Below are 52,500 nucleotides of genomic sequence, written 5' to 3' on the forward strand. Positions count from 1 at the left end.
ACCATGTTTTGTGATAATGGGCTCTACAAATAAAACTGACTTGACTTGCCAATGACTTGACTATTTCACTTTGCTCATCTTACTACAAAGTGTTCAAAATTAGACATTGATCTACTTCAAGCAGTAATGTTTTAAATCATACTCAGAGTCAGGAAGTGTGTTTGAAGGTGATACAGTTCTGTGCATGTTCTCCCAGGAGTTTTCAGAGGGATACACAGGAAAAAGCAACTTAAACCAGGGGGTCATTTCAGTGAGAGGCTACAGGCAGTGACTGTGAAACTGATCCATCTCGTTTACATCCTTATAAAAACCACAGATAATAGATGTGATAGGCAGAGGCACATGCCACTGAACTACCTCAAGGACTTTGAAATGTTCTACCACATACTCAAAAATAGCACTTAGTTCTGTGATCTTTATTTCCAAAAGGCAATCACTACATTTAACGTAATGGTTGCATGATATATACTGTGTGCTATGTCCATGTACAGAGCATGAGGTGCTTGTGCATCAAACACAGGCAATTATAAAACAAAATGCCGTGGTAAGCATCATCCTCTGAAGCATGTGATGGTATACAATCAACACCATATACATTGTAATATAGCTTTGCAATACAGCATGCCTTTTTTGTTCCATGTCTTGGTTTTCTTTTTAAACATTGACATTTTGTGGTTCTCAGAATCATTTTTAAAACAAGTGTAGTCCTTGCTTGTTTTTGTTGCATTCACACTAGCTACAGCTTCACTTAGTACTGCGAACAGTAGAATTAGACAGATTGTGTGCATACAAAGATAATGATTATGGTTACATGAGACTAAAGAGGACAATGTGATATCACTGTAATATAATCTGTGACACAGTTCACATAATGCACGTGTTATAATTTCCCTCAATGGTACATTTCAAGTATGAAAATGTTAAGTACTTTGTATAAATAACAGCAGCCACCACCATGGCTTAAAGCTGCAGTAGATACAGAAGAGCCTTAAGATGCAGTACAACTAATGGTCAATAGATGCTGCTGCAAAAAAAAAATAATAATAAAAAAAAAAAAAATCTGCAACTGCATAGAATTCCATTCAAAAACTTTTCTGCAGTTGTTTTCACATGAAGTTTGGTTACCTGGGCCCCAGACCCTTGAATGTGCCCACTCCACCGAGCTTTAGTTGACTGATTCTTCTGGCATTGTGACATTAAACAGCAATTTCTCAGTTCAACTAAAAGAAGGACCCATGAGCGTCTTGGGGGGACTTGATTGACAAGTGGGCAAAATGAGCAGCACTAACAGCATTGTCAAGCTGTTGTCAAGCATTGACATGCTGTGCGCCAGAATCAGTGAGGAGTAACAACAATGAAGGTGAGTGCTGGAGATAACATAACGGGTGATCAAGGCTGTTCTTTATCGACATGTCCTCTCAGTATTACCATCATAGTTTGTTTTACTTTACTCGGCTCCACTCTTACAACCTCAGCAAGTATGTTGGCATAGTTATGCATTAGTGTGGACATTACATTCTGGCAGATATGTTGGTCTCCTGTGATTGGTTGGGGAATCAAATCCCCCTCCCCACAGAGATCGGTAAGAGCGGATACAATATCAGACTGAGACAGAAACACGGTGTAACTAGTTCACAGGCCTGTCTGATATCAGGCAAGAAGTTTGGTTCTCTACCCATCAAAGACGCATTAAGGCTTCTAGAGAAGTATGTTTTGGAGGATTTTGACCTGTCTCAGACTATCAAATGTATCAGCTGTGGTGAGTGTTGCTTGCTTGGCCAAAATCAGGCTCTGTATGCTTTGTTCATTTGGATTTTCCAGGTTGAAGACAAGGGAAAAATACAACTCCAACCTCCAAATGTCCCTTCAGGAACTTACTGGTAATCCATACTTCTGTGTTTTTCAACACTTTGTGGATATGCTTGAGTCAAGTATCCCCAAAAGTAGACAATACTCTCTATCAGTAAAAGCAGTGCGCTTTATGATCTCAAATACATCTATTATTTTGTTGTTGCCCCTCCTCTTGCATTATGGCTTTATCTTCCATTCTGCTGTCATGAATTTCCATGGAGCACAGGTGCAATCATTGTCCCCTCTCGAAGTGTGAATGCAGCACTTGTTAGACAATGTCATCAACAAACATTAGGATAACAAGCCCTGAGATAGTGTTCAGAAAGGTCATGATCTAAGTTGATGATCAGCAGCATTAATACGTCATTGCATTTCAATTATTTATGCTACCACTTGAAATTTAAATTTTCAGAATGGTCCATATTTCTGTTTTGTGAATTTTTTATGCATTGTCTGCTTTAATCTCAGCCCCTATCCCACACCACTGTGTCTTTCTAACAGCATGTACGGTGAATGCATCTTATGATATGACAAACCGCCTCCCTTCTTTTGTTAAAGGATACTTTCAACTTGGGTCTATTGTAATGACTCAGAAAAATAACACAGTTTTGGCCATCATTTTTGTCAGTGATGATAACTTGATTGTACTCATTAACTTAATCGCTGACCGAGACCATGTCAACGACACAACAACAAAGTCAGACGATGCAAGAAATGAGAAACACCAAACTTGTCTTCCTTGAACTAAAAAAGAATGAATGGAGGTATTCTGCCAGACCAGGTCACCTTTGTTACTTAATAAACTGCCTGGCACCATGTGAAGAGACCAATCATCTTCTCATTAACGTAGGCGACAACTGCTTTCAAAGTCCACACTTGCTCAAGTTTTGGTATAACAATCCAACAGTGTTTCTCTCTGTATATTCAGTATTACCTTAAAAACAGGTGGTGTGCAGGCCCCGCGAGGATTACCAGTAGCTCCGTGTTGGATGTACAGTAAAACATAAAATACTCACAGGACACAGACCCTTGAGTTATGAGCACCAAAAACCATATGCAGAACAGTGCACACACAGGGCGCTGTCCATAAGAGGTTCTGCTTTTTGACCAACAATGCAGTGATAGTCTTGGGGGTTAACACTGACAGAGCTTTGAAAGAGTGTTATGGCTCAGATATGGTACAAAGTGGATGGACAAGCATGCAATTCTTTTGATAGCACATTGCTTAAATTAACACAAACAATGTCCTCTGTATAAGAGATCTACGTGCAATGTGCAAAGGAACCAAAACTTTAAGGAGTGCTCCTGAGCCACAAGCAGTTGTGTTCATTGTTTCCAGTTGACATGTGCGCTAACGGAAAGCAGAAGGCATTCAGTGAAAACTGTACATCTAGTGCTGTGGAGAGATCCTAACATTCAACACTGTGTAAAATCATACATAGGAAACAAATTGGCTTTTCCAACAATCCCTCATAGAGATCATGCAACTCAATCTCAGCAATTATGTTATTTGAGTAGAGTGAGAAATGATGGCCAAAGCTGCCAAACCAAGACCCATGTTATTTTCCTTTTAGATGACAAGTTTTTTTTGTTTTTCTTTTTTTTCATTATTTTAATATGACCATAATTTAGCATAGCACAATTTCAAAAGCCCTACCATGTCTTGCAATGTGTTTCTAATACATCCATAGAGCACAGTGAATATGTGGACATTACACTTTAGAGCACGAAGGAACGTGTTGTCCTTGCTTAAGCACACACGGGATTAAGGACGAACTAAGGCACTAATGGCGGTTTTTAAAACCTCCTTTTGTACAAAGACACACTGTCTATGGGCCCATTTGAATATGAAGCTCTTTTGTTTCAAGCGTTTTCTCACTGTCGTTCTCTTTGGTCTGCCCCAGAACTAACCCATTATGAGGCTTGCAAGCATCCACAAACAGTGGAAAATCAGACAAGCTAGTGTTGCACTCCTTGTCTTCATTTTCATCTTCTGCTTCGTCCTTCCTTTTCCCTTCATCTACAGCAGGTGGGCTGCAGTCGAATGTGGACATGCTGCAGCCGTAGGCCTCGCTGTGAGGCCTCCGAGCCTCGTCTGGGATGTTCTTCTTTAGTTCCCGATTTCTGTTGCGCTTGGCCAGCTTGGTGACGGAGCCCAGGCGGTTGAAAATGTTATCCTCAGATGTGGTCTGGTGGTTGGAGTTTCGGTCACACTGTTCAGCCCCTCGTAGCCGTAGGTTGTTGAGCTTGGAGTCAATGCTCTCCTGGGAGGAGGTCTTATAGCTGTTGGTGTCCAGGCTGTTGAAGATGGCCCTTCGCTCTGGGGAAAGCATGTCTAAGGATACAGCACGCTGGTCCAAGCCCAGCTGTCGTCTCTCCATGCTCCGAATGGTGGCGGCTCGCTGCAGCTTGTCGTGGACCTCGACGCTCATACGCCGACGCGTCTCTCGGAACTCTGCTCGCACGTTGGCTTTCCATTCTGCTGCATGAGCCTTGATCTCTCCAACCTTGGCCAAAGACAGATATTACAAGTCAGTACATCAGTTATTAGTGTATTTATACTTTGTTTGAAAATAATGCATAAATGGAGCAATAAATGCTTCATTTTCTCAACCTTGACAGCCTATATAAATTTCATCCCACTCTGGTGTCTCACACATTTTATCAATGTGACAGACCTCAGGGCCCCTCCAATGAATGAATGCTTTGTAATGAAACATATTCCTACAGCACAAAATTAGCTAGTTTATTTTAGTTTCCTCTAATCCTGCCTAGATGATTTGTTGCTATATCGTGTGCTAAATGACAATGTATAACCTTCAGGGTGAGAGTTCCACATGGGACAGTGTATAATATCATATACCCAAATATAAACCCGAATAAGCAGGATTTTGTTGGTTGTGGTTTATAAGCACAGCATTCAGACGGTCACATCATCTACCATCATCACCAACACCAGTGCTCGCAGGGTTGTGTCCTCAGCTCCTTTCTCTACACCCTCTGTACAAATGACTGCATCAGCCCCTCACCAGTGACTACATACAAGTACTCAGATAACACCACCATTCTAGGACTGCTCAGTGACAAAAACTCAAGTGATGCCTATCAACTCTCCATTTCTCACTTCACTCAATGATGCACCAACAACTACCTTGAGCTGGATGTAGATAAACCAAAAGAAATGGTCATTCACACTTCACACACACCCCCTTTTGGACTGGTCCCCAGCTCCATCCACAACCAAACAGTTGAACAGGTCAGCCATTTCAAATACCTCGGACTCACTGTAGAGAGCAAACTAACATTCTCCGCACTTAACAATATCCCCCCCTAATGTTGATGCTGTCTTGTTTTATAGGGATGTCTTTCGTTGTCTAGGGGTGTTTAGTTTGTTGGTGGGTACGGGGGGGTGGGGGTGTTGTGTTTGTATTCATGTAGTGTTGGTGGTTTCGCTGATGCTTGTATGTATGAACAGACTGTGAAAAAGAATTTCCCCCGGATAATAAAGGCTATCTATCTATCTATCTATCTATCTATCTATCTATCTATCTATCAGAGTTAGCCCCTCTCCCCCTCTCAATGGCTCCTGTTGGACACATGCTTAAGGTCTGGCACCTGGTCACTTCTCATGGATCTAATGGATCAGAAGAAGATTGAGGGGCATTATTCAGCAGTCCCTTCAGGATTTTGCTGGCCTGATTTTCTAAAATTGTAACCTGTCCAAAGTTTTCTTTGTTGTATAAGTCAGAGCCAGTCAGGAAGATTTAAAAAGGCAACATGAGGTGGAAGAGGATGAAACGGGCCAACCTGATTGTAAACACAGTGATCAAAAGAATGAAGAGGTGAAATTGCAGATGAGGCAGGGGAGTTGCAATTCACAGGGGCTAGCTAAATTTGAATTTATTGGTGGGATCCCAATAATGTGAAATCCTGGAGTCTGTACTTTACTTTCTAGGGGAAAATCCAAATCATTCTACCTTCACACAGTTTACTCTCACTTCCAGTAAACTGTACCAGTTACACTCTACAATTACATATGAAAACACTGCTCATTTATATTAAATATATCCATGATTGGGGGGCATCTGAGAAATGAGTTTGGTGCCTGGTCAAGCCAAAACTTTGTGTGACCATTCTTGGATACTAAATCTCATGCACTAGAGGCACCAAAAACAAGAGGAGCAATGTCAACTGTACAACCTCATCTAACTGCATACTTTTCTCAACACCCATCCTCAGGAGCCTCGCCAGAAGCTTGTAAAAACACGGTCACTGATTAGTAAGATTTATATACAAGGATGTGCAGCCATGGTATCAAATTCCAAGTAGCACCATGATACACATTACTTAGGTATTAGGTTTTTTGATTGCATTCAGTTTCATAAAATAATTTCTTAAACATAACTTTTTGAAAAAGCGATGGAAGTGCAACTATAGTAAATAAAATGAATACATTTCAGCATTTGTAATCAATTCATTATTTTAACAATTTATCAAGCAGTATGACTGTTTGTTCAAGAAGTGCTGGTAACACTTCTTATGAAGGCCGCATGTATAAAGCATTATGAAGGCATTCATAGGGAATTATAATGCATTTAATGCACTCATAAACACATATAATGCTTTATGATGCATTATATCAACAGTCATAGAACATGTATGTGACTTTTAAGTATCAAGTGTCTTATGGGTGCACTTGATGGGTTGACTGATGGGCTTTTAATGCATTATAAATATCTATACTCATCAAACACATGTTGATAATCAACTATTGCAAGGACTCATATTGTATATATAATGATGCATGCTTCATCATAATGATTCATTGTTGGTGTTAAATAAAATGTAACATGTTTTTCATTATATTCATTATAAGTGAATAATACCAATCATACACTAGAATACTTTGCAAATACATTTGAAAGACTTTAGTCTGACATTCCCTGACATCTAAAGACAATGTGTCAGCAGTCAGAGACCTTTTAGCCACAGAATCAGAGTTTGCAAAGACTGCTGAACTTTCAGGGTCACTAATTGCATGACTATTAGCTTCAAAAGAGGGAAGAAGGTAGACAGCCCTTGAAATCCCCTGTGAGTGTGCGGTCTGCTGTTTCTGCTGTCCCTATCCCAAACAGAATATTTGCAAGCTAAGTTAGCCACTGGAATTTTTAAATTAGATTTATATATTTATTTAAACATTATTATAAATACATCAATATGTACCTCACTTTACTTAACACATACAGTTATACCTTATGATACTGCATGGACTATTATATCACACTATGAGTCCTTGTTACAGTTGAGTGGTGAAGTGTGTACAGGTTTTCATAATGCATTATAAGCCCCATCAGTCAACCTCTAGTTAAGAAAGAGCATCCACAAGGCCCATGCCACTTAAAAATCATTATAAGTCACATCAAAAAAGTTTTACGACTGTTGATACGGTGCATCATGTATGAGTATAGTCATCATGTATGAGTGTAGTCACAATGCATCATGAATGCATTATAATTCACTATGAATGCCTTCATAAGGCATTATAGATGTGAGCTTTATATATAGCATTACCGAGGTGCTTTCTTCTCCCTTTCTAATTATTAACTGACCACTTTCTAGCTTTTTAGTATTTGGCTGTTGGTTCAGATGAATTAACTATTTTCATATCATAACCTGGCAAACTCATAACTGTCTTGTACCATGTTGAACATCCATGTGATATTCAGAAACAAGCAAAACAGAGACAATATATTACAACCCCTACTACTCAGTAACTACACAATAGTGTCATCTTAGATCCTATCTTCATTCAGCATGTTATCTTCTATCTGGATACAGTGTCAGAGTAATAATGTTTGATCACAGGCTCTGGCATTTCCACTTGGCATCAGTAAAACTGTCATCAGTTTTATTCGGTCTGTATTGTGATTTAATCTCGATATGCAAATTAGGTATGTTGTTGACTTGTCTAATCGCATTCAGATTGCAATGCTTTCCCACACTGAAGTGTTTCCTTTATCCCTACTAGTTACACAGATATAAATTGGATGTTGGGCCAACCATAAATTTGCTCAGAACTGTGTTTGGATTAGGATGAGATAAAATGTCACAGATTGTGACATCCATATTTGGTAAGCGGTGAATCCCAAAAGATTCCAAAACTTGTCCTACCCTGGTCAAGAAAATAACATGGGTATCAGCATCTTCATGATGTGAGTGTTAATTATTTCTTATTAGAGCATACCTCTTCTTTTGTCTTTTTGGACAGCACCCTCAGCCAGTCACCAATCATGTTCAGCACAGCAGCAAAGTAGGCTAGACCACCCAGGATCCAGAACCACACCAGTGGTCTGTACCACTTCCGGTACTCGATCCTTCGGTCTCCCCCTGAGTAGAAAACAAGACATGAATGACTGGAGAAAAGTCCATCACTTTTCCACCTGACCAATGAGAACTTCACAGCTGAGTGCATTGTGTTTTGTTCAGTAATCACAGTTGGTGATCATCTTTAAAAGTGAACACTGTCAACCAATACAGGTTCTGTGAGTACATACATGAAATATACTTTAATAAAGCAGACACTGGAGTGCCTTGGTAGTAGCAACACACACACCTATATATATATTAGCTGTTTACAGCTAACAGATCTGTCTGTGGACAGACAGATCGATCAATACATGATGACAAAATGGTCAGACATTTAGTTAACAAGGTAGCATCAAAGAACAACATGCTGTATGTGAGTAACAGAGACTAGCAGTGGAGTAGTTGGGAGTGCTGCATGTGAACCTGCCTAAATAACCAAAGCTAAGACTGGTAAATTGCATAAGCCTATTGTCAGATCCCAGTTGTGCCCCTTCCAGTTTCAACATTAGTCACTATCATGAATCGTGACAAGTCACAGTACCTTTAAAAATGTACATTCATGAATACTGAATATGAATAATAAACTCTCACCTGCCACATAGTCACCTATTCCAACTGTTGTCAGAGTGATGACAACAAAATACGTTGACTCCAGAGCCGTCCAGCCCTCGATGTGTTTGAAGATCACAGCGGGGATGGTGACGAACAAGATGCAGCCAACCAGGATGAAGAGGAGGGTGGAGGCCACGCGGATTTTAGTCTGACTGATCTGGTTGTGTTTATTCTGTGACAGAAAGTCACACACACACACACACACACACACACACACACACACACAAAGTATAAACAAAGAGTAAACTAGAGTTGAGAGGAGATGTCTTTATCTGTACCTGGTAAACCAACAAAAGGATCTCAGTTGACCTCTCATCTGTCTCTGTCTCTGCCTTGGGATAGAAAACCAGATGTGGCCGTGGTTTATCATGTATTTTCTAACTGATATTCATTGGCTATAAATTGTTATCCTCAAAGCATCAAATTAATCAATCAGTTAATCAATAAATAAATATGGCCAAGCGAAAAATTTAATGAATCTTATGGCTGATACATACCAAATGTTGAAAATGTTTTTTAATTAAAAATTTTTAATTTAATTTAATTTATTTTGACAGAGAACTAAGACATGCCACTACAATTACAGGCTCTAAACTTCATTCCAGTGTATAAGTTACAGGGGTTTGCAAGAAATCAAGCTGCAACATAAGGATTTTCCCATGATGCCTCCTCCTCCTCTAGAATGGTCGGCCTGTGGTGACTCGATGAGGTCAACTTACAATATAATGATCACTTTATGGTAGGACCAGTCAGTAAAATCTAAGTCCTATGCTGCAAAATGAATGGGCATTTTTCTTGTGGCCATCCACAGTGATACTGTAGCGACAGACCCCATTTCCCATGGGTTCCCCAAGTTTTCTGTTATATGTTACAAAATGCAAATGTTACTTTTTGTTGGTCTTTGTATGGCCTGCTCTCACTTGTCAAATACTGCCACTTAGTCAATGCTTTTTAGAGATACTGATGCAAAAATTCACCTTTTGTGGCAGTGTCATAGCAGCAGTTTGCTACGCAGCCAGTCGTAATCTTTTGCGGTATTAGGACAGCCTGCCAGTTTGACAAATGGACCTTGCTGCGGCAGTATTATGCTGTTGGACGGCATCAGGTTGAAACACTGTCAGTAATGCTGTAATATAAGGAGCATGAAGGTCCCTGGATGCTCCAAGAAAGCCCAGACTTTCACTTGGGAGCCTGTTGTGTGATTTACATGTAACTGTAGAGCCAAACCATGATGTTTGTTCCTAAACCTAACCACGTGCTTTTGTTGACATCCCAGCGTTGGTAGTGGCAACCCAGAACATCAAGTAGACATAGGAAGTTACTAGAGCATACTATGGCATATGCAGTCTATGTTGGTAATTTTTTGTGCTGGTTTGTAGTTTGAGACATTAGTGAGGTGGCTGATGCCTGCGTTTACCACAGCTGTATTTTACACCTGCATCAGTGAGTTATTGAAGGGTTGGACGTGTTGAGAGTTCTCTGTGTCTGTGTTGGTGTAACAATAAGAAATAGACTGCTAAATTGTGTGGTTTTTTTTCTACACTGCATAATAACATGCAACTTTGGTGAAGAATAACTAAGTTTCCATGGTATTAGTGCTGTCTTGAATAATGTATATAGATTCTGGTACATCTCAAGTGTAAACAGTAATAGGAGTGTTGTTTTCAGCACAGTTGTGGTTGTCTCGGTGTCACTCCACAGGGTCTGAGAGAGGACTTTGGATCAGTCACAGCGGCTTCATTATCACATCAGCATGACCAGAGATTATGATTATGATTATGATGATGAGAAGAGAGTGCTCTGTTCAGGAAAGGTAAAGTTGACCTGTTAGTGCAGACGTTCATCAGCTGGCAGTCACTCCTGCACTCTGTTGAAGAGAATCTCTGCACATCTGAATGTGTGGCAGGTATGTTTGAGGAGGGTGCAAATTATAAACAAAGATGAACTCTTGCATATGGCATCAAACAAAATGGTCAAAAGACATAAGCAGTGTCCCTCGGGGAGTCCTGTGGGGGGTTCTCCGGGAATATGGGGTTTCGGACTCCCTGATACGGGCTGTCCGTTCCCTGTATGACCGGTGCCGGAGCTTGGTCCGCATTGCCGGCAGTAAGTCGAACTCGTTTCCGGTGAGGGTTGGACTCCGCCAGGGCTGCCCTTTGTCACCGATTCTGTTCATAACTTTTATGGACAGAATTTCTAGGCGCAGCCAGGGTGTTGAGGGGGTCCGGTTTGGTGACCTCAGGATTAGGTCTCTGCTCTTTGCAGATGATGTGGTCCTGTTGGCTTCATCGGGCCGCGACCTTCAGCTCTCACTGGATCGGTTCGCAGCCGAGTGTGAAGCGGCTGGAATGAAAATCAGCACCTCCAAATCCGAGACCATGGTTTCTCAGCCGGAAAAGGGTGGCGTGCCCCCTCCGGATCGGGGATGAAGTCCTGCCCCAAGTGGAGGAGTTTAAGTACCTCGGGGTCTTGTTCACGAGTGAGGGAAGGATGGAACGGGAGATCGACAGGCGGATCGGTGTGGCGTCTGCAGTAATGCGGACTCTGCACGGTCTGTCTTGGTGAAGAGGGAGCTGAGCCGAAAGGCAAAGCTCTCGATTTACCAGTCGATCTTCGTTCCTACCCTCACCTATGGTCACGAGCTTTGGGTAGTGACCGAAAGAACTAGATCGCGGGTACAAGCGGCCGAAATGAGTTTCCTCCGTAGGGTGGCTGGGCTCTCCCTTAGAGATAGGGTGAGAAGCTCGGTCATCCGGGAGGAGCTCGGAGTAGAGCCGCTGCTCCTCCGCGTTGAGAAGAGCCAGATGAGGTGGCTCGGGCATCTAATTAGGATGCCTCCAGGACGCCTCCCTGGTGAGGTGTTCAGGGCACGTCCCACCGGTAGGAGGCCCGGGGAAGACCCAGGACACGCTGGAGAGACTACGTCTCTCAGCTGGCCTGGGAACGCCTCGGGGTCCCCCGGGAAGAGCTGGATGAAGTGGCCGGGGAGAGGGAAGTCTGGGTTTCCCTGCTTAGGCTGCTGCCCCCGCGACCCGACCCCGGATAAGCGGAAGAAAATGGATGGATGGATGGATGGATGTAGAGCCAAACCATGATGTTTGTTCCTAAACCTAACCACGTGCTTTTGTTGACATCCCAGCGTTGGTAGTGGCAACCCAGAACATCAAGTAGACATAGGAAGTTACTAAAGCATACTATGGCATATGCAGTCTATGTTGGTAATTTTTTGTGCTGGTTTGTAGTTTGAGACATTAGTGAGGTGGCTGATGCCTGCGTTTACCACAGCTGTATTTTACACCTGCATCAGTGAGTTATTGAAGGGTTGGACGTGTTGAGAGTTCTCTGCGTCTGTGTTGGTGTAACAATAAGAAATAGACTGCTAAATTGTGTGTTTTTTTTTTCTACACTGCATAATAACATGCAACTTTGGTGAAGAATAACTAAGTTTCCATGGTATTAGTGCTGTCTTGAATAATGTATATAGATTCTGGTACATCTCAAGTGTAAACAGTAATAGGAGTGTTGTTTTCAGCACAGTTGTGGTTGTCTCGGTGTCACTCCACAGGGTCTGAGAGAGGACTTTGGATCAGTCACAGCGGCTTCATTATCACATCAGCATGACCAGAGATTATGATTATGATTATGATGATGAGAAGAGAGTGCTCTGTTCAGGAAAGGTAAAGTTGACCTGTTAGTGCAGACGTTCATCAGCTGGCAGTCACTCCTGCACCTTGTTGAAGGGACTCTCTGCACATCTGAATGTGTGGCAGGTATGTTTGAGGAGGGTGCAAATTATAAACAAAGATGAACTCTTGCATATGGCATCAAACAAAATGGTCAAAAGACATAAGCACGTGAATAGGTGGATCAAATAGAATGAAAACCAAATACATCAGTCAGCATCTATCAAGTCCAAAAAACAACAAAAAGAAATAAACTACTCCAAACTAGAGACTACAATAAAGTGAAAGAAATTTATGTTAAAAAACTCTAAGGATTATTTTTTAAAATAAAAAACAAACAAATAAAAGACTGCAGAAAAGGGAAAACTAATTTCTGACATTCAGTAACTGCCCACTCCAGAATACACCAACCGGGGTGGGCAAGCCATAAATCCAATAAATCAAGCATCCCATATATATATATATATATATATATATATATATATATATATATATATATATATATATATATATATATATATATATATATATATATATAACAATAGAACACATAGAACAATAATCTATAACATTACATTACGTAGAAGCTCATTGTTCCCTTTTGGAGCCAGGGTCTGTAATGTGAATATCCAGTGCGCTTACTTTCTTTTTTAACAACATATCATGATCTCCACCTCTAGGTGGCATTGGTAGATCAATACCCAGTGCAGGGGGGTGGAACAAAGGAAGATGATCACTAAGCTGTCATCCATGCTGGAGACACTATATTACCAAAAGTATTCGCTCACCTGCCTTTACTCATACTATGAACTGAAGTGCCATCCCATTCCTAACCCATAGAGTTCAATATGATGTCGGTCCACCTTTTGCAGCTATTACAGCTTCAACTCTTCTGGGAAGACTGTCCACAAGGTTGAGGAGAGTGTTTATAGGAATTTTTGACCATTCTTCCAAAAGCGCATTGGTGAGGTCACACACTGATGTTGGTCGAGAAGGCCTGGCTCTCAGTCTCCGCTCTAATTCATCCCAAAGGTGTTCTATCGGGTTCAGGTCAGGACTCTGTGCAGGCCAGTCAAGTTCATCCACACCAGACTCTGTCATCCATGTCTTTATGGACCTTGCTTGTGCACTGGTGCACAGTCATGTTGAAAGAGGAAGGGGCCCGCTCCAAACTGTTCCCACAAGGTTGGGAGCATGGAATTGTCCAAAATGTTTTGGTATCCTGAAGCATTCAAAGTTCCTTTCACTGGAACTAGGGGCCAAGCCCAGCTCCTGAAAAACAACCCCACACCATAATTCCTCCTCCACCAAATTTCACAGTCGGCACAATGCAGTCTGAAATGTACCGTTCTCCTGGCAACCTCCAAACCCAGACTCGTCCATCAGATTGCCAGATGGAAAAGCGTGATTCATCACTCCAGAGAACGCGCGTCTCCACTGCTCTAGAGGCCAGTGGCGGCGTGCTTTACACCATTGCATCCGACGCTTTGCATTGCACTTGGTGATGTGTGGCTTGGCTGCAGCTGCTCGGCCATGGAAACCCATCCATGAAGCTCTCTGCGTACTGTACTTGGGCTAATCTGAAGGTCACATGAAGTTTGTAGCTCTGTAGCAATTGACTGTGCAGAAAGTCGGCGACCTCTTTGCACTATGCGCTTCAGCATCCGCTGACCCCTCTCCGTCACTTTACGTGGCCTACCACTTCGTGGCTGAGTTGCTGTTGTTCCCAAACGCTTCCATTTTGTTATAATAGAGCTGACAGTTGACTGTGGAATATTTAGGAGCGAGGAAATTTCACGACTGGATTTGTTGCACAGGTGGCATCCTATGACAGTTCCACGCTGGAATTCACTGAGCTCCTGAGAGCGGCCCATTCTTTCACAAATGTCTTGTTTCACAGTCTGCATGCCTGAGTGCTTGATTTTATACACCTGTGGCCAGGCCAAGTGATTAGGACACCTGATTCTGATCATTTGAAAGCTTCCTTGTATGAGCAGATACTTAGAGCCAGATTGCACTGTTGTGGTTCAATACTAATCCAGTCACTTACATTTTTCTGGACTGGAAAATAAAATCAAAATCAAAGAGTATTATTATTATTTTATTATTATTATTAGTAGTAGTAGTAGTAGTAGGCATCAGTAGTAGTAGTATTATCATTATTATTATTATGTAAAATAGCCATTATTAAAGGAAAAAAATAAAAACATCAATACAACAAGGGAGTTGCACATGAAGGTTTAAAAGTTATCTGACATCTGAACAGAAGGTGCTTAGCGTGTCTCACTTGATTACTGGATGTCGTGACCCCTCGTCTGCTCCTCGTCTTGTTTGGACCACGCTAAGTGTAAAATTTCCTAACCATACAGTTTCCACAGAGCTGGCTCACCCGGAACATCTTCTCCACCTTGGCGATGCTTTTGACAAATATGGTACCGAGCTGATCCCCGACACCTGCCAGGAGGAATCCAAACAGCGGGATTCCAAATATTGCATACAGGATGCAGAAAATTTTCCCTCCCTCAGTGCTTGGGGCGATGTTACCGTACCCTGAAGAGGACAAAGGAGACTGCATGACTGCAAAACACTGAGCAGATTCAGTTACACTTTGAAATGGATGTACCACATGCACATCAAACCTTTTGTAATGTCATGTTTTCAGTCACTGCTGCAAATGAAAGCAGTTTGTCTGTTGTCCAATCAGACCTCATCTGCTGCATCTAATTCCAATAACATTTTTTTCTTGCTTTTGCTCTTTGATTGTCTTAGCTAAGGAGGGATCCCCTTTTCGGGACAGACCTGCAATATATGTTTTGTTTACAGAATAATAAAATTACAATCATGTATAACAAAATGTGCATAGTAAATAGAGAGAAGGAGGGAGGGAGAGAGAGAGAGATACAAATGGCACAGGCATCAATTGTTTATTCAATTCATGTTTTTTTTTTATTTGGCAACTGATAAGACGTGTAATTTTTGATTGTGTTATTATTATTTTTTGGAATATTTGTATCTGAATCTCACTGTGATTTACTATTGATGTTTACATGAACTAAGAGATATATTTTGTTCACTTGTTACTCACTATTTGAAGGCAAACTACATCTGTGTTGACATATACAGCTAACACTAATTTAGTTGTAATTTTATGCTCTTAAAATTAATAATAAAGTATTCTCAGTATTTTTTTCATATCATCAAAAATATTGTTTTCACAAAAATACCCTAAAATATCATATTATTTTACAGCCATATCGCCGACCCCCACTACTTCTGACTGCAGTCAACTGATGCTGGATGTGGTTACGGTGAAACGGGTTTAAACTTTAACCAGAGAGGGCAGCAAAGGACTGTTTTTAAGTTCCTCTCTAACCCCTAATTTCCACCACATTTGTGTGCTAATAGATTGCACTCTAGTCTATGTGTTAACTTCCACCAGCTCCACCGTTTTGCGGATCGACTCCATCCCAGGTCCGGCGGTCTGGACGCTTGCGGATCAGATACGCAAGGCTCCTATTTTTGCCAGACAACGGAGCACTTCACATACAGGAAATTTAGACGAATTAAGCACAGAGCAGACAGGAAATCAGACAGTGACACAACATTAAAATATTCATTTACTTTTAGATCAGTTTACTTTTACTTTTAGATCAGAGGTAAGGCGTGTTTTTACTACAACACGCCTTACGTTATGTCAAAATGGGCGGATCCAGGCTTGAAGTCAACAGGTCAGAAGTTTTCAGAGGTCACTAACAACAACATGGACGAAGAGAAGCTAATTATGAAAAAACACAAAAATTTATGACACCCCACATCCTTTTTATAGAGACAACCATAGAAAGGCGTGGAACATCTTATTGGGAGTTATGGGAGTGAATGGGGTTATTACTTCTTCTTCGTTTGTGCTGATATAATGCGCGTGATTCTGTAATTACCGCAGGAATTCCTCGGTCTTGCCACTGCAGCTGATCCGGCAGTGCTGCCCCGTGCCAGACTCAAACCGCAACCAGTGGGAGCTGACGGATGAGGGAGCATGGAGCAAAACCGCAGCGGAGCTGTAATGCAATGCACATGCAAGCGTGGAAATCCTGGGTAAGCTATGGCCTTGTGTTTATGAAGCCTAAGATTTCAGCCATGATTTAGCAAATCTAATTAAAAAAACTGACATTTTGATTATCAATTCTATGGTCAGCAATGAATAAATATTTGAATACCTGTGCCATTTATTGAACAGGACATAGAAAGCTACTGATACTTCTGCTGCCTCTGATTAACCACGATTAATCCTTCTGCTGCACTCAGTAAAAGTCCCTCTGCTATGAAGAATTGAAGAAATGTCTAAAATGTGTCATGAACATGCACGTGCTGTAATCAATAGCTCAATGGCAGGAGTTGAGGAGCTGAATGATCCCGTTTGTTTCACCTGTGGTGGTAATTAAAGGCATAATGTGGGCCATACTTCACTTTAACTAAGGTTCTCTCTAGAAACTGGGTCACTTAGTTTGACTGGAGAGATTGCTGATGCTTTAAACCCATTTCTGAATCTTAGACAAGAGTTTTTTTCTTTAGATCAACACAACTGAGGATAATCCAGCTAATTTACATATTTCAAAGATTGAATTAATTTGTAGATATAAGGTGGAGTCCATGGAGAATAATTGTGTCCAGCCAGCATACAATGCTTTATACAAGGCACACCCCATACTGAACTTTATCTACCTGCTCATTGTGAGAGATTGAGTCATGCCATAATCACAATACCGATGGTTGTGATGACTGTCCCAGCAAAGAAGAAGGCACTCCCCAGGTCCCAGTGGCTGGAGTTGTAGGAGGTATCACCGATGGGATTCACTCCGGCATTCACCGCATCCACAGAGTGCTGTTAGAGAAGCACAGAGGCACATAAGAAAACCTTTATCTCACTCTAGTTGTTGCCTATTCTGTCTGACTGTACTTTGGATTCAGCATCTCGCTAAAATGACCAACTCTCCATGCTTCAGTGTCTGCTGGCTTCTGAGGAGACATTAACCACTGCTACTGTTGTGTAGTAACAACTATTATGGACATGTTTTTCGATCTCACAAACAAATCAGAAAACAGAGCACTATTCTGTGCATTCATTCATTAGTTGTAAGCTCTTCGCAGGGGGGCTGGAGCATATCCCAGCTGTCATTAGGTGAGAGGTGGGGTACACCCTGGACAGGTCACCAGACTACAACCAGACAAGACAGCCATTCACACTCACAGTCACACTTCCAGCTTCCAAACAGTATGACGTAAATAAAATAGCTGGGCAAAAAAATCCTAACATTGATCATCTTGTAATGTTCCCTTTTTATTCAAGCGGTCAGAGTACTGATTCAACTAAAGCATAGCAGCTGTAGCTCAGGAGATAGAGTGGGTCATCCAATAATCAGAAGATCTGCAATGCCATCCCCTGCTCCTCCAGGCAACATGTGAGTATCCTTTGGCAAGGTACTGAACCCTAAATCGCTCCAGACAGGTGTTCTATTAGTTTATGAATGTCCAACTGATTAGCAGTTGGCACCTTGTACAGTATGAGGGGTGGAAGCTATCAGGATTCATGTGCAGCAGTACTGGCGCCTGACAAGACCTCTGTGACCTCACCAACCTCTGACAATACACCGACAACTTCAACAGACTTGGAGTGGTTAAACAGGTCTCATTCATGTGTGGTGTTACTGATGTATGTTTCATTTAGGTGTCATGTTAACACATTAACATGCACCACACCTAAGCTACACTTTTGGCTTCTGCTTATGCACTTGAAATGAAACTATGACCTAATCACCTGTAGAAACAGGTGTGGTGTTGACTGAAGCTTAATGGTCAGGTGAGATGTATTATCGATAATGATACTATCATGATATCGCGATTCTGCCATGACCGATATATATATCGATTCGATTATCTTTGACTTAAGAAGAAAAAATACCTCTCAAAAGGCAAAAAGCTAGTTATTCACTGCATTGAGGTGTGAATTTGACAACTGAGATTAAACAACACACAACAAAGTGCATAGGCCAAAAAGCCAGACAGCTGCTCGCAGATCTATCTACTGCATTTCCACATTTCAAAGCACATCCTCCACTCAACACACACAAATATTTCAGCAATTTCACATGAGAGGGAGTGCTGTTGTACTGTACATGATCATGGCTGTGATTCAGTTATAGGCTGAGTGCCGAAGATAATCACAGCTGTTATGATATTCAGTATTACAGCATGACCTTGACTGTGATATTGCTTTTATTCAACAGTTCCAAAGATAAATAAAATACACATTTATATATATAAGCAATAAAAAGCCACCTGCTCCTTTAACATGGTAAGTCTAAAATATGTCAGCATAACCACATATGTCATATCCACATCACACATATTTATGCTATGTAATTATACATTTTATATGTAAAAGTGTTATATATATATAGTCAGTCAGTCATTTTCTGTAACCGCTCGTCCTCATAAGGGTTGCGAGGGGGGGGGGGGCTAGCCAACCACCACTCAACCTGAGCCGCATGTCTGTAGGCAACAGTGCTAACCACAAAGCCACCGTATATATGATATATTTTATGTTTTACAGTATATTTTATTTTTTGTATTTTAATCATATTTAACCCTTATTTAGCACTCAGTTGCTTTTTTTCTATCGCCTCTGACTCTGGAGCTGCTGAAATGTGTGAATCTCTCGAGTGTGACATTAATCAGTCTAATCTAACCATAGCTGTTAACATTAATCTTCAAATATAAGCACGTTTTACTTTAAAAAACAATATAACAATGAAACTAAAGACAGTGCGCTCCGTGTATATTGTAAATCAATGCGGTTATTGACTGCTATTTAGCAAAAATCGGAGTTTTGTCTCTCTGTATAATGTATCCAGACACTTCCGGGAACTATTCAAAGCCTCCATGAGTCACGTGACGCCCGAGCATTTTGAACCTCCGTTGTCATTACTCTGTTTATTCTAGTGCATTAGTTGGAACTGACTGTATAATTCACAATAAAAGTTTTGTGTAATCAATTGAAGGGACTTTTTATTTTGTAATCAAAATTTTATTGAGGTTTTAATAGAAAAAGTGGAAGAAAAAAGCGGAAGGAAACATTACATTAGGCAAAGAGCACATAACAGTGGAGAGGAGTTAACAAGGCACATTATGAAGTAGAGTTTGCCTTAATAGACCCCTCCCTGCCACCTGCAACCCCTCCCACCCCACCCGCAAGCCCCTTGCAACATATACTTAGGTACTGTACCCCCCTCTGTATACATACATATATATACACACACACACACACACAATATATATATATATATATATATATATATATATATATATATATATATATATATATATATATATATATATATATATACATATATAAATAAATAAAACAGAAAGAAAAAAAAAACTACCTAAAAGCCCAAAGCTCAAACCCGGAAATAAATAAAACAGTAATGTGACAAAGCTACAACACCAATGTAATATTGCAATATATATGCACATTGATCAATGTAATTTACAAGCTCAGACCATCATGGTTCAGATTAGACAGAACACAAGGCACTAGAGGAGAGCATTTATTTTGAGTATTAGGTTTGACCAATAAGTAATGTTTTTTGATTTGGCTAAAAATTTTTTCTGCTTTAAGACCAGCAAGAGGCACTTTTCATTTATAGTAAGATGATGTGTCATTAAGTAAAAGCAAGCTCTGTGAGCAATGTTTTTTCTTTGTTTTTAAATATTTAACAAGATACTAGAAATGTTTTCCCAAATCCTGTTAACCGCCAGACACTGCCAAACAATGTGGAAGAAAGTGCCAACGGTATTATTTTGACAAAAGTCACAGTGTGGATCATCTCAGAATTTCATTTGATGTAATATTTGAGGTGTAAAATATGAATGCATTATGAATAATGTCACAAAACATTATAGATGTGACTTATATTGAATTGTAAGCATCAAGTTTTAATTTTATCTTTAGCCCCCCGCCCAACACTATATATTGTGCCTAAGTAGCGATAACTAACTTTAGACTGGAATGATGGGGTGTTTGGGTTCGGTCTTTAAAGGCAGCTACCACGAAGGTTTACCTGTTTTGGGTGAGACTTAGTACCCTAATAATGAACAAAGAAACTATCAAACTTAGAAAATCATTCACATTGACTGTATTTGAAATAACTGACCCAAAAAACTCTTTGGAATGACAGGAAATAAAAGTTTACTGCTTGCTTTTGCTTTAAAATAATAAATGGAAACTTTCCCAAATAATATTAAACCAAATTATTTTTATCCAAATTAGCAATCAATTAATTAGGCTACCTGAATAAAATAGTAACTTTTCCCCCTTTTTACCACTATTTCTCTATAGCGGACTCAGATCAAAGGCATAATTGAACACTACATTGTGTCCACACACGCGCGCGCACACACACACACACACACACACAACACACACACAGGTGCCCCCCTCCCTCCTTCCTTTCTGTGACACCATGCAGCAGTGACACTCAACTTACGGCCCGCGGGCTGAATCTGGCCCATCGATTGGGTGCCTTGTGGCCCCCCAACCATTTTATAATTCACAGTAAAATCATTTTTTTCATCATTTTTGTACTTTTAATAGACATAAGATGCCAGAGTGCATAAAACAGCATCAAAATGGAGTTTGTTTATTTAAAAAAAAAAAAAAAAAGTGCCAATGGAGGTTCCCCTGCAACACACACACACACACACACACACACACACACACACACACACACACACACACACACACACACACACAGGTCCTATCTTAGCCCCTAATGTTCTAAAATCCTAGAAACATTATAAAATCCCAGAAATGTCCTTTAATCTTTGAGATGTCTGCAAAATCCTGGAAATGTCAGAGCATCCTGAAATTTCCTGTAATTCTACAAATTTCCTAAAATCCTTGAAACTTCCTAAAGTCCCAGAAATGTCATCGAATCCTAGATGTATCGGCTGCTATGAGCTGCCCCTGGCCTCTTGTCATTTTGCAGAAGTGGCCCCAATGCATTGCAAGTTGAGTACCTCTTACATACAGTCTGTGTGTGACACACAGAGGCTCACTTCTGTCCTCAGCCAGGCAATGAGTGTAATGGCTTTGCACCAGTGGTATAAGTTCATTTACTCAAGTAAGCTACTGTAAGCCACTTAAGAGTAATTGTGAGGTAGCATTTCTGTGCTTTACTTGAGTAGTTATTACAGTTTTATGCTACTTTATACTCCTTATCCACTACTATATTGTATTTTACTTCAATAGAGCACCACAGTAATGAGTCAGAAGGATTTTTGAGCTTCTGCTTCCCTTGTTTTGAAGTCGATGTGTTTTTTGATTTTTTTTTTTTTGTTTAAATGTCTGAAATCAGGTCTACAAGCTAAGGAGACTTTTACGATTGTTCTACGAAATAAAATTCATCAGTAAATTCTCCACTTGTAAATTAAAAAGCTTTCATGTGTCTTTAAAAAAGGAGATCACTAACAAGTGGCTAAATGAGACTACGGAAGGTCACCACGCCAAACACGGCTTTACAACTGTGTTGTAATGATGTTAAGTCATGCAACTATGGTGTAATTAGTTTACAGTCTTATGTTAGCTTTTTACTTTTGGCAATTGCATTTAGGCTTCAAAAATCATTAACATGGTGTTAATTAGTTAATTATGATACTTACACAGCAAGATAATCTTGCTGTGTAAGTATCATAAACCTTTTTTGCCTATTTTCTTCAATGATTTGAAATCCAATGGAAAAATTCAGGTTTTTTGACGAGGGCACCAGGCCTCGCTAAATTCCATGTTGGCCAAGAAAACCTCACCCCTGGAGTGCTCTATACATGACAACAGTGGTTTGCAATAATTTCCACATTCAGATCATTAATACAAAATATAAACAAACAACAAATGTATAAAGGATAGTTGAAATGAACTCTACTTTTACCAGCTGGAGCATTAAAATGATGAACATGATAAGGCATCAATTATTATAATACAGTAATAGAAGTGATTATGAGATAGGCCATTCAGCATGATGAGTACTTTTACTTTTGGTTGCTTAAGTATATTTCAATGTTGATACTTCTGCACTTTTACTTAAGGGTTTGGCTGCAAAACTTCTGAATTGATTTCTTAAGTAAAGATCTCAGTATTTCTTCCACCGCTGGTCTCCCCTGTTACAGGACCTGCTTGACTGCAGCCATGTTGGCTTCTTGGCCTGAAGGTACAGTGTGGAGTCAATAGTGGAGCTGACTGCAGCAGAGAGGACACTTACTGTGATTTATATCTGCTGTATTTCCCAATCTTGGTACAGATATTTTTTTATTTTACTGTCTGAGTTCATCTTTTCTTTTTCAAATAAAGGAGCAAAAGTGTTATAGCAGAAACAGCCTTGTCTTATTTCTCTATTCAACAATGAGTTCATTGTGATCTCATAAACTAGAAGTTACTTTTACAGTTTGAGAGTTAAAGAAGATGAATAACACCAGCTGCTTTAGGAAGAATGGTATCAATCTTCTCATTTATTTTAGGAAAACATATATTAACCAAAATGTCCAAATATTCCAATAAATCCCCACTGTTGTTATTTCTTTCCTGAAAAGTTATTCATTTAGGAGGGCATATCAAGATTGACAACAGAGATTAACAATAATTCTGGTGGAAAAAAGTGCGCCCAAGCACAGTTTACTTTGGAGATCACATTTGGCAACATAAGCAGATTTTAGACATTAATGCTGCCAGAGTTGAGCTTTATTTGATATAATTCCAGATATTTGCCTTTTAAATACTTGTATCCACTTAGGTCATTGCCATAATTAAATCTCACTGACACTTTAAAAAGAACTAGCTTCTTTTTTGATTTAAATGCTTCTTTTTAATTTAATTTAACATTTTATTTTTCATGTTGAGGAAAGTTTCATCAATGTGTGTGTTTAGTTTGTCTGTTTTGGATGGTCTGCAGATAAGGCTGAGTTCCCCAGAATAAACTGTCGAAATAGTCAAAAGGTTTTCCAAATGAGCAGGGCGGTAACCTTTGGTGCAAAGTGTGCTTCACAAATGTTTTCATGAGCCCTCTGACAATGTAGATATGAAGCAGCACGCTGGCAGCAGCAGCAGAGTTGTAACTGTCGTCAAAATAAACACTGAACATGTTTCAGAGCTGCTCTGTGTTTTACTTGGAGGACTCAGAGTTGTCACTAGCTTTCTGGGCAACCTAATAACATCTGAACCTGAGCCGTGCCATTTAGGCAACATGCCTGTTTTTACATAGTCTGAGTATTATGACTTTGCATTTTAGGCAAAACAAAGCAACATGGTTAGGGTTACAAATCTTTTACATTTTGTTAGCCAAGATGTCTCTGAAAAACCTCTCAACCTCTGGTTTTGTAGCCTCATCTTGGTATAGAACGCAAGCTTCACTGGTTTGTTTAATAATGACAGTGCACATTAATAAATGTTGCTGTAAGTGCCTGAGACTTACAAAAGGCTATTTTATTGTGGTTGCTGGACACATGATAGCCCCACAAAAAAGAATTTGAGATTGAAGTTAAAACTCAACAGTCCTTATGTAGAGGGATAATAAATTGGGAATATTAATATTAGAAAAGATGTCATGGAGGGCATTATTATCTAAATGACTGTTGTTTGGATACAAAATAGCAAAGCTGAGCCCCAAAAAATGCAACATGTAGAGAGAGAAATTGAGAAAGTCAATGTTCCGAGAGAAATCCTTAAAGTTACAGCTCAGTGTGTGTGTGCCATAAAAAAAAAAAAAAAAAAAGAAAGAAATAAACAAAAATAAGAAATAAAATAAAATAGCGGTTATTGACTCACCAAAATAGATCGGATAAAAGTAAGAGGAAGAAGCCCTTTTATTTTGTATTTGATAAAAATACTAAGCATGAGAACTTGTTTTATTCCTACTTATTTATTTCATTTTTAATACTGTTGCATTTGTTTCATTATAATTTACTTTCTCCATTTAAGAACAAACTATATATTTGATTCTGAATGTCTAAAAGGGTAGAAAAAGTATGCCACTCATCTGTTGACTCCATTTCTCAGCTAACATTACTGTTGCACACTGTCAAAGGCTGAAGAGAGGCGAGGCAATGGTGAAAGCGCATAAATGTCACATCCTTTGAATTTCCCCCGAAAATTTGTCCCGCATCCTATACATAAAAACAGGCTGAGCTGTTTTTATAATAAGAGCCACCAAGAAAGTCGGGAAAGGTCTCCATCTTTACAACGCGTTCTCATCCCAACTTGTCAAATACAGCAGCTTTGCCAGTGGACCTACAATCAAAATATTATGCGTGAAGTAACCCTCCTGCATCAGTTTTGGATGTTCAGGGACAGAGTATCAGTTGACACTCCTAAAATGCATTGTATCTTTCAAAAATACACCTCAGTTTTTACAGTATATGTACAGTTTCTGCTTGTTACATGTAATCAGTCTGTTTCATAAATAAACTTATTAAGTACCTAAAACCTGTAGTTTTAGATTTATGTCTTAAGCAAAAAAAACACGGCTTGGCTTCAAATAAGTACAGCTGTACACATGTCATATAACATGTGAAATATGTCCGCAGCATGCTATATATGGCTGTGCATATGGCAAAATCTCTTAAAAGAAACAACAACTGGGCCTTAATCTGTGAAAAATAGACACAGAGTAGTCCCTAAAGTATCTGCAGATATTAAGTTACTGACCAGTTTTTCAACAGCATAAGCTGAAGATTTGTTTTCATATTATCAGTGATTTCACTTTCATTATATTGACATGGTACAGGATGAAACAATCATGTTCGTCGGGTGGACAGAAACACGCCTTAAAGTGCAAATGGTGGTCTGCAACTCTAGGATGTGTCATAACTCAGCAACTTGCGCACACATTCATCATATACACTGATATGCTGATGATGTTGTGCTGAAGACTTGTTGCACTTCCCTCAATGTGCCAAAGAAATCAGTGAATGCAGGTCTTAATTATTGATTTATTATTAATAGATCAAATAACATACTCATAATCACACAATCAATGTGTTATTTGAAAGGAGATTTTTCTAGTGATAAACCCACAGACAGTCATCATCAACCCCCAGCTCTATTGCCATTTTAACATATTTTCATTGATTTGTTTTGGCTTTAAAAAAAAAGAAATTGCCTGTAAGCAGTTATTTTAAATAGTTATTTGGTTGCCGTGGTATTCCAGACAATGCTTGTTTCGTGATGTCAGAGAATGGAACTCAGGATCAGAACAAGGAACTTCAGAACTTGGAACCCACATAAGGCATTACTACCCTCGCACTCAGGAAATCAGCAGAGTAAAACACAGGTTCTGGATATTCAGAAACGCATTTTCCTCAACTATTCATATTGAGAACGCTCACAATACAATATGGATGCTAAGCAGTTAAAGACTTTTGATTCTCTGCCCTCAGAGAATCATTCAGGTAAGTGTGAAATCATGTTAAACAGCTGCACTTGCTCAAAAAGTTCATCAAGCTAGTTTTTTGAGATACAGCATGTTTTCTCTGAAGCAAGTTAAAATCTGCCAGTGCATTCAAAATATTTTAACCGGTTTACAAAAAAACTAATTCAAAGTATTTTCCTCTGAATGTTTCAATATAGTTTTGCTGTTGTTGAACGAGGTCTCTCCTCAATCAACAAATTCGTATGTTCACCATGTACTGTGGAGGCCTAAGACACCAACAAAGCTATCTTCACAAACTGAAGGTAAGTAAGCATGACTAATTGATGCTAAATGGTTATTTTGTGGGTGAAGTATCCCTGTAAGTACATTAGGCTACTTAAATGTATTTAGTTTGCACCACTGATAAAGGTATAGCCATTGAGGTGTTGGATAGGCATGCTGAACATCTGACTTTCACACAGAAGATCAAACTTTGTGTCCTATTATGGACCCAAAATTCGCTTTTGTTTCTGACAATCTTTAACATACAGTATTTCCCATGTCCACATGTTGTAGGAAGAATATTGAATTTGAAACTGATGGGATTGAACATTACACAACAATGGTGTTGAACTTAACATAGACTTTTGCAGAACCATCCAATATCAACAAGTTTCTCTTAACTCTTGTATTTATAGTGAACAGTGGCACCGGCAAACCCAACAACTGCCTGGGAGAAGACTCTAGGGTGACAAGCAGAAAAAGGAAGGGCGGCATTGATCACCCAGAGCCAAACATTAAAAGGCAGCGGGGTGCCAGCGAGTCCCTGGAGGTGACAGTGGAGACTGTGCTGGCCAAGGGGACCAAGAGAAAGGCCAACACCTCAACAGACATCCCCACTAAGAAACAGAGGGGTGGAAACGGTGACACCAACACTGATGAACCCACCAAGGCGTCAGTGGAGGAATTCACATGGACTGACAATCATAATGAGGCCCTTGCTGAGCAGCTGCCAGCAACGGAGACCCAGAAGACGAGAGGGGACATCAGCTGTGAAGTCTCCTCGAGCTCCAGCAGCCCTTCAACCTCCCAACAAAACGTTAGGAGTGCAATCGACTTAGACACTACCAGCAGAGGTAAGCTAATAGTGTCAAACAAAATTAAATGAGTGTATGTGAGCACACATACAACACCTCCCTACCACCAGCAAATAATCTAGCTAATAAACCTGCATAGTACTTCCTCATATATATTTTTTTACACCGTGGTTTTAGATGACAGAAACAACATTGTTAACACGTTAGGGGAGCTTAAGAAATGCACATAGGTATTTTTTAGCTTAATATTTACAGTGCAGACATGAGAGTTGTTTTGTTGCCTCTAACTCTCAGCAGGACCGCAAAAAAATGTATTTCCCTACTGAAACAAGTCATAATGCATAGGTTGAGACATTCAAAAGAGTTCCTCTGATCGGCAGATGTATCCTTCACTGTGTAAGTCAATAGTAAAAAGTCTTTTTCAGCTGCAGGGGGTCATTCATGGTGTAATTCCACTGTGCGGCGACTACAGAAATGGTGGTTTAAATGATCTGATCACAATGCATCTTAGTGGTCATTTACAGTTGTATTTACTCTTGTATTTAGTGCTGTCCATTTGTGATCAGATCACCCAAGACACATGGTATTGCCAGATATAAATAGGCTCAGTATTAGACGTTTCTCACAACAATGATAAAACATTTGTGTTGTGTGTTTGTGTGTGCAGCTACATTTGAGGCCGCATACCTGCAGCTCCACATGCTTGGAGAAGGAGGCTTCGGTTCAGTTTATGCTGGAATAAGAAGAAGTGACGATTTACCAGTAAGTATTATGTCTGTACTCTCACATTACACATACTCTTGAAAAAGAGATTCTAAATCTCAATGAGTCTGTTACCTGGTTAGATAAAGGATATATACACTAACAGTCATCTATGCTAACCAAAGCACTGTTGATTCTGTCCTGTAGGTGGCGATCAAACACATCCCCAAAGTTGATGTGGAGTATGAACCACTGGTAAGTAATTCCATCTGATGTCTCAGCACCAACTATCATTGTTGATCCTTTTTTTCACTTTCTTGTTCCCTTGTTGTTGATGAGGAAATCACACAAACACAACCACATTAGCATTAACAGGTTAATCGTGATGCGTATAAGGTCTGTAACTTTTTTTTTTTAAATCGCTCCAAAGCTCCAAAGCTCGGCAGAAATTTGCCATTGAAAAAATAGCATATGGTCACTTCACAGGGATCCCTTGCCCCCTGACCTCAAGATATCTGAATGAAAATGGGCACTGAGTTCCCACTTTTTGCGAGTCTCATGCATTTTTTTTGCTGTCATTTGATTCCTAACCAAGCAAATCTGGCATCCCTGTTTTTCCTTGTCAATATGAATTTCAGCTCTTAAAAATGTGATTAAAATGCAATTAATTATGATTAATTATTGGAATTCTGCAATTATTTGTGATTTTAAAAAAATCATTGTTTGACAGCCCCAATTAAAAGACAAGCTATGTTCTGTGTATTGTTTCTGTCAGGTTCTTGATGGAGTGATACACTTGATCCCCCTGGAGGTGTACCTCATGCTCAGAGCGGCAGGTGGACCTGAGTCATTGGGGAGATCTGCGGCCGTGACATTGCTGGACTGGTTTGATCTGGAACACGAGCTTCTCCTGGTCATGGAGAGACCAGTTCCCTCTATGGATCTGTTAAGCTTTATTGAAGACAAAGGTCCCCTGAGCGAGGACCAGGCTAAGGTACGATAAGCTGGTTTGAACGCAAGAAACATTTTTGTGTAAAAGCTGCACCACCTTACACTCCCTTTTTTTCCACTATAACTCATCTTTTTCTCTTTATCTGTGTCACAGGACATCATGAAACAGCTGGTGGAGGGAGCAATCCAAATGCACTCTCTCAAAGTCTTTCATCGGGACATTAAAACTGAAAATGTCCTCGTTGAGACTGGCTCTGATGTTCCTCGAGTGAGGATTATCGATTTTGGATGTGGCTGCTTCATTAATAACGAACCTCTCCGCAGCTTTTCTGGTATGACATCTACTCTCTGCTCCTGCTCTTCATCCATATGTTGATCCATTGTGTGGTGATTTTCATTTAAAGCTTACTCTTCATCTGTTTCTTTCTGTCTCCATCTGTGCATTGTAGGAACCTCTGCGTTCGTACCTCCAGAGTTCAAAGCGCACGGGGAGTATGAGGCTGAACCCACCACAGTCTGGCAGCTAGGCGCACTACTTTATGAAATTATGGATGGACACAAGCAATTTAGCACCTCCAAGTTCCTCCGCAACAAAATTAAATTCAGCCATACGCTGTCCAAAGGTAAGACAACACTGGTGTTAATACAATGCCTGAGTTTTGGTTCTAATAATTTGTTTCTAATAATAACTTCACCTACCAACATAATAATGTTTGCTTCGTTCTCTGTCCTCTCTCCTTTAGACTGCCATGATTTTTTGAATGGATGTTTAGCTCTAAACCCCCAAAGAGCGCGCCACCCTGGAGCAGATGCGGCTGCACCCCTGGCTTTATTAATTGTGAACATCCCACCTCCTTTATGATATGTACCTGGCAATATGATAAATAAACTGACAATGATCTCTACATTTAAGAGACACTTAAAAAGACTTAAGACTATTCTCTTTGTAAAAGCTGACTGGTACGGGCTGATTTTGGCGGCCATGGGGCTTTCAATCAAACACTGAGCTTTCAGAGCCTTTGTACTTCCTTGTGGTTCAGAAAGGGGGCTAAAATAACCCTCAAAATTTAGATTAAATTCTGGTGATGGAAAAATGGTGAGGTCATTTCACAGCTTCACAGGAGTGTTTCAAACATAAAATCCTTTCTTTGTTATTTATTAAATGGTGGACCAACCCTTCAAATACTCTGACTAAAGGTATTATGCTGATGCAAACCACTAGAAAAAAAAAGAAAAAAATGAATAATTATGATGTTGCACCAAAACAAGGAAGTGCTCCTACTTCATTGTTCTGAGCTTTAACTTCATGTCAACGCGCAGACAGAAGCGGGCATCTACTCAGCACCACTAAGCTAGCTTACGTTTGAGCTCAGCTGAAGAGGACGCCATTAATGTTTGCATCTCCCACAGTCACAAACAGGAGCCTCCCTTAGATGCAAGCTCTCTCATGGGCGGTGATAGGGTTGGTGGTTAAAGTTAAGTGGAAAGAAAATAGTCCCTGCATATAACTGCACACAACAAGGTTGAGTTTTTTAACTGTATTTTTTTGCCTTCAGCACCACAAGCTGAATGCCATTTAGTTCCATTTTGAGAGACAGCAGACATGTCTACATCTCAATATCTCATATCAAAACAGGCTTGACTGATAGATAGCACTGCAGGTGAAAAGAAAAATATGTATGACTGTGCTGAACCCAATACAACAGAAATTAGTTTCCATAGTGCAGTATTTTACTGCATATTCGTTGTGGAGGAACAGTTGTTTTTTAAGCTTCACCATGGGGGCCTGGAGATGGAAGCAAATTTTGCTACAGTCCAAATAAAAGAATATCATTTTTTAATAGTTTTTTTTAGGTTTTTTAGAGACAACATGTATGCTAACAGCTCCCTGTTTACATCCAGCAGATGTAAACCAGAGAGCAACATTCATTTAGTAGCATGTTTCCCATTAGCTTCGTTTTGGTCTCCAGCAGCCCCTGAAGGAAATATTGGGCTCTTAAGTTAAAAAAATTACTTTTTTTAGTTCATCTCTGTGTGTTGCTGGGCAGGTAGTATACACTTAAGTTCATCAAATTTGGTTGTTGTTTTTTTTCCCCCAGAAACAGTTTGTCATTCTGAGTGACACCTTTCAAATATCAGTCATTTCTTCGTTAATACAGAAATATAGTGCAGCTTTAAATTTGGTGTGTCATGAACATGACATCAAAGATGTGGCTAGGATAGTATGGTTATACAAGATGTATAGGGCCATTTCTCACCAGTGGCTTTCATCCTCTGCAACATCCTCTGATCTTCAGACAGACATCTAATAAAAGTTAAAGAGAGAGGTGAGCAGTGAGAGTAACATAAAATGATGTCATGTCGCACTGAAAGGAATTTTTGTGTTGCCCACGCATTGACTAGCCTGAAAGCAACAGTTAAGTGCATTTAATAGCTCTGTTATGAAACTGTACCTTTTTCAATCACGATATTTAAATAGACAAGCTTGAATTAAACTTAAAAGAAACGTTCCTTTAAACTTGTAATCTCTACAAACACCTTATACAAACAACCAAACATATAATACACCTACATCCACACATCAGTCCCTCTTCATTGGTCACATTAATTACAGCTCATCAATGTGGTTCATCGCGGAAAGTAAACCCGAGCCGGAGCGCAAAGACAGCGACGTGCTCTCCACACTGCGCTCGGACCTCTGAGAGGACTGCTGTCGAGAGCCACCGTATCCTCTCTTTCCCCTATCTACAGACACACGCGCGCACGCGTCGATACACACGCACACTGAAATACTTTCAGTTTATTTACCTTACTGATTATTTTAATCTATTTTATTAGGAACTACTTGTTTTAATCCCTAGGCCAGGGCTACATATCTGTAAAGCGACTTTGAGTTCCAGAAAAGCGTTAAATAAAAACAATGTATTATTATTATTATTATTATCATTAAGTGTCTTCTGGATGCTCTTGACTAGTTATAGAGTAGAGGTTGACTGATGGAGCTTAAAATGCATTATTCAATGTTTTACCCATAAGGCATTCTAGATGTGGTCCTTATACAAAGTGTTTCATCTTCCCCATCTTCCTCTTCCATTCACTTTTACCCTCATTCATTTGATAAGGGCCTCCTAGAGGAACCATAAAGTAGTGACTCTGCTAGTCAAAATGGCAACAGGCTTTATGTGGGGGACGTTCAGAGTGCCTGTATGTTTTAATGAAAATATCCATATTTATAGTGCCAGTATAAATATCAATATTTTACTCCATCCTTTTTTGATGGTGCTTTTGGTATAGGTGCATGATGCCAGAAGGCACCTTTCACGTGTGTGAAATACTGCTAGAGGGCGTCAGCTGAGAATGCGGATGGACACAACCTGGTGCGGTGTTATTATATGCTAACAGATGGCAAGACAGTATGACGGGCTGTCTGATTCACATACACAACTGAAATGCTGTCACGCACACAACTAAAATGGTCTTACACAAACGACTGAAATTATTAAACTCATGCACAGTCATTTCAAGCGCTCAGACATCTTTTCAGTGGTTCTGTCTCTGATTGAGCTCTGAGTGCACCACTGATCTGTGAGGAAATCTTTACATGACGTAACAGAGGTCCATTTTTATGGATGCAGCGTGGACGGATGTAATGCACTGTAACACCATGCAGTGTAATGTCTGACGCTCACGTCCAGACAGGACACAGTGGTGTGACTGGAGCTGCAGCTGATGGCAGCATGTTGTTTCACTGGCGTGAAGGGACGAGTGATGCTAAGTGACTATCCAGTGCGCCGGCTCCATGGGTTGTTGCCCAACTGCTGTGGCATTTGAAAATGTTCTTATAATCTCCACCGCGGCTCAAATGTTAAGCAACATCGCTGCTTCGGCTAGATTACTTGTAGACTATTGAGTGGACAACCCGTAGGGCAAATGAACAAATAGCAGCCGTTCTGGCTTTCCTTCACTAGCTCTTTAAGCTGTTTACCTTCCAGGTTGACTCCGCCTGTGTGAAACTCATATCAGTAGAAACTCCGTTTCTGCTGAAATGTTCGATTGTGTTCATAGGAGCATTTCACCAATGTGTGAACGCCTTTCATTTTATTATGTGAGCATGTTTTAATAGTATTGTGAGCAGATTTCACAATGTTTTGCGAAAGCATTTCAATAGTGTGTGTGAGGAGATTTCAGTATGTTTTGTGAGAGCATTTCAATAGTGTGTGTAAATGATTTTCTGTTGTGTATGTGAGCGGAATAATTTCAGTTGTTTGTGTCAGAGCATGTTGTGTGAGTGAAAGCATTTCAGTTGTGTGTGTGTGTGTGTGTGTGTGTGTGGTTTTTTAGTTGTGTGTGTGTGTATGGTTTTTAGTTGTGTGTGAGTATGATAATTTCAGTTGTGTAAGAGCATTGTAGTTTTGTGTTTGTATGGCTTTCACTTGTGTATGTGTATGGTTTTCAGTTGTGTATGTGAATGAGATTGGTCACATATGTGAATGTGAGACGTAATTCTGAATGATGTCCCACACGGCCCCTCACAGGATGGTGTCGGGTTGAAATGCTGCCGATGAAAATATAACATAAGGTGGATGGTAAGGGTGATGGATTGGTCCAAAAAATAACAGATTTTATTGTCTGGTGTTCCCTTCCCACCTGAATGTGGTGTTTTTTTGTCTATACGTTACCATCTGTCTCCTTCCCCTAATCCTAACATCCTTGCCAGCATGTGCGTTTGTGGCATTGGTTGCCATGTGCTGCTGTTGCCTAAAAATAACCGAGTGTGGCATCAACCCACCACGTGCTTTTTGTGACATTACAGTACCAGCATTCCAGAACATCAACAACAGATCCAGAAGGATATCTAAATAGTAAAAACTTGTAATTCTGCCACTGCAACTCTGCCATTGCCAGTCTCAAGCCCGGATGAGTAAAGAGGAGGGCTGGGCAAAGGGTTAGCTACACTTCCCGTTAAAAACCCCAACAGCTACAGATACAACAGGAGTAGAACAAGAAATCCTGGCCCAGAGAGAACATAGACCTTCATCAAGAAGATTTATGACACAGGGCAGTCAAAGCTACAGCCTGAGCACTGTTGGAGACGGTGGATGAGGGACTAGATGCTCTGAGAACTCTTTTCGACAGTCTATGCCCCAGAAGGGGTAATTAGCGTAATTAAGTAATAAATTGTAATATGTAGACGTATTGAGGGGGTAGGGTACACTGCACTATTGAGAAATGTCTGAAACTACGTGCAAGACTTACAAAATAGAATATTTGCATACTACACTGGGAAAATTAGACTGCTGTCACATTCATTTTTACACTGGCTTTTCCTTCAGGTGTCTGAAACACACTTCCATTATACCCACTATGAGGATGAGTCCAGAACAAAAGACCAGAAGCAAAGACGACAGTCTGTTTACAATCCTGGAGAAATAAACAATAAAGATAGTAAACTGTGTTCATTTCAGGTTTGTTTAGTGTTGCCATAGCGCAAATACGAGAATAACGTCCTACTCAACCAGCCCGTGTGTCTTTGTTGAAGCAAGTGTTACGGCTGTTTGTTTGTTACATAATGAAAGAGGGACATGTTGTGTGTTTACTCTGTTCTGTTACTCCTCGAAACATGTTTACTGCAGCTGCTGTGTCTCAGATAGCAGACAGCATCCACCTGTATGAGTTTCTTTCATCACGGCACCCTGCTTTGTTTTCCACCCACTCAGTCCGTAAATCAAGGCTGAGGTGCAGACTGATGTCAGGAGGAGGCATCGCACTCAGCGGCAGTCTGCCCTGCAAGTGTCCATCCTGCCAGATGGAGCGGCAGTGTAATGAGCTGCTCTGGCCTGACAGAAGCTGTGAGGCCAACTGAAGGGCAACCACACAAGGACACAACTGCTCCACCTCATCCTCACAGAGTCAAACTCTGACTAAAAAGTTTGACTTCGCTACAGTCTTGTAGATACTCCACAGACTTCAAGTCCTGGTTTGAACTTTTTCACATAGATATCAATAAGTAATTAATAACGATAAAGCAACATCTCATGAAAGGGACTGCTGTTATGAATATCAGAATGACTTTAATTTGGTCATAGGCACAAAGCCGCAGGGCAAGCACCATTTATGAATTAACAGTAATAACCAAATACAGGTTATTATTTGTTTGTTTGTTTATTTTGTTTGTGATACCAGGCAGCAACCTCCGAAGATGAAAAATGAAGTCAACGCTGGTATGTTGCCTACTAAGCCTGCAGGGTCATTCTTGGGTAAGATTTAGGTAAGACAGATTTTCTTGAAAAAAAAAAATCATGTTGAAACTTGTATTAAACATATACCTGTACTCAGAATATTTTTGAAGCTGGGAATTTTTAAAGTTGACCCTCTGAGCTAAATTTCAGCATTTTTGCGATTCTCTTTATGTGTATTCTGAACCTGTTCACTCTGCTGTTTACATCTTATTAAGACCCAAAGTTATGCATAAAAACTATTATTAGAGCTGCGCACTTTGAGTAAATCCAAGAAGGCGACTGTTTAAATGCCGAATTCAAGGCTTCAGAACAGGAGTCCACAAATCAGTAGGTCACGTCACAGTAGCTGCGTCCATTTTTTCAACGGCCAACAAAAATAGTTCTGTAACTGTACTGTTGCACTAGCTTGCTACTTTGTGTAAGCTAGTGGTGGGTTTAGAAATATTCATTTTTAATGCCAGAGCACACTCTGGACAACCATGACTGTGTGTAAATTTGGAGCACAAACTGAACCAGCACCAGAGCTGAAAATGAGTTCTGTCAACAGCTGATAATCAATTCTAAAAAGCACATTTACGTTTGCAGTTGAACATCTGAAAAGTGATCAGACAGATTTTTACTGTCTCTCTCAATATCTGCAGCTGATCCACTGTGTTATGTGGCTTGTTTTAGACAACCTTAGATATCACTGCTTTAAAATGCAGACATTCTTAAAACATATATGCATAGAGACAAAATTAATCACCCTCTGCCCTAAACCGATCTGTCCTCAAACACAGGAACCTTAGATACAGCCATAACACCTGATATATAATTATCCTGCTTCTCTCCCGTTGCCCTTTACAAATATCTACGATTTCATCATCTAAACCATCAGCTTCTCTCTCAGACCCCATCTTGACTCAGCTTGCAAAATAAGTTTAACCCTTATTGAACAGCTCCTAATAGTCCAGGTGATATGTGATGTTTCTGTTCACTGTTTCATGAAAACAAGACACTTGGTACACTACTACAGTTTGGGGCCTTGAACATTTCAGAGATGGAGCCATTACAAAAAAGTGTCATGGTGTCCATTTTACCTTTGGTCATAACTGAATATTGTAATTTTGTGTCATCCCTGCTAATGGTGATCTGAAGCCCATATCAGCCATCAATTTCTTTTTGGAAACGCATTGGTGGACATTGAGAGAGCCCTCGGTTTATCACCAGACCCCTCATTCATACAAAGAAATTGTGCCACACAGGAAGCATTACACCCTATTCATGCAGGACCAGTATTCTCTGGGGACCTTGTGTGAGGTCAAATCAGCGACTATTCAGCTGTCACTTGTGTTTTATTAAGTTCCTGGATATTCTACAGGTACTCTGTTTTGTTAATACCTAACAACAACTGAACTCCCACTCCTGCAGCAGCTGACGTCCTCCTGCCTGCCCCAAACCACAGGAGGGCATATTTCAGGTGTCTGTCTGGACTTATTGTGAGCTGCTTGTTGCTTTGAGGTTCTCTGTACCGCTCTGCTGACTGAACAGACTCAACAACACCATACTGCCAGAATATTTAAAAAACAACAACATTGACTTTTCATGGTTCTTTACTCCATACTGTTCAGTCACACAGCATGTAGAGCCCAGGTTACACTGCCACCTGGTGGAGAACCCAATCCCCTTCAAAGCAGTCACACTGACCAACTGCTTTAAAAGCTGCTACACAAAACAACATCTCACAGCATTATATTTTAGATACCTCCAGGTTTGACATTTTATGACTAGCTAAACTATTTTTAATATAAATACTCAAACATGAGCAGTAGATAACTAACTTATCCAGGGTCAAACTAAACAACCCAGAACTTATATCTCTAATGTCCTGAGCCAGACTGAGGTGTTGGATGTGCAGGCTGTTGGTAAACACTGATGAGGATAAATGGGCTTTAATATGGAACCATACAAAGATGATATCAGTGTGTAACTGTGCTAGACTGCTGCAGTTTGAAACATGCACTGTTAGCAAGTCTCTCCCAACAAAAGATAGAGATGAATGCCCTGCTGTCACCACTGTGCCTAAGATGTAAAATCTCATCAGGGACCTACACTCATGTCTGGTCTTACATTAAAATATTGACATATTGGATGGAAATTTGCAATATATTGAAAAAAAAAGTGTGGTTTTGCAGATGACCCCTCTCTGTTTGCTGCAGCTGTTGGTGCGTGTCCTGGCTGACTGTACAATATCCCTTGCATGTGAATATCTTTATGTTATGGAAACATGACAAACGTCACATTGAGATGATCACAGAGTGTTTTCCTCTGGAAAAATTGCCCTGCCTGCATTTGCCAGCACTCACTGCCTGTTTATGGACACCCTGTCTCCACCTTGCTTAAAACACGGTAACTGCAGTGTCCCTTTGTCATTTGGTCTCGTATTATGATATCTTGGCTTTTATTTTATGCAAAACTTCTGTCACTAACATTCATGCTGTTTGTTCTGAACTCTTTTTCTATTGTTCACCAAAAAGGACAAAACTCAATAAAAAAAATTAAAAATTAAGAAAATAAAGCTAGGCTCAGCTTAGGCAATGACTAACAATCATCATTAATTATTTATTTAAATTGATGTGTTGATTTAACTAATTTAACCATTTAGTCAATAAAATCCTAAAGAGGAAGAGGGAAAAAGATCATCACTAAGGAATCTTTCTTTGTCCAACCATCAGATAAAAACCAAGAGATTCAGACAATCAACTAATTGTCACATTTAGGCCTTGAATCCATACAGCAACATCTCCGGATAATTTTATTTTAAGATTCAAACAACCTCAAGGAGTTTGGAAGGATGTAAGGGAGCCCTTAAAACTCGACACTTTGTATGTACTAGACAGCTCAGTGTGGTCTGTATCCGATTCCAGGGCAGCTGCGGAGTGTGTAGTGTGTGTGTGGAGCTTGAATGGAGTTAGATCGATATGAAGCTTAGGTTTCAGTAGAACTGAGTCCTCACTGGGGACCACATCCAGGGCTGTGGAAAAGCTGCAGTATCGACCAATGGCTGCTCTTACCTTGATGAGAGCTTCCAGCTCGTCCGGGGACACACACGGGTGTTTGTGAAGAAAGGCTGCCTTCTCTGCCGTGATGGTGATCTTCTGGTTGTTTTCAAATGGCTGCTCCAGCGCCCGGAACACCAAGCCCCCTGCCACCAGGTAGGCCACCACCACCACGAACACCGCCAGCACCGTCTTCAGCTTCATCATGGTGAAGGAGGCCGTGCCGTCAGCCACTGCCTCCATGCTGGTCACCATGCTGGGGGGGCGGGAGGAGACAGAGAGCCGTGGCAGAGAGCAACCCATCGGGTTCTGCATGGTGGCCACGCTGGCGTGCACCAGGCTAGACTGAAGCATGCCTGGCTGCATCTTCTTGGGGGGGATCAGGTTGGTCTGGACTTCCACTGAAACAAAGGACAAATGAACGACTGTGATGTGTGCTATAGCATGTGCACATTACACTGACACTTCCTGCTGATGATGCTCTGAAAGGCTAAATGTTAACAGTGTGAATGAACTCTTAGACGAGCACCAACAAGGACAGCTTGTTTGATTTTAAAATATCTGCTAATACCTTCAAGCAAAAAGAGTTTTCAGTCATTTCATTTAACCTGAGGAAGCCATCATTTCTATGATTCATATTTGCATGTTTGATAAAAGTGAGGGACGCCTGCGTCAGGGCTCGCAGGCAGAAGACAGAAGATTAATGTGCTTTAACAACAGCCATTAGGCCGTAGTGTATAGTGTAGTATAGTGTGTGATGCTGAGCGTTTCACATGGCTGCTGCAACAACCTCTCTGCTCACACAAACTCCTCTGCTGCAAAACACAACAGGAGGCGCTCCTCAACACAAAGACATGACAACAGACAACAGTAAAAGCTACCAGTCTAAACGTATAAACATCCTGTAACTATTTCATTTGTTTTTATCCACAGAGTGATTGTATTTAAAGGACCACTCTGCATATTTTACATGTGAAAGACAGTTTAGTAGTCATACAGTGGCTTACAGTGGCACAGAAGGTAGAAATTCCTGGAATAAAACAACATTTCCAAAACCACTTCAGCATTTCCCAAAACATTACAACATTTCACTGAACAAAATAACATTTCTCAAAAACACTATTTATTATATCCCAAGAACACTATAACATTTCAGAAAACAATGAAATGTGGGGTTTTTTTTAGATTTTTTTTTGGGGTGTTCCTGCCTTTAACAAATGAAAAGAATAGGAAGGGAGAGACGGGGCAGACATGCAGCACTGAGGTGACAGCTTTGGGAAAGCAGCTGTTTTTCAGTTTATATTTAATACAGCTGGCTTTCTTGCTCAGTCCTTTTTTTCATTCATTTTCCGTAACCGCCTGGAGTCAATCCCAGCCGTCATCGGGCGGAAGGTGGGGTACACCCTGGACAGGTCGCCAGACTATCGCAGGGCCGACACATATAGACAGACAACCTTTCACACTCACAGTCACACCTAAGGGCAATTTAGAGTCACCAATCAACCTGAGCTGCAGGTTGGACTGTGGGAGGAAGCCGGAGACCCCGAAGGGAACCCACGCAGACACGGGGAGAACATGCAAACTCCACACAGAAGGGCCCCCACCCACAGACCAAACCCTGTTTCACCCCGGGATCAAACCAGGGACCCTCTTGATGTGAGGCAACAGCGCAAACCACGACACCACAGACGCCACCGGCTTTCTTGCTCAGTCGGTCAGTGTAAATGTCACTCAGGAGTGGCAGTGTGGTCCCAGTGACATGCTTAGCTCCCTTCACCACACGCTGCAGATCCCTCTTGTCTTCTGTGCAGCTGCTGTACCACACTGTGCAGCAGCAGGTCAGGAGGCTCTTCATGGTGGCACAATAGAAGTTAACCACCAGTTGTTGTGGGAGGTGAGCCTGTTTCAGCATCCCAAAATAAAGCCATCTGGTTAGAGATGTGCGTGGACCAGGTGAGAGGTGTAGACTCCACCCTCTCTCCCTCTTCCCCCAGCGTGCAGATGGCCAAGTGCTTGATGTTTTCTATCACCATTTACATTGTTTTTGTGTTGTTAAGGGCCTGGTTGTTATGGAAACACCACTCTGCCAGATGTTGTACCTCCTCCCTGTAGGCGTCTCATTGTTGTTCGATATCGGTGGTGGTCTCAAGACAAATTTAATAGTGATGTTGGACAGGTGGATAGGGGGACAGTCGTGTGTAAAGAGGGAGTAGAGGGGAAAAAGTGGGGGGAAAAGACATTATTCTGTAATAATATTACAGCACTTTTTTAGAAAAACAATTTTTTGTCCTTAATGGATCAAAGAGATTTTTAATTATAAATCTGATTCTGCACAAAAAACTATAAATGCATCAAAAAAACCCAACTTACTTTTGTGTGTTTTTTTCATGAAAAACGATGACATAATTTATTCACACTATAATTTAAACTTAAAAATCCTTAAGATAAATGAATGTTTGGTAGTTTTGACCAGGACTGAAGTGAAAGATTTAACTGAAAAAAGTGGAAAAAATATTAATCTCTAATATTTCTATACCAGTTTTTGGAAGTGGACGTTTGTCTTTGATGGCTTTAACAGGTCCCAAAAATTATAAATCTGACTCTGCACAAAAAAACTTTAAATGCATCAAAATCAATGTTGTTGGTAATCTTTGACATATCCAAGACCGTGATTTAAAAAAAAAAAAAAAACTCCCAGCCTCCCCTCATTTATTATTTTGAAAATAAGTCATTTTTTAAATGTATTTTTCATGAAGAGCAGTGGCATCATGTAATCAGACTGGCATTTAAAGGGGTAAGATCCTGAAAATAAATAAATGTTTGGTAGTTTTGATCAGGACTGAAGTTGTTTGAAAGATTTAAGCCCAAGAAGTGAAAAAAAATATTAATGTGTAATATTTTTATAGCAGTTTTTGGAAGTTGACATTTTTGTCCTTAGTGGCTGTAACAAGTCCTGCATTTTTAATCTGCCTCTGCAAAGAAACTATAAGTGCATCAAGATAATTATTTTTTTACATATCCAAGACTGTGATAAAAAAAAAAATCCCCCAGTCTCCTCTCATTTATTATATCGAAAATAACTCATTTTTTGTTTGGGTTTTTTTTTTTGTCAAAAACGGCAGTGACATCATGTATTCAAACTGGCATTTAAAGGGTTAAAATCCCAACAATGTTTAATCATTTGATAGTTTTGATTAGGACTGAAGTTCATTAAAAGACTCAAGCCCAAAAAATGGGACATATTGTATTTTTATGAAAGGTTTTGGACATTTTTATCCTTGATGGCCTTATCGGTATTTTTTTGAAGTGCTCCCAGAGAGATAAAGTTTTAAATTGTTGGTCAGACTAAAGCAGTAATTTGATGATGTAACTTTGGTCATCCATGTTACAGCCGGAGTGATTCAGCAGTGGATGGGATAACTGGAGGACTCATTATGATGAAAATATTTGTAGATTGGGGTGAGCTCAAAGTTCATTCTTGACTTTGAAAATCAGCAGCAGCAGGTGCAGCTTACTGACGCACTGGATGAAGTCAGAGGCGACAACAGCTGAAGAAGACTGTGAGGTGTGACTGAAAGCTCTGGAAACAGCAAGATAGCAGACCTTGAGTTTACCATTATAGAAATGGCTTTACTCGTTTGATTAATTTAAAGTATTCAGCATAAATATAAAAAAGGCAGCATATTGCTAAATGTCACACCTTGTCGTGCGTTGCTTTCAGTTATCTGTGAGCCCCAACACAGGCTGCTGGCTGAGCTTCTACTCCTGCCTGAGTGTTAATTAGCTCCCAGTGTGACTGACTGCCACCAAAACAACATCACTGGATTTTTACACATCACCATCTATTTACTAAATTATGTTATGTAACAGCGGGTTTCACTGTTCCACATCTCACTGACACTGAGCACGCTCATCATCACTGACAGACTGATTTGATTTATGTAACCAATCAACCTGTGTGAGGAGGAACCTGCTTCCTGTGTGATGCAGGTGTGAAGACAGAAATCACTGAACTAATGGAGTGGGAGCAACACGTGAAAATGAAAGAGGGCTGCCATATTTCTGCCGAAGGTCATGTGCCGAACATGAATCACCTGTGAAAGCTGCAACAGCTGGGTAAACATGTGCTACTGCTGCTGCTGACGCTGTAGGAGGACGTGACACTCATGCAGGATTTGGGGGGGGGGGGGGGGGTCTGCCAGTGGTGGATGAGGTAATGTGAACATCTCTACACTGCATCACATTGAGGCTTTTGTTTACTGACAGCACATTAGGTTCCCTGCAAAGTCTCACTGCGGCCATCATCAGCTCCTGTTTTCTCTTTCCTCCCACTGAATCATCCTCAGGTATCCACACACCAACACATGCCCCCCTTGTGTTTTGAGCAGTGGGGGCGCCACAATGAAGATGTGGCTGCAGCAGTAAAGTTAAGTATGCAGCATCAGCACCAGCCTCTGCTCAGACCTATTCCTCTGGAAAGTCCATTTCTACCCAGCATGAATCTTTCATTGGCTGCCTGCTGCAAATAATCACACTGTGTAAAGGAGCAGTTCCACATTTCAAATGAAAACACGCACTAATAGATGGTCTAATGATGAACTTCCAGCCATTTCACTATAGAATAGAATGGAAAATTCCAGCAATCTTTTTCTCTTATGAATAATAATAATAATAAAAATAAAAATGGATTGACAGTCTAACCTGGTGGGGGGTTCATGCTCCCCGGCTTTCTCGGATTCTCAGTGGGGAATTTCATCTTGATTCTTCTGGCTCCTGGCGCTGCTTCTGCGGGAAATAAACGTCTTTAATCTGTCAGGATCTTTTCGGTCGATTCCTTTAACCGAGACAGGATGGAGAAGGGGAAGGAGTAGAAGCACATAATCCGCGGGCTGTGCGCTGCTGCTGGATGCTGTAATGGCTGAGAGGCTCCTCTGCTGTCTGTCCTCACCCACCGCGCAGCTTAGCAGCGCCGCATCGCTGCTGTCCGCATCGCGTGGAAGGTGGTTCACACCGAGGGCGAGCACCGGGAAACCAAGCCCCGTTCAACAACCCGACCTTTACATTGTGATGTTTTGTCTTCTCTCCTGTTTTGGTTGTTGCCTATTTCCGTCAGGATGTAGCGCAGCAGCGACTCTGCACTACCAGCGCTCAGGATGCGTTTCTCCCTCTCCCTCTCTCTCCGCAGACTGTTTCTGGTGGGTTTTGCTTGGGTTTCAACGCCTAAGCGGTTGCATAGTACAAGACACGACCTCAGTTATCAGAGAGCTCTCAATGTGCCAAGAGGAGACAAGAGAGCGAAGCAGACGCATCTGACTTTTGCTGTAGAACAGGAAGGACAAAAAACCCTCTCTGTCTATGAAGAAGTCTTTTAGAGTCCATGTTTAAATGATGGTGTCTCAGGTAGTACAGTACTGCTATTGCTGCAGCTTCAAGCTTCATGATAAATGCAGTCTTTGTTTTTGAGTTGCTTACCAGCTTAGTTGAGTACTAGGCAGGTTTCCATGAAACCTACCAAACTGTTCAACGAATCATGTCAGTTTTTCAAAAAAGTCTGAAAAAGCTTTTATGTTTGCATGAGGTGGTATTTCAAGCAATTGGGGGAAAAAAAAGCCCTATTTGTCCAAACTGCAATGGAAACATATTTTTGTCTTTCCTAGGTCACATGATGCTGTGGCTATGTGCTTGTCAGTAGGAACTGACTCCCCCATGATGCAGCAGGAGCTACAGAGGTGTTATTGTCACAGGTGTAAGTGGTGACTTAAAAGAGTGGTCTTCTATTGGGGAGCAACAAACCAAACAACATGCAGACAGGGATTCAGAGAAAAACCGTTTGATTTATTAAAACTAACGTATAGAATAAAAACAGGCTAGAATGTGCTAAAAGTCCCAAACTCTAAAATGACATAAAATGATTTCTTGCAGAGTCCAGAGTCCAGAGTCCACTCTCGCCGAGGACAGTCCTTAGTCTGTCGCTGCAGCCAGGGCCGCTGCTGGCCATTTAGGTGCCCTACTTGCTATGGCTTTACTGGTGCATGTGTGGTGATGTGGTGGTGGGTACTTTTATATTATAAAGGGGCTGTAACAGAATGATATAAATTGCAAACCAGACAACGCCACCTAGGGACTTTCACCCAAGGAGTTTTACCCAATTCTAAGCAGTAAGGCAAACACAGGTTCAAGCACTACAAGACAGAGATGTGGTTCAAAAGCAAATCAGGATTTATTTATTAATAATTATTTAAGCAAAAATAATTTTAAACTGGAAGTGTCTGTGGAGGGAAAAGAAGGAATTAGTAGTGAGCAATGAATGCGGGTCAAAATTACGGGAGGAGGTATGAAAATTTATTACAATTTATGCTCTTAATAACTCTTTCCAATTAATAAAAACACTTCCAAAGTAAATTATTAAAACTATCAAAAAAAAAGGGAAGGGGGAGTGAGTGGAAGCTAGCGAGGGGGAGGCAAACTACCAAAGGAAGTGTCCCAGGAGTGCACTTACCCACCATTAGTGAACTCACAGCAAACACACAGCAAAGGTGCAAACTATCGTGTCCCAGTGCCTTTCGCAATAACGCAAGTCACGAGACTCGTGACCGGAACACATGACTATTTTGAGCAAATATGTATAGTATAGGCTTATCTTATTTCCTGTGTGCTTCAGCTTAACTTAAAATAAAATAATTCATCATTTAGGTCTGTAATTATTATGATGATCGGCTCAGTTGGTGCCCCCTCAGCACCGTGGTGCCCTTTGCACACTGCATGGTGCACGTGTACGTAGCAGCGGCGCTGGCTGCAGCGTACCGTTTATTGGTCCCTCGCGGCCCGATGGTGTTTTCCACCGACAGAGATAGTGGGGGGAAATTGGGTCAGCTAAACTGCTTCTTACTTAAATCCAAGTTCTGAGTTAGAATTGAGTCTTTTAATCGCAGTTTCCAACAGGTAAGATAAGAGTCCCCAAAATCAATAAACAAACTTGCCACACATCCACAGCAAAAAAAAAGTACAAGAAGAATGAATATTCATACAAACGAAGAAAAAAATTGGATAAACCAAAGGAAACATAAAAAAAAAAAACCTCTTCTCTCAACATTGTAAGCTGTGTTCAATTGCACTTTTACACCTCGGATGTAGGTTAACAGCGTTGTAGCTGCCTATTTAATATGTGCCTGAAAAAAAGGGAGACATATGAGGGGCCGTGTGGGACATTATTCAGAATTATTTCTCACATTCACATATGAAACCAATATCATTCACACACACAACTGAAAACCATTCACACACAACTGATATAATTACGCTCTCACACACACACAACTAAAAACCATGCATGTGTATCTGGTCACGGCTCCGCTATAACTGGTCAGCATTGCAACAGTGTAACTCTGTTGTGTCTATCTGGCTGGACTATGGATGATGTGTCTCTGTAGCTCTGGTGTCTATGGTGCAGGACTGACATCACAGCCACACAGTGGTTGCTCTCACTCTGGTTTTCTTTCTCCAGCTGGTGTAAAGATCAAGAGTACACAGTCATTAGTACTGTATGATGAAACTGCAAAGGCCACCCATCTTCAGCTCAGGAGAGTTTTTATTTTTTTGCAGTGTTTTTAAATGACATCCTGAAATAATATCTAATTAACAAATTTTTATCCAACATGTGACTGAATTGTGAAAATATAGATTTTTGCGTACCATATTTTCAAGCATTTTTAGACTTCTGTGCAATAGAAACATCAATGCATATTTATAACATTATAAAATACAAAATATAAAATACATTTCTGGTTGTGTTCATTTCAGTATTCTAGCTTTGCTTTAATACAAAAACATGACAATATTCATTCACAGTTACATTTTAAATGTAACAATATTACATGAAAACTCATATTAAACTGGGTCTGCATGGTGTAGTACTGTATAACGCAACTGCAAAGGGCACACATCTGCACAACACAGAGGCAAAAGATCACCGTCTGTAACGTGTGTAACACGACCACGAGCGGGGCAGCAGACACGTGGTAAGGTAGTTAGCATTTGCTTAAAAGCAGAGTGCAGAATCAGAATCAGAAAAAGATTTATTGCCAGGTATAGTTAACACAATACGAGGAATTTGTTGTGGTGGGTTGGTGCAACATAAATACAGAAAAGAAAGAAAAAAAACAGATAAAAATAGAAGATACAAATATAAAATATAAAAAGTACGAGTCTAGCAGTGCAAAACAAAACAAGTAACACAAGTAACAGTGTACAAACCAAAACAAGTAACACAAGTAACAGTGTAAGCAGTGAGTTTGTGAATAAAGTTACTAATTTCTACATGGAAACATATACTTTCACAATAAGTTTGAGTAATATTCATAGTCAAAACACATGTTACAAACACTTTCTAGAACAACTTTTAAAGAAGTAAACAAGGAACATTGATTGCAGCATTAAACACAGACACACACCTTCAGCTCAGTTTTCCTTTGCTGAGGTAACTACAGTGGCCTGCTTAGAGCCCTACCTTTGCAGTTGTGCAATTAACCACCAGATGGCGACAAAGTAACATATTAATGACATTCACATCAATTTTGTAGAAATTCAACGAAGAGGTTATTTCTTACTCTGTTACACCCACCCACCACTGCATTTCACCCAAAACTACAGATGTGCAAAGTAGTACAATTACCATGAGACATCACCAAAAATCTGACACAGGTTATACATCATACCAACAAAAAGTATCCCCAAAAGCATGAAGAGGAGAAAGAGTGGTGCCTAACTCTCGCTACCAACCCTTGGAAGTAGGATGCAGTGTGCACCCCACATAAACCTTGTCACAAAAAGACATACCCATGGCAATGCAATAAAGTACATTAGAGAAAATGCAGGTTTGCAGGAGTCACCACTCTTGCAACCATGACGCCTCTGGGTGCAGAGCGTGAGGAGGTCGGCTCAGTGAAAACAGTACTGCCTGGTGATATCTTGACATCCTTAGGGAGTTTGTGTGACGAGTTGGACATTTCAGAGACCCAAATGCTGACACCAAACGCAAGACTGAGGATTGAGGTGAAACAATAGTGCGATTTATTTACAAAGGTGACTGCACTGAGTGGGGGAAAGGTAAGTGAAATCAAACCGTCCTTCGGTTGTGACATGAGGGGGAAGCTCTGTGTGATCCATGTGTAACATACATCCAGTCCAAAACTCAAGGTGAGGATCCCTTTAGCTCAGTCTTGAGTGCTTGGACGAAGGTGGGTAGCGAGCGGGCAGGCAGGCAGGAACACAGACGAGTGAACACCACGACGGCTGGAGCAGGAAGCAAGGAGTAGCTGCGACTCTGAGACAAAAGGTAAAAGACACAAGGAAATGAGCCACACGGGCAAAAATTGGGGAAAAAAACTCTGAGACAACAGGCAATACTTAGAGGCTGTGAGAAACGTCTGCTACTTGGCAGGAGTAATACTCTAGTGACGAGTAGGTCTGAAACAACAGCTTAAATACTCCTCCAGCTCATCAGGAAATTGCCTGCACCTGGCCCAGCCACACACACACACACACACACACACACACACACACACAGGTAAGGGCACAGAGGGGTAACAGACAGGAAAAGACACACAAAGGAGGAGGAAGCTAGAGGGGAAGTTGCGAAACATCACTTAGTGGGAAAGCAGTCATCTCACAATTGTGTTTTATTGACGTTTCCAAAAACGTCACTTAAGTTTTGCTCAAATCTGCAATGGAAACCCTTCTTTTTTTTTTTTAAACTTTTTATTTGTCTTTTTTCAAAGAAGAAAACAACATAAGTAAGACACATACTCCATCGCTCTACAATGAGAATAAACAGCTTCAAATTACAGAGAGTGATAAGTGTAGAGTATGTAACGAGAAAGGAACATTAACACAGATTATAAACTAACAAAAAGGGAGAGAGGGGCATGATGCCCTATACTTTTCTCCATCATGATAGCTGAGGCTGTGAGTTTTCAATGAATCTGGTCCATTTTTCCCAGCGTTGATGCAGAGTCCTTGCTTCCAGTCTTAAGTAGAAAGTCAGTTTTTCCATAGAGTATAGCTCCTTAACAATGTCCAACCACTGCCCTGTGGTTGGCGGGTCAGCTTTCAACCAGTTTCTTGTGATGGCCTTTTTACTGGCCAGTATTAGAATTTTAAAAAGATAAGTGTCCTTGTTATGAATAATGTCCTCTGTCATCAGGCCCAGGTACAGGGTTTGAGGGTCTCTAGGCACCTTATACTTTAAAATCACTTCCAGGATCAGTGTAACTCCGTCCCAAAATGGTTGCAGGTTTGAGCAGGGACCAGAACACATGCGAGTGATTGGCACTCATCTGCCCACATTGTCTCCAGCATTGTTGTGGTAAACCCAGTTGTTTACTTTTAATATGAGGTACAATGGAAACCCTTCTACTGGTGATGAAGACAACTGATAAGAAGATATTCAAATGCCTACCGAAAACTGAAACTTCTCTTGGCTTCTCTCTAGATGACCCTCGGGTCAGCTAACAGACCTAATTGCCTGTTAAACACATGACTCGGGGCAGAAGAACTAAACTATGACCGATTTTATTGCCCGACTGATGTTTTTCCAATGGGTTTTTGCTTGGTGGGTCGTTATCCTCATTGTCGACTGGACACAGGAAGTGGTATGAAATTTGCCAGGGGATTTCCAGCACCATAGAGCTCTAAGCAGGAAATAAACATACATACCATTTGCCTATTCTGCCTAAACCAAACCATCTGTGACTCTGTTGCCCAATCCTTATTATCTTACCATCCTTACCAGCTTCATCCCACCAGGTGCATTTGTTGACACCACAATGGTGGCATCTCGGAGCGTAATCAGCTGACGCAAAAGGATAGCTCACACATCAAAAGTAGACACAGAAGGTCACCGCTAATGTTTAACATTGTCACTTTTACCCTTTACAACCATTAGACAAAACAACTCCAAGGTTCCCACCAGCTGGCATACATATGGATAATACATGTTGCATATTTAGCACCAAAGTACACTTTTATTAAAAACAAACAGACTAGATTGATATGATGTAATGAGGTGTCAAAATATCGACAAAGATGAAATGCCTCCAGAAAACAAAATCAGAGCATCCTCTTATTCCATCACTGGATGTTAACATAGTCTCTGCTGGTCCAGACCAGACACTGACACATGACAGGACATTAGCACTGTGCTTCTTATATATATATATATATATATATATACAGTAAAGAAAGTATTTACTCATTCATACAAAGTTATAAAAAGACAATAGCGGTAGTGGTAAGATAACTGGATAAAACTGAATTATAGAATGAAAAATATTAAATCTTATTACACTGTAAGTAGTGGACTGATCTCTCTCTCTGTATCTGTCTGATGACATATGCATGTCTTTTCTGGAAGTAGTATATATGTCCCTTCTGGATGTCACATAAATGTCTGATGGAACCATCTTCCAGTTTCAGTCAGGGAGGTAGATACCGTCTCCACTTTTAAGGGTAGATTTAACACCTTCTTCTTTGATAAAGCTTATAATTATGGCTGGCTGAGGTTACCGTGACCAGCCCCTAGTTAGGCTGACATAGGTTCAGTCTGCTGGGAGACTTTCTAGGATACACTGAGCTCCTTTTTCCTTCTCCTGCTCCCTCCATCTGCAAACACTCTTGTCTTTTTACTGCATTACACTAACTCAGTTGCCGTGCTCGTGCTGTGGCTGCACTGATGCTGTACTTTCGGCTCACCTTGACTGTGGTCTTGGTTGTTGCTGTGGTCCTGTCTGAAGTTGTGCCTGATGCTGTGATCCTGCTCGTCGCAACCTTCTACTGCCATTGTTATAAGTCATGCCTCCACTATTAATATAGGCATGGGACTCTGATCTATACCTATGATATTTGAACGTAGCATCACATGCTATCATAGAGTGAATTTAGTCATTTACGTCTATTACTGTTGTTATATGTTATGCTGTTGTTACCATTATTCCATCCTCTCTCTATTTCTCTCTCTTTTTCTTTCCTTTTTGTCATTACTGTAATTGAATTGTTATTTACGACATCTTTTGCACGTCTCTCCATTCTGGAAGAGGGATCCCTCCTCAGTCACTCTTCCTCAGGTTTCTACCACCCCCCCTGTCTTTTCTGGACTTCATCTAGATGTCCTTTCTGGATGTTCTGTAGATGTCTCTGGACATAATTCTAATAAAAGGGTAATTGTTTTGTTGCAGCAGCAAAGAAGACAGCAGTGACTGAATGAAATATTTAACATAGAATAAAATAAAATAAAATAGAATAAAAAAACATAATGATAATAATATGTACAGTATGTACAGAGAACAAACAAACAAACAAACAAAACGCCTAAAAGATTAAAAAGAGCTGGTAAAGAGTCTTATTGCAAATGGGAGGAATGATTGTTTGAACAATGTTTGTCTTTTCTGGACATCTGGACATACTAAAGATGTCTTTTCTGGTCACTGTAAAGATGCCTGTTCTGAACGTCACAAACATGTCTTTTCTGGACGTCATATAGATGTCTTTTCTGGACGTAGTATACATTTTTTTTGATGTAGTATATTTGTTTTTTTAACATTGTGTAGATGTGTTTTCTGGACATCGTATAGATTTCTTTTCTGGACATAGTATAGACATCTTTTCTGGATGTCATATACATGCCTTTTCTGGACATTAGATGTCTGCTCTGAATGTCATATTGATATATTTTCTGGATGTAGTATAGATGAATTTTCTGGACATCATATACGTAGATGTCTTTTCTGGACGTTGTGTACATGTCTTTTCTGGACGTCTTATAGTTGTCTTTTTTTCAATGTAGCATACATTTCTAGGTACTATACATGTCTTTTCTGGACGTTGTGTACATGTCTTTTCTGGACATCGTATAGATGTCTGTTCTGAACTTCATATAGATGTCTTTTCTGGATGTAGTATAGATGTCTTTTATGGACGTAGTATCGATGTCTTTTATGGATGTAGTACCGATGTCTTTTCTTGACGTCATATAGATATAGACAGTGTCGGTGTCTTTTTTTTGACATAATAAACGTACTTTCTGGATGGATGGATGTCTTTTCTTTTCTTCATGGAGATGTCTTTTCGGGACATTTGCAGGAAATTTTGTATTACGTTTGCAGAAAGAAATTACTACATTTGTGGGAAATTTATGACGTTTGTGGGATTATTACATTAAAAGCTGCAGATTTTTATTACGTTTGTGGTTTATTACATTTGTGTTCTGTTATTCTGTTGTTTGTGGGTGTTACATAACGTTTAGTCAGGATTGCTCACTGGTACAATAATACTCTTATTGTAATGAGTGGTCTGTGTTAAAATGCTTTACAAGAAAAACTGCTTGATTTTTACATCATGTGTAGTTTCATATCATGGTTTCCTTTACAGCCTGATAGTCAGTGTGATTACAGTCGATGTATCCTTGTAAAATGGTTCATATGACATTCTATAAAAATGCGCACACAACAGTTCTATGATAGTTCCCATAAATTAGCACCCAATGAATGTCAGTACTTCCTAAATGTGAAGTTACAAAGGTTAATTTAAGCAAGAAAAGTTGCTGTGTTTAGATTTATAAAAAATAAACATAAAACAGTGACTTAAAATGACGCTGAACCAGAATCTTGCTGGCTGTTTCTAACCTGCAGGCCAGGTTTTGTGTGTCCTTTCAGAAAGGGAGGCTTTTGAATAATCAGTGAGTGAATGTGGAGTCAGTCTCGGTGTGTTATAATACTAAACACACTCATTCTCTATTGCTGTCCATGTGCTGCTGCAACAACCAAAATACCCAACTGTGAATCAATAAAGCTTTATATAATATCTTAAGTTTATTTCTGTATGAAAGTATTGGTGATTTGGACATCTTGAAGGTCCAGACACATAAACCTAAAATGTATCTTATTTGTTCTCTCCCATGCTGTTGTTATGCGTCCAGTAGATGGTGACATTGAGCTGTACAGACAGCAGATCTTGGTTACCAACTCAGTCAGGAGGGAGCAGATCCAGCCAAAAGTGAAGCAGCAGTCCCACAGTACATCTGACCATTAATATGCCAGGCACAAGTGGGGGTGTGATAGAATAAAATGTATACCCAGCGGGCTGCAAAACGATTACAGGCTCTCAAGTGTGTAAAGTATGTTTCTTTGAGCCTGTGACATTCACTGCTCTTTTCTTTTACAGCATGATTGATCAGCCAAGATCAATTACTTACAATGGTATTACAGTTTATTGTAGTGTCATCTTAAGGATCAAACTGCTGTGTTTTACACATGATGTAACTGTCATTCATAAAGTTCTGTGGGACACCTGGCAATGTGAGATTTAAACATATCAGAATAGCGTTACACACACACACACATGTGTGTGTGTGTGAGTGTGTTTTCTTGTAATTTGTCAAGACAGACAGCATGGGATGCACAGAAATGGCACAGAAATGGTCAGTGAGCCAAAGTCTTTGTTCTGTATAAACAATT

The 52,500-nt window shown here is 40.4% G+C and overlaps 1 protein-coding gene across 1 annotated transcript; it reads right to left on the reverse strand.

Annotated features, from left to right (window-relative positions):
- Window positions 1-3,616: 3,616 nt before the first annotated feature.
- kcnk10a (potassium channel, subfamily K, member 10a) lies at window positions 3,617-43,195 on the reverse strand. Its single transcript, XM_042503398.1, has 7 exons — window positions 42,695-43,195; window positions 38,009-38,394; window positions 17,274-17,391; window positions 14,902-15,062; window positions 8,809-9,001; window positions 8,096-8,238; window positions 3,617-4,358 (listed from the first exon to the last, which is right to left on the reverse strand). The coding sequence occupies exons 1-7, from the start codon at window positions 42,747-42,749 to the stop codon at window positions 3,681-3,683; spliced, it is 1,734 nt and encodes a 577-aa protein (XP_042359332.1). The 5' UTR covers window positions 42,750-43,195; the 3' UTR covers window positions 3,617-3,680.
- Between the last annotated feature and the right edge of the window lie 9,305 nt (window positions 43,196-52,500).

Source organism: Plectropomus leopardus, chromosome 16 (assembly GCF_008729295.1).
Source record: "Plectropomus leopardus isolate mb chromosome 16, YSFRI_Pleo_2.0, whole genome shotgun sequence".
Lineage (NCBI taxonomy): Eukaryota > Metazoa > Chordata > Actinopteri > Perciformes > Serranidae > Plectropomus > Plectropomus leopardus.

Bases quoted from the DNA above. Each gene is read 5' to 3' on its own strand.
- kcnk10a (XM_042503398.1), bottom strand. From the start codon at position 42,749: ATGAAATTCCCCACTGAGAATCCGAGAAAGCCGGGGAGCATGAACCCC. The intron at 17,392-38,008 runs GTAAGAGCAGCC...CTTCTCTAACAG, and splicing joins AGCTGGAAGCTCTCATCAAG to CACTCTGTGGATGCGGTGAA. The intron at 9,002-14,901 runs GTGAGCCAGCTC...TTTCTGTCACAG, and splicing joins AGGTGGAGAAGATGTTCCGG to AATAAACACAACCAGATCAG.